Source organism: Citrus clementina, unplaced genomic scaffold (assembly GCF_000493195.1).
Source record: "Citrus clementina cultivar Clemenules unplaced genomic scaffold, Citrus_clementina_v1.0 scaffold_8, whole genome shotgun sequence".
Classification (NCBI taxonomy): Eukaryota; Viridiplantae; Streptophyta; class Magnoliopsida; order Sapindales; family Rutaceae; genus Citrus; species Citrus x clementina.
Window position 1 is genome coordinate 3667147 of NW_006262022.1, and position 65314 is coordinate 3732460.

At 34.3% G+C, this 65314-nt stretch overlaps 3 protein-coding genes, 2 non-coding genes and 1 pseudogene across 6 annotated transcripts in view; 5 read left to right on the forward strand and 1 right to left on the reverse strand.

Moving 5' to 3' along the window:
• Window positions 1-2631, forward strand: part of LOC18035057 (serine/threonine-protein kinase SRK2E) — a 4000-nt gene extending 1369 nt beyond the window's left edge. The window contains exons 3-8 of one of the 2 annotated variants that reach the window (XM_006423015.2): window positions 50-103; window positions 213-305; window positions 534-626; window positions 1106-1210; window positions 1314-1412; window positions 1953-2590. In XM_006423015.2, coding sequence (XP_006423078.1) covers window positions 50-103; window positions 213-305; window positions 534-626; window positions 1106-1210; window positions 1314-1412; window positions 1953-2246 — 738 coding nt within the window. In that variant the 3' untranslated portion in view covers window positions 2247-2590. Of the gene's footprint in view, window positions 1-49; window positions 104-212; window positions 306-533; window positions 627-1105; window positions 1211-1313; window positions 1413-1952 lie in introns of both variants that reach the window. The other variant, XM_006423014.2, reaches the window with a different exon arrangement.
• Window positions 2632-2641: 10 nt separating this feature from the next.
• TRNAV-CAC lies at window positions 2642-2715 on the forward strand. Its single transcript has one exon. It is a non-coding gene; the product is annotated as a tRNA-Val (tRNA).
• Window positions 2716-2780: 65 nt separating this feature from the next.
• Window positions 2781-2852, reverse strand: TRNAW-CCA. Its single transcript has one exon. It is a non-coding gene; the product is annotated as a tRNA-Trp (tRNA).
• Window positions 2853-3077: 225 nt separating this feature from the next.
• LOC18035070 (methylesterase 10) lies at window positions 3078-5033 on the forward strand. The gene is made up of 3 exons (XM_006423016.2): window positions 3078-3593; window positions 3983-4114; window positions 4679-5033. The coding sequence occupies exons 1-3, from the start codon at window positions 3141-3143 to the stop codon at window positions 4961-4963; spliced, it is 870 nt and encodes a 289-aa protein (XP_006423079.1). The 5' UTR covers window positions 3078-3140; the 3' UTR covers window positions 4964-5033.
• A 22639-nt stretch (window positions 5034-27672) lies between these two features.
• On the forward strand, window positions 27673-41912 carry LOC18034508 (kinesin-like protein KIN-12D). The gene is made up of 36 exons (XM_024179000.1): window positions 27673-27744; window positions 27834-28428; window positions 28599-28754; window positions 28842-28925; window positions 29405-29524; window positions 29649-29762; window positions 29853-29945; window positions 30043-30203; window positions 30293-30367; window positions 30483-30570; window positions 30656-30714; window positions 30830-30893; window positions 31005-31070; window positions 31171-31356; window positions 31725-31829; window positions 31929-32164; window positions 32243-32339; window positions 32803-32882; window positions 32991-33072; window positions 33323-34987; window positions 35107-35559; window positions 35895-38624; window positions 38700-38807; window positions 38885-39006; window positions 39124-39211; window positions 39345-39419; window positions 39544-39786; window positions 39874-39972; window positions 40113-40187; window positions 40274-40332; window positions 40426-40537; window positions 40664-40774; window positions 40935-41105; window positions 41188-41257; window positions 41340-41455; window positions 41557-41912. Exons 2-36 carry the CDS (start codon window positions 27835-27837, stop codon window positions 41692-41694), a joined length of 8895 nt encoding a protein of 2964 aa, XP_024034768.1. The 5' UTR covers window positions 27673-27744; window position 27834; the 3' UTR covers window positions 41695-41912.
• A 9229-nt stretch (window positions 41913-51141) lies between these two features.
• Window positions 51142-59366, forward strand: LOC18034832 (annotated as a pseudogene).
• Window positions 59367-65314: the final 5948 nt, after the last annotated feature.

Genomic DNA, 65314 nt, shown 5'->3' on the forward strand with positions numbered 1-65314 from the left:
GGTACTGCTGCAAGAGTTCATATTTAATATATCTTTGGTCATGGTGCAGGCACGCTTTTTCTTCCAACAACTTATTTCTGGAGTGAGCTTCTGCCATTCAATGGTATGCAATTTTCCTCATGTTTAACACCATTTTGCCACTTTTCTTGCTTACTTGGATGACATAACTAGGCGACTTAATTGAGTTGGCTATATTGTATTCTTTTATGCAGCAAGTATGCCACCGCGACTTGAAATTGGAGAATACATTACTGGATGGGAGTCCAGCTCCTCGTCTGAAGATTTGTGATTTTGGATACTCTAAGGTACCAAATGCCCATCTTGATTTGCTTGTCATCAGTTTTTGGTTCTGTTCCTTCTCTCTTCTGCTGATTTAGTGGAGTATTTTAATTATCTGCTCCTCATGTATGGTGATGTTAGTATAATGGAGAAACTGTTTCACCAATCATCGTGCTTCTTCTAGTATCCCATTTCTATTATTTGGCTGATTATTGACATTTATTATTAAAATCATTTTAATCTGGTTCTTGCAGTCTTCAGTACTACATTCACAGCCAAAATCAACTGTTGGTACTCCTGCATATATTGCCCCTGAAGTGTTGCTTAAGAAAGAATATGATGGCAAGGTAATGTGTGTATATGTTATTTGATTGAATCTGCATATGTAAACTTCTGTTGAGTTTTAATATCGTCTAAATAATAATTAATTCATTTGTTGATTTTTTGCTTAGTGTTTGTGATAACTATATTTTTTTTTTGAATTTACACTATGTTTTTTTTTTTTCATATTTTTGTTCGGTCATGTATAAATAAATGCTTTCTTTATTGTCAACTTATAAACATGGAGCAAATTGAGAATAAGTATTGACGAAGAAAGACTAAAGAGAATTGCTTAATGAAAGCTTTTTTTTTTTTTTATACTATGTGATATCATGATGCAACCGATAATTTTGCCCTGGCAAGTTTGATTAATAACTATACAACATATATTAATGCTTATCAGCAAAACAAGATTTTTACTCACAACCTGCATACATATACAATACATACATACGTATGTAATATTGGATTATGCTGATACTCTGCCTATTAAATGTTTATCCAGATTGCAGATGTATGGTCTTGTGGTGTGACTTTATATGTTATGTTGGTGGGAGCATATCCTTTTGAGGATCCTGAAGAGCCAAAGAACTTCCGCAAGACAATACATGTAATGTATTGCACATTTTCATGAATGAATGATAGTTACATTCGAATACTTGGGTAACAGTTGCATTAAAATACTTGGATAACATAATCCGTTTGATTTTCAGCGAATTCTAAGTGTTCAGTACTCAATTCCGGATTATGTTCATATATCTCCTGAGTGCCGCCATCTGATCTCTAGGATTTTCGTAGCTGACCCTGCAATGGTTAGTATGCATTTTCATGCTACCGGAGTCTATATGCATACAAAATTGCAACTATTAGTTGCTTCTTAATGGTAAATTTTGGATTATCCCCTCGTAAATTGACTATGTTTAGTTTAAATCAACCCCTTACTTTTGAAAACCTCAAGCTATTCTCATTTTTGTTCAAAAGATCAGGGAAAAATGGGGATGGGTTGATGAATTTTTTTTTGTTTTCTTTAAAAAAATGGAGGGTCGATTGAGGTTTTTAGAAGTAAGGGTGTGAGAAGATGGCCAATTCACGAGGGAGCTTAATTCAAAATTAACCTGGCTACTTATGTCCACCTAGATTTCATCTTTCGTTTTGTTCTCTATTTACCCATCTACTTCTTTCATCCGCCTTCTCTCATTGTTCCATAGAGTGAAATGCATGACTGGAGACGGGGCTGCTCAGTGTCTTGTTAACAATGTATCAATTTGTTTTGTCATATATAATACTTGTTGATCTCCTCGTAAGATATACACGTCAAAGTTCTGATTTGAGCTTTCATTTTAATCGTGCAGAGGATATCCATACCCGAGATCAGAAACCACGAATGGTTTTTGAAGAACCTTCCGGCAGATCTTGTGGTGGATAACACAACAAACAATCAGTTTGAAGAACCAGATCAGCCTATGCAAAGCATTGACGAAATCATGCAGATAATTGCTGAAGCCACCATACCTGCTGCTGGTACCCAGAGCCTCAACCAGTGTTTGAATGGTAGTCTTGACATTGATGATGAAATGGACGAAGACATAGACACTGATCCTGATCTTGACATTGATAGCAGCGGGGAGATTGTATATGCTATGTGATTGTCTTAAAGCTTGTTGAACCGGGGGAGTTCAACGGTCCATTTGTTTACGGGATTTGGCTATTTAGGTGTGAAGAATTAAAGAAACCTTTAACTCTCTGTTTGCAGTGGAGGATTATACATGTGTTCTGTGTCGAGCCACTTTTAAGTGGCATATATAATATACGTACTGTCTGTAATTTACTCTTCTGTTATACGGTGATGTAATAAAACTTGGTAGTGTTAAGTGTTTGATCCTTTTCTGTGACTATTCTCTTTAATAACTTTCTTCTGTTAGATTAGATGGCCTTTTGTGGAGAATATGTGTTACCGAAGAGGAACATGAGATTAGCTGAAAAATCAGCATTATGTTAATTTTATTTATTTATAAATATTGTGGCCAGCAACTAGTAAACCGTCTGGGTGGTGTAGTTGGTTATCACGCTAGTCTCACACACTAGAGGTCCCCGGTTCGAACCCGGGCTCAGCCAAATTTGGTTATCATTTTTAAAAATCAGTTTAATTGATAACCGAAAAAAATAAAAAGCACGGGATTTGAACCCAACGTGAATCGAACACGCAACCTTCTGATCTGGAGTCAGACGCGCTACCATTGCGCCACGGATCCACTTGGTTATAGGTATGTCACGTACAATTAATAATCTATACTTTAATAAGTGAATCTGATTTGTCATTGATTAACTTAAAAAGTTGTCCTAAATGAAAGAATATTTCATATTATAACCATTAAATAATGTTATCAAAGTCACTAGAGTACAAAATTATTGTCAAAGAATTTCATATTAATACCATTAAATAATTGTCAAAGCCTACTACCTTGATTAAAGCTTAAAGCAACATTTGGTCTCTGGACCACATATTATCCAAAGTCTGTGCAGAAAGGAAACCAGCACAGATGCATTTGGTACCACTCTGGATTTCCCTTTTGATCTTCTTCTTTAGTGTTTCTGCAAATGAATATGAATCTATATTGCAGCAGCGGCAGCCTCTTCCCACTAAGCATTTTGTCTTGGTTCATGGCTCTTGCCATGGAGCCTGGTCATGGTACAAGCTCGTGGCAATGATAAAATCATCGGGGCACAATGTTACTGCCTTTGATTTAGCTGCTTCTGGGGTTGAGCCCCAACAAGTTCACAATTTGAGGTCAATATCAGATTTCTTTAAGCCATTGATTGACTTCATGGCAGCTCTGCCTCTGGATAAAAAGGTGATTCTCGTGGGTCACAGCTACGGTGGCTTGGCTGTTGCTCAATCCATGGAAAGGTTTCCAAACAAGATTTCGGTGGCTGTTTTTGTGTCTGCCCTCATGCCTGGTCCCGACCTCAACATCTCAACTCTCAATCAAGAGGTACCCACCACTCACCAGTCACTAGTCACTCAATACTTTCTATCAAATTAAGTATGCTTGCGGATGTCTGAAAATGGTGGGTTGTGGCTTTTAATCTATATTCACTTTTCCTCTCCTGTGTTTTTTTTGGGTATTTATTAAATACTTTAACTGCGGCATTTTTAAAATTAAGCGGAAGCATGTTATTAGATTGTGTTGTTTTGTGTTTAGTCATTAATTAACGCGATCATAAAACTTTGAACGACACAGTTTAACAAACACAAGAGCTGATTTTTCTGCAAATGTTTATTTCTTTTCTTCAGCAGCTTTAATAAAAAAAAAAAAAAAAAGATTACTTCATAGGCTGCAAGAACATTAAACTGATATGAGTTTATTTTCTTTAACTAAAGTCATTCAGCAGACAAGGCCCTTTGCTGGATTGCAAATATGCATATGATGATGGTCCTGACAGCCCTCCGACCACTTTCATTTTTGGACCTTTGTACTTGAAATCAAAAGTATACCAGCTTAGTCCAGTGGAGGTAAGAAATTCATCACTCATTCTATATACAGTGTTTTGAGAAATTGTTTACACGAACATTCGTAGTTTATAAAATGCACATTCAAATTTTGGATTCTTAGCAATACTAACGTCTTTTTTTTTTGTGACCAATGAGCCTTTAGTCTAGTGAGAGAATCCTTACATTTACAATATTGAGTGTACGGGTTTGAGCCGAGCCTCCATAAAAGTATTGTGTGAGTTAATTTTAATTCTCCCTCAATTATCAAATAATTGAGTGAAGTCAGTCTATTTCTCACGAAATGTGAGTGGAGTAAACAATTCTCGAATATTTGAGAGGGTTTAAAGAATCTGGACAGCTCTTCAGAGGAGTACATGCCATGAAGAAGGTCTCAGTTGTATAATCTGTTTGTAAATATTAAATGTAATAACTGATGTAATATCAGTAACAATCATGTATAATAATATTCAAAAAAATAAAAACGTCATTCTTTTGTGAAGAGCCAATAAGTTCAAGTTTGTATATGAAACTGCTATTGGTACTTTAACCTTAGTCATTTTGATGATGTGGCGAAATTTTTCACAGGATTGGGCTCTGGCAACCATGTTGATGAGGCCATTGGGATTGTTTAGCGAAGAAGACATGTCCAAGGAGCTAAAGCTAACTTGGGAAAGATATGGGACTGTTAGAAGAGTTTATATAATCTCTGAAAAAGATTTGGTAACAGAGAAGGATCTTGCGATGTGGATGATCAAGAGAAATCCCCCTCATCAAGTGGAAGAAATCAAAGATTCTGATCATATGGTCATGATGTCTAAACCGTTAGAACTTTGGGCCCATCTCCTAAGTGTTGCTGGAAATTATTCTTGACTCATTAGCCTTTCGAGTTAACCAATGTCCAGTACTGTGCTCTCTATTATTTGGCCCAAATAAGTGTTACTATTACTACATAAATTTTCACTTACTCTTCTCCAAGTTAATTATGAGATGAACTAAAAATGTTTGTCAAAAAAAAAAAGGGCTAAAAATTATTTGCCGGAATGGGGGAATTTGGGACACATGAATTAGTTTTATTTTTCTAAAATTAAAATCCTTTATAAAAAAAAATAGCCAAAATATACTATACCGACTGAATTATGTTAAGCACTCAATTACAAAACCATTTTACTAGATTATTTGCTCACAAAATTTACCCTCATTTGAGGCGGACCAGGTGGGAATAGGGGCCGATAAGAGAATAATTGGGGGACAACTAAATCTAACTCAATTTCTTCATGTACTTTAATCGTTCCGTGCCCACCATTTCAACAAATATTTTAAGAATTTCTATCAAAGCTGTGCTTAGAGGGTCGTGACCACCATGATGGTTACGTTTCATATGGAATTCATTATGATTCTCAACTACATATGAAAGGTGAATTAATGATAAAAAAATCGTAGCCAAGGAGTTAAAACTATAGGAGATAATCCGTTTTAATTATAAAACCAGTAAATTTGATAAATAAATACAGCATTTAGTAATCGCGATTTTTTACATAATATTTCCTGAATCTTGTAAAGTGACATCTTATTTTATAGATTTAGATTCTCTCTTAATTTGAACTTCATTTGAAAAAAAAAATTACATGTTGATTGATGGTTAATAAATAAATAAAAAATTGATATCCACATACTATTACAAAGGCCAATTTGGTAATATTGTAGTTTTTAAAATAATTAATGTTAAATGTGTTGTATAAATAATCCGCTGTGAAGAGAATTAATTAAATATTTGGTAAAATTTATTTTTCAAAATACTGTGAGTTTTAAAGGTAATCGTATGTGTTTGGTAGATCTTACTGTTAAATTGCTGTGAGAATATAAATGATCAAATTGGATATTGTGTATATATAATAATTGATAACTAAAATAAATATATTATATTATTAATTTTATTTTCTTATTTTGTTGTCTCAATATAATTGGTAATAATAATAATATCTTTAAAAGTAATGCTTTTATTTCCTAATTAACAATGATGATTTAAGATTTTTATAATATATATGGAATTGTATTAAATATAAAATTGATTCTAAAAATTAGATTTTGAAAAGATACTTCTTCCATACTTTCTAAAATTTACTATAAGATAGAGTGATTTTACTAAAGTGATTGCTATTTTTTTTTTTTATCAAATATTGAAATTAACTTCTAAATTTTCAAAATCACCTTTAAGTCTCTAAAAAATAACTCCACATGAGTCTTAAAAGACACATAGAATAAGATCTTTTAAAGATCGAGAGAGCTGAGATCATGAAAGAATTATATAATCAAGAGTTGAATGGGTACAACAGCTAGTTTAAAGACATGTATATGGCTAATGCCCTTAGTTATATATGCTCAAGTTAGATAAAACTCCGTTTGAGATTATAGTATTGAAGCAACAATTATTGTAAAAATAAAAGCACTAATTGTCAAGTGAAAAGTGGGTATACATGTTTGAAGATCATAATTTTTAAAGTTAGCTAATTAAGAGTACTAGCACCTAAAGACAAATTCAAGTGATTTCTAAACAATTTTATTTAACTCTTGAACTTGAAATATCTTACCAAACAGTTACTAGATTTAAACTGCTGAATTAGAATTGCCACAAAAATATCTGGCCAAACAGTTTGTTGATGAGACAACTTAACTTGCACCCCCTTTGTCAATCGCATGAAGCAAAAGATCGCCTAAAGCCAGAATATTCGTATTACGAACGATGATGAAATTGATAGAGACATACACCAGATTCTTAAATCTGTGATTAATGCTAATCCCTAGGTGTAGATATTACCTTGGGAATTGAACAACACAATTAATATTTAATGCCCCTTATTGGACAAGAGTCACGCGCGTGTATGTGTACGTATGTGTGTGTGTATATATATATATATATATTATAATAATATATATATATATATAATAATGATAATAATTTTTTTTTAATTTAAGATTTCTAATCATATTAAAATCAAGAACAAAGTAAAAGATTAAAAAAAAAAATTAAATGCATTGTATCTTATCATGTAATATATTAAAATATGTAGTTTTTTTTTAATCTTTTACCTTATTCTTGATTTTATTATGACAAGAGATCCATAATTTTTATACAAAATATTTTTTATGTGTATATATAATAATTGATAACTAAAATAATTATTTTCTATTATTAATTTTATTTTTTTACCTCAATATAATTAGAAATAATAATAATTTATTTAAGACTAATAATTTTTATTTCTTAATTAATAATGGTAGTTTTCGATTTTTATAATATATGCAATGATATATTTGGAATTATATTAAATATAAAATTTATTTTAAAAGGCCACTTCTTACTTGCTTTTTAAAATCTACTTTAAGATAGGGTAATTTTGCCAAAAGTGTTTTTTTTAAAAAATTTTATCAAACAATAAAATTAATTTTTAACTTTTCAAAATCACTTTTAACATTTTAAAAGTACTTCCAAACGACACTAAAAGACACATGGAACAAAAACTTTAGGAGCTCAAGAGAGTTGAGATCATGGAAGATCATACTTCATTGTGTACTATTATACCATATGTGATAACAAAACTCATAGAGTTGATATCCCTAATTGAATATGACACAAAACTCATAGTGTATTAAATTTTTTTATTTTTTTATCTTTTATTTTATTTCTAACTTTAATATGACAAGATTATGTGTACTATTATACCATATGTGATAACAATTTTATTTAAATTTTAACAAAATTCAAAATCGTAAATTAGATGAGAATTTCAATCGGACATCAGGATTGTGACAAAAAAACAAACATTAACATGAAGGAATTATCATTATCATATTTGTGTAAATGTGAAAGCCTTACGTTTCTTGGATCGTGGCGTATACTTTTTTCAATTATTCCATTTTGGTCATTATCTTCAAGAAGGGGATCTGAAGAAGTAATTGATTAATTAATAAAAAAGGCCACATAGAAGCTAACCTCCAATTTCTCCATCTTATCCACTAAGTAATGGAGGATGGAACCACCAGCAATTGTTTCATGTTACTGTAAGTGAAATAATAATGCATAATTTGGGAGTACAGAGTCTACAGACTGTACAGGGGGCGGTGAGGGATGGCCTACGGACCATGCATACACTGACAGGCAAGCTTGAGCCAATTAGAATGAATGCTTTCAACTTCATGCCAAAAACTTTTGCTTTATTCACTAGAGTTGTGGGTATTGTTTGGTTCCATTTTTCAGTTTTTTTTTTTTTTTTTTTGTTTTTCTTCTGCTGCAAAACTTTTGGATTCAATCAATGTGAAGTTGATTTGAAACCAGAAAGTCAAAAATACAGCAGTAGATTTGATTAGCAGGTCACCTATCGCGGTCTTTTTAATTTATAACGTCAATACTTACTTGCAATGAATCACAAAAGTTTACTATGCATTATTACTACGTGTCTAATTGTTCATCATATAATAACTACTGATACCTAACGAGCCATCCTCTTGGAAGAGACATCGACCAATTAAAAAACCTAGCCATTTGGTTGGCCATTCGTTTGTTCAAAGATTTTGGGGCGCCGAGGATATTTCAAGCCGAAGGCAAAATATCACCGCATATTTTTTGTCCTATCTGCAGCTAATGAATGATGCTCAGGCGGACATGAAAGCTTTTTTTACTTTTGTTCATTTGTTTATTATTATTTTTCTGGGACACAAGTTCATCTTTCCTGATAAGAAATCACCATCACCAGTATGGCCCCGGCAACGTACAGTTAGATAATTAGACATTCACTTCCCTACAACTGCAGGACTGTACATTCTTCTTCTTCCTCATCTCACTTGCCTTAAATTTAGCAACAAGATAAGAAAATTTGATAACCAAAAGTCATTTGCAAGAAGTTTAATTAACTGAATCAACAAAATATCCACATTTGATTAATTAGCATAGAAAGCTGCTCTCTCTCTCTCTCTCTCTCTCCCCCCCTCTCTAAAGATTTGGCTCTATGTACATAAGTGAGAACCCCATCTTCCCCTAAAGCAAACAAAACAAACGCAAATAAAATAAAACCATGCCACAAGAAAAGTAATTGACGAAGACAGTATTTATGACAAAAAATTCACGGAATAATGCCAACGAGAGGGGCTGGAGCGATAACAAAAGTAGTCGTTGAGATATTTTCAGGTGACTCGTTTCGATGAATCACTGCGCCAACCGCTTCTGCTACAACCAACACGAACTCGATTGCCAATTTCACCAACTCTATGCACATCTCCAACCTCTGAATCATCATCATGGCCGCCTGCTACGAATGCAAAAAATCCAACTTATTATTATGTTTCTCACGATCTTCTTCTTCTTCTTCCTCTTCCTCTTCTTCTAATCTCAGCGTCACTAAGTTATAAAGACTGCAAGCGAGAACAAGTAAGCTTTATATTGCCCTTTCGAAGCACCCGAAAGCCAATAACCTGTGGCACAAGGAATTAAGGTAAGTGTAAGCTCATTATCAAGATGATTTATGAAGAAACACACAAGGCAGCAGAATATAAGTACATGTTTATCCATTGATCGAGTATAACACATCAGGCTTCAAGACATGGAATGAGTGGTGACAGCGACACATTTTTTTAACAATATGAATAAGAATTTTAATTAGAATAATATAATTAACTATTACTGGATCTTAGATTTGATCATTGTAATTCACGGAAAGTCTAATAGTGGAAAATGGGGTCAATGGTGTCTATAAAGAACGAAACATTCGAGGAAATGGTGGGGGTCTCACTTCTGGAAATAGTGAAACTGCATACATCTATGTATAAATAATGTAAGGATAGTGCTTAATGAAATTATTGCATCTCTGCAACTTACCATTATTCTATTCAATAATACAGAAGCTCACTTAAAATAAAATAACACTTGGGCTTAATTAGATTATTGTAACTTTGAAACTTACCATTATTATATTCAATACATACAGAAATTCACTTTTTACTTTTTTTTTTAATGAAAAAATATCACTGCTTCACTTTTATTTTACTTTATATTCATCCAACTGCCATAAAAATTTAACATGTTATCTACACCACCTTTCTTTTTAAATTTGTGTCAATTAGTTACTTTTGTACTAACACTGTTAAATAGTTTAAACGAAATAACAATTTTACTCTAAAATAAATTAAAAGACCATTTCATCTTATAAAAACTTTTACAAATAACAAAATTATAATTATAAAAATACCCATAATTTAATAAAAATAAATTCCAAGTAGAGGTGCTCAAGTGATTTTTATCAAATTTAGATTTCACAAATTTAATAATTATTTTTATTAAAAATTTAATATTTTTCCAAATTTTAATAAAAATAATGAATTTATTTATTAAAAAATTATATTTTGCAAAATTTTATTAAAATAACTGAATTATTTATTAAAAAATAAATCTCAAAATTTTAATAATTTAGGGGATTTTTATTAAATCCCAAAATTTTGCAATTATTTTTATAATTATAAATTTTTATTAAAAAACAAAAATTCTAATTTTAAGATTTATTTTTATTAAATTTAGGGATATTTTATAATTATAATTTTTTATTTTTTAAAATTTTTATAAAATAAAATATTATTTATTTAGGATAAAACTATCATTTCATTTAAATTATTTAACGATATTAATGTAAAAGTGGTTAATTGATATAAATTTAAAAAGAAATACAGTATCTAAAATATGTTAAAATTTTATAGTGATTGAATGAAAATAAGATAAAATAAAAGTAGTGCAATGATAATTTTTTTTTTATAAAAAAATGACATCAATCTGACGTGCCATGAAGTATTAGGCGATACTTGAAACACTTGTGACAAGTGTAACGTATTAATTCCTAATGTGCCAATAGACTCCATTAATTCATTTAAAATACAAATCTAGTTTGATGTCATTTGAACTTGCAATTAAAAGGATCACATATATTCATTACCTTTTGATAAATTCTACACGTCACGTCACGTCACCTCACAAGTTTAAACACATTAACTTTTTTTATTTTCTTTTTTTTGCCCTTTTTTCCATAAAACAAAATGCCTTTTTGAATTGTCCTTTTTTTTTTTCCTCATAAAACAAAATGCCTTTTTGAATTGTTGCCTAAATGAAAGTCCCATCGCTATTAAAGTTAACTGCGAGATTTGAAGCAACCAATAATCGAGTCCCAGTACAAATTACGACCTAAATGAAAATCATATCTTGAGATATTAATTATCATTTTATTATCTCTCAAAATGTTTATATTGAAATTATATTTTGAAAAAAATGAAGTCGAGATTCTCGTGAACCCCCTTTTTGAATATTTAAGTTAAACACAATTAGAACACTATAACGAAAGAAATTATCCTAAAATGTGTTTGATGTGATTATTTTTAAAAATAAAAGATTTTTGTGATTATTTCGCTAAATTATAGAGATGTCATTGTCTTTTCTTCTTATTGTTATTATAAAATTATCATATAGCTCATGGAACTCAACAAATATAAATAAACTAATCAACTTGCAAGGATGATGAGATCGAAGAGAGATTTAGTACCCATAAACTTCTTGCTTTCATCTAAAAGGCATAAATTAATTAGGCTATTCTCTTAAAGATTTCTTGAGAAATGGCAAAAAACATATATATAGATATAATAATAAAATAGGATGAACCAACAAAGTGTTGGCTCCACTGGCAATGGAGTCCCCTTAAGTGGCTTGACTGGGTTTGCTCCCCAGTTTGAGTAGCAGGGAAGTCGTTTTTGTTGGAAAAACCTGTGCCTCTCGGTTCGACCGGTGACTTCTAGTCTGGGTTGTGGTACGGACTTAAAGATGTCTCCCACAGTTGAAGCCCTCCCCAGAATACCTCGTGGTCAGAAACCAAAAAAAAAAAAAGGATGAAAATAAATTTAGGGGGATTAGGGCAACTATTGTTGAGAAAATGGTTAATATATAGAAATAAAATTGTTCAATCCCATTAATTGTTTGATAGAATGTCACTAAAATTTAATAAATCATTATAGTTGATCGCTTTTTAGTCAAAGTTGGCATGGTGAGAAGATAAGATCGTGGGGCCAAAGCTTCGCATATTCCGCTTCGCTGTCGAGCAAAAGTGACCTCAACATTCAGAACAAATTTAATGAAACTAATGATTTCTTATTAGACCAAAGCACTGAAAAGTTACCCTAAAAGAGTCTAGGGAAGTGTTTTGAGGTAATTTTTTTTTTCTTTATTGTTCATGATCAAGGGTTGAATTTTAAAAAAGTAGACGGTTAAAAAGATCGATTTGAGTTTATTAATTAGTGAAAATGAATTAAGAAGCAACATTAAGTCATTAAGAGCAATGATATTAATTTGACTTTTCCATTTATCTATTCAATCTCCACTTTTTAATTACTCAAACTTAATATCAAGAATAATTGTACTTAATTCCCTTTATTTATTTAATCAATTCCCTACTTTTTAATTAATCCAACTTATTTCTAAAATTACCTTAATAAAATCCCTTTTCCAAAAAGAATCTATTTTAAATCCACAAATGCCTATCCACTTATGTTTCTTACAAACTTAATAAAAATCTCAAGTCCCTCTACAAAACTCCTATATGTACAGCTTGGAAGTTATGATTAATTTTAAGTTAAAATGATTATGGACTTACCATGTTACAAATAAAAAGAAAATAATTTTTTTTTTTATTTTTTAGTGTTGGAAAATTTGTCCTGTTCATCGGTTCTATTTTTTCACTTTAATTTCATACCTGCTTAATCATGATAGTTGTCCTGTTCAAACATTATCCTATAGTAAAAATAATTGTACTTAATTACTCCAACTTAATAATGGTACTTAATTACTTAATTACCCCCAAGAGTCTAGGTAAGTGTTTTGAGGTAATTTTTTTTTCTTTATTTTTTATGATCAAGGGTTGAATTTTAAAAAAAGTAGACGGTTAAAAAGATATATTTGAGTTTATTAATTAGTGAAAATCAATTAAGAATAAACATTAAAAGCAATGATATTTGACTCTTCGATTTATCTGTTCAATCTTTACTTTTTAATCAATCTAATTTAATATAAAAAATAATTGTACTTAATTCCCTTTATTTATTTCATCAATTCCCTACTTTTTAATTAATCCAACTTATTTTTAAAATTACCCTAATAAAATCCCTTTTCCAAAAAAATCTATTTTAAATCCACAAATGCCTATCCACTTATGTTTCTTACAAACTTAATAAAAATCTCAAATCTCTCTATAAAACTGTAGGGTCCAGCTATGGTACCACAGTGGTACCATACCATAGTTGGATCCTGTCATTGGATCCAGTTATGGTGACAACTGTGAGTTGGATCCAATTGTTAGATCCAGCTGTGGTATGTTACCATGGTGATACCATAGTTTTGTCCTAAAATTACCCTAGTATTAATTAATCCAACTTATTTCTAAAATTACCCTAATAAAATCCATTTTCCAAAAAAATCTATTTTAAATTCACAAATGCCTATCCACTTATGTTTCTTACAAACTTAATAAAAATCTCAAATCTCTCAATAAAACTGTAGGGTCCAACTATGATACTACAGTGGTACCATACCATAGTTGGATCCAGTCATTGGATCCAGCAATGGTGACAACTGTGAGTTGGATCCAATGATTAGATACAGTTGTGGTATGATACCATAGTTTTGTCCTAAAACTCTATGTGCAGCTTGAAAGTTTTGTTTTATTTTAAGTTAAAATGATTATGGACCTACCATGTTACAAAACATAAAGAAAACAAAAATATTGTTTTAATTTTTAGTGTTGGAAAACTTATCCTGTTCATCGGTTCTATTTTTCACTTTAATTTCATATCAGCTAAAATGCAACGTGGGAACAAAACTTCTACCATATGAAGTTTGTTGACTGTAAATTGAACCAAAAACAAGAATTGGAAATTGAATTGATACTTCTTTATGTGAAATTCTTTTGGGGTTGTTTTTCCTTTCACAGTACCCAGCCTTTCCATTTCTTTCAAAATTGTTTTGTTGAAGAATTGTTTTGTTGCTAATTTAGTGAAAGATTTGGCCTATCACAAACCCACAAAAAAAAAAAAAGATTGATTTGTAAGTGAAAGCCTGAAATAGACGTCATAAACAATGACGAGGAGTCTACGGCACTTTCAATTGTTGCAATTGATGTAGGGATGGCAATGGGGAGGGGAGGGGAGGGGACCAATCTCCCCGTACCCATTCCCGATATTTTGCGTATGTTCCCGTTCCCTCCCCGTCCCCGTCAGGATTACTTGAGAGAATCTTCATCTCCTCCTCGAATAATAACAGGGGATCCCCGAGGTCCCTGATCCCTGAATAACTAATACATTTTTTTTATTTTCGATTTTGAGTTAATCATATTAAAATAAAAAATTCAAATAAAAGTAAAGTTTGAAATATATCTTACATTAATATCCATTACAAAATTCACATACATTAAATTAGTAAGTAACACAGCATGCAAGGGAGACAAACTTCTTTTACAAACTATCATGAACAAATTAATAGTCTAATACAAAATTGTTACAAATAAAATCGAATTTAGATTCAAAATTAACTTTTTTAATGGTGGCGTGGGCACTTTGTAAATGTGGACTATTCCCTTTACAACACAATAGTTATATCGGAGCAAATCAAGAGCAAATATTAGATTAGATTAGATTAGATATTAAAATTGAGATTCGTTGTTGGCAATTATAACATCTAAAAATAAATAAAAAATAGATTTAAGTTTAAAATATTTAAAGATTATTAAAATTAAAAAAATTTGGCTAATAGAATCTATTCGGTCTTTTTAATGTCCTAAATAAAAATTTAGGACTTTAATTAGTTAATTAGGCCCAAAAGTTTAATAATATAAATATTTTGATATTTTTTTGTTTTTACCAATATTTATAATTTTATAATTTAAATTTTATAATTTATTTACTAGTAATTTTAAAAAATTAAAATAAAATTAAAAATTAAAATAAAATTAAAAATTAAAATGAGGAAATGGGTAGGGGAGGGATGGGGATTCCACTTCATCCCCGTCCCCTTCCTAAATAAGAATTTGGGTAAAAAAACTTTCCCGTCCCTTCCCCGAATAAGAAATTGGGTATGAAATTATCCTCATACCCTTTCCGAATGGGGAAAATTCCCGAGGGTACTCGTCCCCGTGGGGATTTTTGTCATCCCTAAATTGATGGCAATGTCATGCTAACTGGAAAAAATGTGAAAAACAATTTTTTTTTAATTTTTTAAGTTAAGAGTATTTTTGGAAGGTGCTTAAGGTTTTTAGAATTATTTTTATTTTTTGTTTCATTATATTTTATTTTTTTACTAAGGATATTTCAAAAAAAAAAAGGATATGGTTAATTGAGAAAAGGGGGTTATCAAAAGAAATTGAATGAGTCAAATATCACCGCTCTAATTTCTTTTCAGAATATTATGTATAGTATAAGGGTGGTAATATTGGCACTCCACAAGTTTGTCCCTATTTAAATTTACAATGATAGACCAAAATATATATATATATATATATATATATATAATATTCAAATAAATTATCTCCATACCTGTGATTCTGGGAAATCAAAACTCAACTTGACAATTTATTATTTATTTTGACGATATTTGGTTGACATTCCTCATTTACCAATTATTAAGCTACAACTTATTTCGTTAAATCTTGATAAAATTTTATTATTTTGTTATTATTATTTAAGATTAAACCTCAAAATATCAATAACCAATGTTAGGGTGTCGTTATAAGAAATTCTAAGGGTAATATCATGGCAACAACAGTGAAAAATACAAGTTTTAATGGAGACGTTAATTATTTGAAAGCCGGAGTCATCAGATTTAATGGTGGAATCAGATTCCAAAACTGTTGAGATGGTGAAGAAAACGTGAAAGTGGGGTTTGGGTTGTAAGCCGAGGGTGTTTTTGGAATCAAGCTATGTGGGTTTAGAAATAATAGTTTCTGGAATGATTTAGTGGAATAAATTGCGTAGAGGGGTTCGATGAGGACTTTTAAAGGGTGCCAATAGTTCTTCATGTAGTTAATTAAGCCCTATTGAAGTCCAAGATCGAAGCCTAACGAAATTACACATAGGTAAGCCCTAACTCAATATGATAAAAGTAGAACTTTTAACACCCGCATAAAATCCTTATAATGCCCGTTTTGAATTTTATTTTTTAAAATATCTCCATTTTTAATTTATAAAATATGGCCATATATATATAAAATAAAAAAAAAGTCTTTCCAGAAAATTGTACCTAAAATAATTATCTCTTTTAAGTTTTTATTAAATAGTTTCCGATAATGGATTCTATATTTTAGTTAAAGTGTATAATCTTAATTTAAGCTATTAGATTCAAATCCATTAGTCTATTGCATTTTCATTTTAAAATCTGCACATTGTAAGGTGTAGGGTAATCATGTGTAGATCTTAAGAGCCATTGGATTCAAATCTAATGGCTCCAATTTGAATCCCCACTTTAGATAAAGTGTTAGATCTCTTATTAGAATCTAAATATTTATAGAGGTTTAATCAACAACCTTTAAAAATACTCGTGATTTTACACTGATTAATATCTATTAGATTGAAAATAAATTATCAAATTAGATTTATCAAAAGTTAAATATTAAATAAAATGGTGTTCTTTCTCCACGTGGAACCCAACACAATCACTCTCTTCCACTTTTACTTTAGTTTTCACATGCTCTCCCTCCCTTTCTCCTCTCATTTTCAATCACTACTTTTTGTTTGTCAATTTCTGTCTCCAAATTCATCCAAGCAATTAACTCACAACCTGCAGAAATTCTATCCAAAGCCTGTCCATTAACAAGCAAGAAAGCTGAAACAAGAAGATTAAGCTAGTGGTTAAATCTTCCCCCAGAAATTTATAAGTTGGATTTCTCATAAGAAGCAAAATTTCTTCGTTCTGATAGATATGTCTGAAAAGCATAAAAGATTTTAGTATATTGTCATGCTTTTGTACCATTAATGCTTTTTTTTTTCATGGTTGTTTTGATTTGCTTCCCTGTTATCGGAGTATGTTGCCAAAGTGGTTGTTGGCCACCAAAGGTCATTGATGAGGAAGATTTGAAGAAACAAATATACTTGGTTAAGTATTCCAATTTGCATAGGACGATATCACAAAATAATTATAAAAGCGTGACAGCATACAAAATCTTTTATGCTTTCGGACATATTTACATTTCGTGAGACGAATTCGAAGAGAATAAAGAAATTTGTGTAAATTGGTATATGTTATAGGTTGTTGGAAATAAAAATCAAAGGAAAATGATGGAAATATATGAGAGAGAAATATTTGAGTATTTAATTTTAATAAATCTCAACCATATATCCATCTTTGATCTAGATATATTAATGAGTGTAAAATTAAGAGTATTTTTAGATGGACTGTAAATCTTCACTCATATATATAAAGTAGGAAATATAACCGCGCTTCGCGTGGTTTTAAAAAAAGAATTTATTATTATTATTTTTTTTACTTTGCACTCGATGAAACTGATAAAAATTATGAATTGATTTTTTTTAAAGATGACGCAGCCTTATAAAACTAATGTTATTTATGAAAGTTAATTATTTTTTTGTTTACTTTAAAAATATATATTAATGTTTATAGTTAAGTGTGCACGACCTTTTCATCAATAAAAAATATATTCACACTAATCAATTCTCCATTCTTCTTGGTATTAACAGACTCACATATCCTACAAAACCTAACCCTTATCATCCAACTATCTTTATCATTGTTCAACTCATGAAGAAAAGAGTACTCCATGAAGCATACAATACTAAAAATTCAAATAAGTCAAAAAATAAAAACACAAGAACATTTTTAAAGAGGATGTTGGTTAAATAATAAAAAAATCCAAACATAATAAATCTTAAATATCTAATGTTTATAGAGTTTAAAGAAGCTAAAAGACACTAAATAAAAGGTTGCATAATTAAATATGAGATTATGACATTAAAATTAGGCCATAGTGGCATTGGTGAGGGAAGATGAAGGAACATTCATTCCTATATTAATTAATTGATATATTTAAGCCACTAAAATTTAATTGTTGGCATAATAAAATAAATGAATGTTTCAAAACTTATAATTAATTATTATTAATGGTTACATATTATTGAATTTAAATAGAAAGAGGAAGAGACATGTAATCTTTTGTAATCTAATAATTATTTTCTATTTTTAATATTTTGTAATGTAATTATTTTTTTAATCACAACTAATTTATTAGATAATAGAAAATACAAGAAGATGAAAAATAGTGATGCTACATTACCTCTTCTAGTCCCAGTTATATATATATATAGATATGCATGGACATCTGTATTTTTTAAAATATAGATTTAGGATTTCACACTGTTCTAAAATTTTTTTACAACATTGTAAATTGTTGAAAAATTATTTTACAACGTTGTGATAATATTTGACAACAATGTGAAATTTCAAATTTATATTTTAAAAAATACGGATATCTGCAAAGAGATCCCTTAAGTTATTTGAAGTAAGTTATATACTTATACATGTGTGTGTGTGTGTGTGTTTGTGTTTGTAGACATGCTATTAAACCATATATATAGTTTAATAAAGTTAGTGTTCAATTCACTATAAAGCAATATGGTTTAATAGGGTTAGTGTTCAATTTACTATTAAGCCATATAATTTAATAGAGTTTGTGTTTAATAGTAAGTGTTGATGCCGAAATCTGAACCAATTGGTTAGTGACTCAGTTTTTGATCCCTGCATCAGCATTTAATTTGTTGGTGGGAAGCTGCTGGTCGATCTCCGAGAATATTCTCTGACTATGAGCATAACATTCATGAGCATATAATCTTCAAGCTGACGATCAATAAGCACCTGAAATTACAGAGAATGGTAAGAGGTGTCGAAAGTTTTTCCGGCGTAAACTCTCCGACACTCAAGTCAGTTATGGGGTTTATAGGAAAAACCAAATATGCCATTTCTCATATGGCTTAATAAATATTGCCTTAAAACCAAAAGCTTTTTGAATAATTTGCAGAAAAGTAAAGTAGAGTCTCCAGAAAGAATTTCTCAGTCAGATCCAGAGAAAAAGAGCCCTCCTCTCTGGCGCGGTTTTCTCGGGGTTTTTATGAACACCCCACACCCACGACCTTAGATCGTGCCAATAACCATTAATTGATCAAATTCGTGCCCTGATTTTTCGGAGGAGTTTTGTGGTGGTTTATTTTAATTGAGTCTTTATTCCTGGTCATCACCTGGTCGAGGTGATCTGCTCTACCTCATAGCACCTGGTCGAGATGATCTGCTCCACCTCATAGCACCTGGTCGAGGTAATCTGCTCAAGCTCATAGCACTTGATCGAGGTGATCTGCTCCACCTCATAGCACCTGGTCGAGGTGATCTGCTCAAGCTCATACCACATGCTCATCTGCTCAAGCTCACACTACCTGGTCAAGGTGACCTGCTCAACCATTTGCTCACTTTCACTCGGAGGAGATCATGGTCACTCTATTTAATTCCTCAAACACCAGTCCCCCAGTTTCTAGTGTTGAGAGTAAAACAAATCAATACTGGAAACTATAAAGTTTATAATTTTGGCAAACCTATGCCTTAGGAATATTTTTTGCGAATTTTGCCCAATTGTCCTCACACGACTGAGCAGGTTCGGGCAAATCTTTACTTTGGCAAATTTTGCAAGATATGGCTGCTGGTCCTTCAAACGACCGAGCAGGAGTTGGCCCATGTTTGCCTTACTAAAATTTAATAGACTTTAGTTGTTGGTCCTTTAAACGACCGAGCAGGAATAGTCACTTGCATGCCTTAGTAGAATTTACGAAATAGCCTGCTGGTCCTTTAAGCGACCGAGCAGGAGTAGGCACATGCTTGCCTTAACAGATTTTTTACAGAATTAGCTGCTGGTCTTTCGTTGACCGAGTAGAAGTAGACACTTTCTTGCCTTAGTAAAATTTTCATAAATTAGCTGCTGGTCTTTCATTTGACCGAGCAGAAGCATGCACTTTCTTGCCTTCGTAGAATTTTCGTAGATTAGCTACTGGTCTTTTGGTGACCGAGCAGAAGCAGGCACTTTCTTGCCTTAGTAGATTAGCTGCTGGTCTTTCGTTTGACCGAGCAGAAGCAGGCACTTACTCGCTTTAGTAGATTAACTGCTGGTCTTTCGTTTGGTCGAGCAACAGCGGGCACTTTCTTGCCTTAGTAGATTAGCTGCTGGTCTTTCGTTTGACCGAGCAGAGGCAGGCACTTACTCGCTTTAGTAGATTAGCTGCTGGTCTTTCATTTGACCGAGCAGAAGCAGGCAATTACTCGCTTTAGTAGATTAGCTGCTGGTCTTTCGTTTGACCGAGCAGAAGCAGGCACTTACTCGCTTTAGTAGATTAGCTGCTGGTCTTTCGTTTGACCGAGCAGAAGCGGGCACTCTCTTGTCGTACTAGATTAGCTGCTAGTCTTTCGTTTGACCGAGCAGAAGCAGACACTTTCTTGCCTTCGTAGAATTTTTGTAGATTAGCTGCTGGTCTTTTGGTGACCGAGCAGAAGCAGGCACTTTCTTGCCTTAGTAGATTAGCTGCTGGTCTTTCGTTTGACCAAGCAGAAGCAGACACTTTCTTGCCTTAGTAAAAGTCTCATAAATTTAGCTGCTGGCCCTTTCATAAATCATTCTCATATTGAGCAACTTTCCAGATATCAAGTTGATTGAGTTATATCACTAGCTTTAATATAAGCTCTATCAGTTTGACATGTACAAACTATCCTCATTTGATAAATTACTAGTAGGTAAATACTATAGCTGCAAATGCATGTTTTCATGTAGACATCAAGACATAAATTTGTTAAAATTTCTAACCTGATTAAGATGCAACTTTTTGCATCAATGTCTCCTTCCATGTGCATAGCTTGCCTCATTCGCAAATGTATCAAAATTGACATTTTGTAGTGAAATTGCATAACAGAATTCCCTGCATATTCTTCAGACGAAAATGAGCTGTCTGATTCCTGTAATTGACCATTTGAAATATGGCTTTCGACCTTTGGTGAGTGCTTTTCGTTCAAACTATGAACTTTGTTATGCTCTATTAATACGATGATATACTTTCAATCTTTCCCTGCAGCTGATGAGCTTGCTTTCACTGTCAATTTATTCTTTTTTTTTTTTAATTTCTGTCTCCGTTACTATTTTGCTTTCTATTTGTCATCCTTGCCTCCAGCCTACTTTGGATGTCTTTTAGTAAGCTCAACAACACATTTTTATGATCTGCAACTCATCAAAAATGTGAGTAGAGGAACAACAAAATTGATTTAGACATTTTATCAGATACTTGGTAGACGTAACATTAATATTGTGATTATGTAATTATTTTCGTGGTGACTTACCCAAGATAACTAAATTAAGATAGCTTAAGCGAAAAGAGCAAAGATATATTCTCAAGCGTAAACGCCAAATAAATGCCAAACAAGTAATGAAGATAAGCATTTTATTCCAAAAATTGGATGCCAAGTATATGATTAATTAAATTAAAAATGATAAGCACATGATCTTGTAAGTTCTGATGCCATGAGCAGCACTGGATTTAGAACTTGTGCTCACAATTACGAGGCATGCAATAAATAATGCACGTGAATTATAGCTTAAGCAAATTGAATTTGTGATCTAGTCATGCATGGCCGTGAAAGAATATTTCCTATATTCAAACTGGATTTATGATCACAATAAACAAAATTGTGCAATCGAATAAATTGATTTTCATAATTTCGTATTGTAAGCCGCTAAACTTTTTAGATGAAGTCATCAAGATAGTATGTGAATTAAAGTGAAAACCCGCATCGACGACTTACCGATTGAATAAATAAATTTTTCAATACCTGGATTTGGTCGTTGGCCTATGGGCAGTGTTTAGTCGATAATTACTCGCATCAACTTAATTTGATAATCACTTCTGATTCGGCCAGATTCAAATTGGTAGAGACAAAAAATTGGCTTCTCGTACCAATCCCCACAGACAGCGCCAAATGTTGATGCCGAAATCTGAACCAATTGGTTAGTGACTCAGTTTTTGATCCCTGCATCAGCATTTAATTTGTTGGTGGGAAGCTGCTGGTCGATCTCCGAGAATATTCTCTGACTATGAGCATAACATTCATGAGCATATAATCTTCAAGCTGACGATCAATAAGCACCTGAAATTACAGAGAATGGTAAGAGGTGCCGAAAGTTTTTCCGGCGTAAACCCTCCGACGCTCAAGTCAGTTATGGGGTTTATAGGAAAAACCAAATATGCCATTTCTCATATGGCTTAATAAATATTGCCTTAAAACCAAAAGCTTTTTGAATAATTTGCAGAAAAGTAAAGTAGAGTCTCCAGAAAGAATTTCTCAGTCAGATCCAGAGAAAAAGAGCCCTCCTCTCTGGCGTGGTTTTCTCGGGGTTTTTATGAACACCCCACACCCACGACCTTAGATCGTGCCAATAACCATTAATTGATCAAATTCGTGCCCTGATTTTTCGGAGGAGTTTTGTGGTGGTTTATTTTAATTGAGTCTTTATTCCTGGTCATCACCTGGTCGAGGTGATCTGCTCTACCTCATAGCACCTGGTCGAGATGATCTGCTCCACCTCATAGCACCTGGTCGAGGTAATCTGCTCAAGCTCATAGCACTTGATCGAGGTGATCTGCTCCACCTCATAGCACCTGGTCGAGGTGATCTGCTCAAGCTCATACCACATGCTCATCTGCTCAAGCTCACACCACCTGGTCAAGGTGACCTGCTCAACCATTTGCTCACTTTCACTCGGAGGAGATCATGGTCACTCTATTTAATTCCTCAAACAGTAAGTTTACAGTGACTCTATTAAACCATATGGTTTAATAACACGTTTGCATGAAAAAAAATGAGGGCACTTGTATGAGAAAATGACTCTATAACAACAAAAAGAAAATCGGTTGAAGAGGGACATTCCCTCTCTTATTTAAACAATGTAGGATATTGATATTTTGAAATACCAACTCATCTCTAATAGTTTGGTTGTTTGTTACTGTTGTAGTTGTTATGGTGTTGACGCTTAAGGATTTTTTTTTTCCATTATCCTCAAATGATATTGCTACAATGTCTGGATTGGGAGGGCATATCTATTTTGGAGTCAAAGGTTGGCTCTAAAAGTAGTGCATTGATATTTTGATGGTGTTAGAGCGGGTTCAGCGAGTAGGCTATTTGGGGAATTGCCTTATTTTAATAGCTCTACGTAGTTTTTTTTTCCTATTTTTATTTTTGTAGGTTCTTTTGTTTTGATATTTTTTCATGTTTATGTTGCGTCATTGGTGACTGTTTTATGTTGTTGGTGGTAGTGTTGTATTGGTGATGGTGTGTGTTGATGCAAACACTATAGTGAATCCTTTTTCTAACTGGAAGGTGGCTTTCACCTCCTATAATTTCGGTAGATAGGATAGTTCTGCAAAATTCCTATAGTTCTTCACGAGACTTTAAAATGTAGAGCCTTTTATTCTTTTTTTAATTTTATATCATAATCTTGTTTGTTATTGTATTTTGTGGTTAGACATTATCTTAACTTAAGCTTGAGTCTTAGGCATTATCCTAATTTATAATTTTATTTTTATACCTTATACTGATTATAATTTCTTCAACTAGTAATAGTTTGTGACAATTCTATTTATTACATAAAAAATTTTAGAAGTATTACAAGAGATAAAGACATGTGAATATTTTACTTTTGAAGTCCACTTGACCATGGAAAACAAATTGACGATTTAACTTATAGATTTTTGCTAAATATAAGTGAAATAAAATTCCATTCAATTTAAAATTGAATAATAAAAAAGGAAAAATACATTTTATTTTTTTATTACCTTTTCATAAAAATCTACCAACAAAATAGATTCTTTGTTTTAATATTAAATACTGAAAAGTTTAACGCGAAAATTATGTATGTCCAAACAAAAAATGTTTCATTTCTTTCCATTTAAAATATCGAATCCTCTTCCTTTTCTAATTCTGTACCTTTCTTTTTCTATCCCATCCATCAGACGACAATTATTTAGCAGTGATGATGAAAGTGGATTGCCTGATAATATAAAAAGCCTATGGCTTTTTGAACAAACATAGTTGAAGTGAGTTGTGAATTTTTTGCTTGCCTCTTAAATCACTTATATTTTTGGACCTTATCCCTTCTTTTTTTCCTATATGGTGGGCTAATTTCCAGTCTCGAAAAGGGAAAAAAATTTGTTGGTTTGTTTTGTGAAATAAAGATCATATTGAATGATTAAATAATTATATAAAGTGAATTTATGTAAAGACGGTGCTAAATTCTAATTATAATGTGGTGACATCATTCAAGATGATGTGCAAAACTCCTAAATGTAGAAAAATTTGTCAACAATGGCAGCACTTGCCAAAGTTGGGGATTAAAAATCAACATTCAAAGATTTGGATGTTGACATTCAAATCTTTGAACGAAGAAATTTAAGAAAAAAAAATTATTTTATAGCCATTTTTTGCTATAAAACGGGAAGTTCTCCATAAGTTTCAAGCATCCCCAAAATCCATTTTCTTGTGACAGAAAGAGGGCTGAGGGATTTGTGAAGTTTTCTAAAGTTTAGTGAGAAATTGAGTGTATCTGGGGCTTGGGTAAGAGAAAATTATTTCTAAGAGTGTGGTTGTAATAATTTTCCACATAGTGAATGTTGTTTCTCTGGTTGTCTTTTGACAACAACCGTAGTTTTTCTCTGGATTTAGAATTTTTCACGTAAATCCTGTATTGTGAGATTGATATTATTCTCAATTTAATTTTTCTATTGATTTGTTGCTTGACAAATTGCTTAGAGTGATCTTGGGAGGAAGCTTAATTTCTTAACAGTAATATCAGAGCCATTGATTGAAGTTTTGGTGTTAGGGCACTGTTCAAGTACACGGTACTATTCACGTACACAATACTGTTCACGTATATGGTACTGTTCACGTGAAGCAGTGGGAGTCAATCCAAATAGTTCGTGGTGAAGAGTAAAGGCTGATCTGCAAAGCAAATATGTCAGGATTAAAATTTTCAAGTTCGGTGAAATTTGAAATAGAAAAATTTGATGGGAAAACTAACTTTGGCTTGTGGCAAATTCACGTCAAGAATGTGTTGATTTAATTTGGGTTGCACAAGGCATTGAAAGGGAAGCCATCCTCTCCAATAGTGGCTCTGGAAAAGCTATTATAAGTGATGAATATTGGGAAGAGTTTGATAATAGAGCTGCAAGTGCCATACGACTGTGTCTAGCAAAGAATGTATTTGCAAATGTAAGAAATATTCGTACAACGAAAAAGCTTTGGGAGAAGCTAGAAAAGTTGTATCAGACATAGAGCATCTCAAATCGATTGTACCTGAAGGAGCGATTTCACACACTACGAATAGCTGAAGGTATAAAAATTTCTGATCACCTCAGTGTTCTCAATGGTATTGTGTCAGAACTAGAAACCATTGGAGTTAAAATTGAAGATGAGGACAACGCGCTTAGCCACTTAGGTTGCTATGGTCACTTCCAACTTCCTCTAAACACATGTTACCTACTTTGATGTACGAGAAGGAGACAATAGATCTTGAAGAAGTTACCAGTACTTTACTCTCAGAAGAAAGAAGATTGAGTGGTGAAAGTATTGAAACTACAGATGTCTCAGCTTTGGCAGTTATGGGGAATTGGAAGAAAAATAATTCTAAGGAAAAGGGAGTCTACTAGGGATGTGGACAATCAGGGCACTTAAAAAGAGATTGTCATAGTAGAAATGGAGTAGGATCGACAAGTGGCTCCAGATCAGATACTAATAGTATTGTTAGTGGTAAGTCTATCATCATTGTGGGAGACAATGGTCCTTTGTAAAACGGAGATGATGACGACATCCTCATGGTATACCGCTAAAGACATGAAAGGGGATGTGTTACTGCTAGCGGGTCCATAAGATTTACACACGAGGCATGGTTGACATTGATGGATGGTGTGTGGTAGAATTTATGTCGATGACTGACGAACTTCCAGAAAAGCCAACATAAAATTGCACCATAAATTTCATTATGATATTTCGACATGTGCCGATGTAAAATTCTTAGAATTAATAATTAATTTCAAGTGGTATACTCTTTATGGTGGAGTATGATAATTCTCTATGTTGAGAATTATGACTAAGGTGAAGACAATAAGGATGGTGTGGAGATTGATTGATTCTCAATCAAATCTCCAAGTGAGAGAAATGTCAACAATGGCAGCACTTGCCAAAGTTGGGGATTGAAAATCAACATTCAAACATTCAAATCTTTGAATGAAGAAATTTAAGAAAAAATAATTTATTATTTTATAGCCATTTTTGGCTATAAAACGGGAAGTTCTCCATAAGTTTTAAGCATCCCTAAAATCCATTTTCTTGTGAGAGAAAGAGGGCTGAGGGATTTGTGAAGTTTTCTAGAGTTTAGTGAGAAATTGGGTGTATCTGAGGCTTGGATAAGAGAATTATTCATGAAAGTGTGGTTGTAATAATTTTTCACATAATGAATATTTTTTCTCTGGTTATCTTTTAACAACGATTGTGGTTTTTCCCCAGATTTGAAGTTTGTCACGTAAATTCTGTGTTGTGGGATTGATATTATTCTCAATTTAATTTTTCTATTGATTTGTTGCTTGACAAATTGTTTAGAATGATCTTGGGAGGAAGTTCAATTTCCTAACAAAATTCACAGCATTCAAGATAATAATGAAAACTTCAATAATATAATTTTTCACCTCATATTCAAATAAGACTCAAATCTCAATGAACCTACTCATTCCTATCATCGAAAAACAAAATATATACATTTTTTGAGAAGTAAAGAAAAGTTATATATATTTGTAAATGATAGAATGAATAACTGAATACCATAAATGGTATAATAAATAATAAATTTTGTTGTAGATGTGGACATATCTGCCATCCGTGCATGTGCTATAAACCTGAGGCAGATGAAATCTTCAATTAGAACATGTATATATATATATATATGGCCTTATACGATAATGTATTTGTCAGTCATTATTGACCCCCTTTTTATGCATGTTTTTAAAGGGGGAAAAAAAAAGAGAAAAGAAAAGCAAAAGGACCAAAATTTAATGCCCATGTGTCGATAAGGCCCACGGCTCAAAGCGCATATAGCCGTTGAAATTTGAAAATTTGCTATAATCACAAAACGCCCTTATGATTTCGCCTTTTTACTAAAAAGCCCTTCTAAATTCAAATCCCAATACCGCGGTCTCACTTTCACCGTCCTTAATTTGAAATCTTCAGCAAATCTCAGCCGTCCGTTCCCTTCACCATCTCAGCTAAAATTTCAAAATCCTTAAAAACACTCACACTCACAGTCACAGCGAGAGAGAGAGAGAGAGAGAGAGAGAGAGAAAGATAGAGAGTAAAAATGTGTGATTATTTTCTCGATTTAAAATTTAATAATTTGATAACGCACTAACTTTTTATAATTTCATTGTAGCTAAATATCAGCTCAAAATTTGTCAAAAAGAATTGCAGGAAATCGATTTGCGGCTTTGTTTCTTAGTTCCTCTTTCAGGTAAGCAATTCAACTCTTCTTTGATTTCTAAAAATAATTTTTTTTTTTTTATAAAAATTCTGTTTATTTTTTGCTCTTTTTAATAACAGAATGTTGAGGGATTTTAAATTCTTGAAGAGAAATTCTTCGAAGAATGAAGAAATTGAGAATGTTCCAGTAAATCCTAGAGATTCATTAGGGTCTCAATCGAATGCCAGCACGGATTTATCGAGGCCTCCATTGAACTCGCTAAATCCTAAACTTGATAAAACCCCAACGAAGCCAATCAAGCCGAAGAATTCCGATCACGCATTGCCTCTACGGACGCCTGATAGGTACGGAGTTGGGAAGAATCGGTTTGGTTGGGCTAACAAGGGCGAATCTTGCGGTGAATTGCGTGATGATTTGAGGAATTTGACGCCTAGAGTAGGTAATAAGGCGGCGGCGGGGAAGGCGAGTTCGGGTTATAGCGAGAGTAATTCGACGCAAAGTACGCCTACGAAGAGTGTCAGTAAGCCTCCGAGTGTTGGGTTTAAGAGTAAGTTTGATTTGAATGGAAATGGGTGTTCGCGTGGAGGAAATTTTGCTGCCTTGTATAAGGGGATTCCCAGCTCTAGTGGGCCGACCACGGTTGTTAATACTGTTGAAGTTCCTCATTTTGACCTCAAGGAAGATCCATCTTTCTGGATGGATCACAATGTACAGGTATAATCGTTTGTTTAATTATTTTCGTCATCTCGGAAGTGACTGATGTTGTGACTTTTAGAGCTTTCTCAACGTTTTTCTGATAGTGGAAGAAAATTACAAATTCGATGTGTGACATTACTGGGGTTGAGAGTTACATTGTTATGCCGATGGTGTTTTGAATTTTACAGGTTCTTATACGTGTGCGTCCTCTCAATAGCATCGAGAAGAGCATGCACGGTTACAATAGGTGCTTGAAGCAAGAAAGTGCTCAGAGCATCACTTGGATTGGGCAACCGGAAACTCGATTTACTTTCGATCATGTAGCTTGTGAAACGGTGGACCAGGTCTGTTCAGAGACGTGGAAACAGATAATTCATTTGAATTGTCTTGATCTCAGTTGTATAAATATTGTTTGAAAATTGCATTTTCAGGAAATGCTTTTTAGAATGGCCGGTCTTCCGATGGTGGAGAATTGTTTGTCTGGCTATAATAGCTGTATGTTTGCCTATGGTCAGGTATTTCCATAAATTCCAGGATAATCTTATTGGCTAGTTTGTTCTTTTACCTTTTTTTTGGGATAGCACAGTATTGGAATAAGCGAGGAACTCCTTTAATTCTGCAATGATTTTATCTTGGTACATAAAAGGAGGCTTGTCTCTAAATTCCCTGACTTAGATATTTAATTTGATGATTTGATAAATTTTAAGATGAATATAAGCCTGTCTGCAGTATTCCATGTCATGAGGCTTTGCCATATAAAGCATCATGGTATTTGAATGTTGAACTAGAAGTTCCTTAAGCCCTTTCCTCAATTCAATTCTATTTTTGCACATTTATAGTGAAACAATTTCTATTGCATACTCATCCATATGAGGTTATGCAAAGGCGTGCACTGATATATAATAACTAAAACAAAATCAATTAAATTGTTTCTTTATTCTGAACTAAATCAACATGTCAGCCTAATCTAAATTGAATGAGTTCTTTGACGCAGACAGGAAGTGGTAAGACGTATACAATGCTTGGGGATATTGAAGATTTAGAAGTTAGGCCAAGCCCTCATCGCGGAATGACTCCACGAATATTTGAGTTCTTGTTTGCCAGGATCCAAGCTGTAACTTCACCATTCTTTGCTTGATCTAACTATGCCTTTTCCTTTTTTCACATAGATTCAAAAACTACAATCAATTCAAAAACTACGATCAATATTTGTTTCTCTAACTTATTTTTCATTGCAGGAAGAGGAAAGCCGAAGAGATGAGAAATTGAAATATAACTGCAAGTGCTCTTTCTTAGAGATATACAATGAACAAATTACGGACCTCCTTGATCCGTCATCTACCAATCTTCAGGTTAGATATACATACAGGTATATATATTTTAGTGGACATGTCCTTTTCACTATTGGATTTATTTTCACTGTGTTATTTTCTTTATTGTAGCTGCGGGAGGATGTTAAGAAAGGAGTGTATGTGGAAAATCTCTCTGAAATCGAAGTTCGAACAGTGGGTGATATCTTGAAGCTTTTGACTCAGGTTATAAATCTTTGATAGTTGTCTTGTCTAGTTTGAACAGCTGGAAATGAGGGAACCATGTCTGGCCTTACATTAAACTGTTGTTTGTCCTACATAGGGTTCTTTAAATAGGAAAGTTGCGGCAACAAATATGAATCGGGAGAGCAGTCGTTCGCATAGTGTCTTTACCTGTGTAATTGAGAGTAAGTGGGAAAAAGACTCCACAACTAACCTAAGGTTTGCAAGACTAAACCTTGTTGATCTTGCTGGTTCCGAAAGGTAATATGTCGTACATGAAATTGTTGAACTATGTATACATGAAGTTGTAATTGCATGATGCTGATAACCCCAATCAACTACTGTTATAGGCAGAAAACTTCTGGTGCTGAAGGCGAACGTTTAAAGGAAGCGGCTAACATTAACAAATCACTGTCAACACTAGGGTAATTTTACTATTAGTATATTTCTTTAAAATCTCTTTGCATTTGATGTTTCGGTTGTGTTTTATCTCTTCATTACCCAGTTGTCAATATTACGGGTAAAAAATATTATTTGCAGTCATGTAATTATGATTCTAGTGGAGCTGGCACATGGGAAAACAAAGCATGTCCCTTACAGAGATTCAAGGCTGACCTTTCTTCTTCAGGTTCATACTAATTCCGCATCCTGTACCTCAATTAGTTCTACATTTCTTGGTCCTGATGCAATGTCCGCCACCAAATACAATGCAGGATTCTCTTGGTGGGAACTCAAAAACAATGATCATTGCCAATGTCAGCCCTTCTATCTGGTTGGTTCATTTTATCACATGTTTGAAAACTACATCTCCTCATTTTAACTCCTAAAAAAAAAAAAATCAAATTGCTATTAACCTTTTTATTTGTTTGTATTTTTACATATTGCAGCTGTGCAGCTGAAACATTGAACACTTTAAAATTTGGTCAGCGAGCAAAACTTATTCAGAACAATGTAAATTACTTTTGTGATTAATGCCATATAATTAAATTTCTCGAAGGCATTGATTATTTTTTGACTTCTCTTCATTTATATTAATTTATTTAATCTCTCTTCATTTTATAGGCTGTGGTGAATGAAGATGCAACTGGGGATGTTATTGCACTACAGCACCAAATAAGGCTTCTAAAGGTGTTTTTTTTTTTTTTTTTTCCGGATCTCATATTTTTTCAAATTATTTCTTGTGTACCCAATAATTTGCGATGTAAGTGGTTTAAATTTTTTTGAACAGGAGGAGCTTTTTTTTCTTAAACGCCAGAACATCTCTAGGTCCTTGTCATTTGGTTCAATAACCGTAGATAATATGCAAGCACAAGAAAATGCTTGTGTGGAGAACATATATGAATTGGATCAACAGGAGGTTGATAATTCGATTGGATATGAATCCAAAGGCGTCGTCAGAATGTCTACAAAACAGGTATGCTAGTTTATGATGCATAAGTTAGCCAATCTGTATGGTGAATGCATATGTTTGAAATAAGAAGGATTACAACTGATGGTTAAGAGAACACTTAAGGGTGCATGTCTATAATTTTCTGTGTTTATGTGAATATAAATTAATGTTCGCTACTTTATTTTAGTGGCCTGTCAAGTAAAAATTCAATATGCATGCCTTCGTGTGTAGTTTCCAAATTGAAATTCAACAGTCATTTACTTGATAGAGACTTGTTTGTTGATGTTTCCTGTTGTGAGCATTTTATATCAATGTCAATAAAACTATGTACTTAATTTCCTCCCTATTCGCATTACTGATTATGAATACTGCTGAAAATGATGATGAATCAGTTGAAATCTTTGGAGACAACACTTGCTGGTTCCTTAAGAAGAGAGCAGATGGCTGAAACTTCTATCAAGAAGCTTGAAGCTGAAATAGAACAACTCAACCGTTTGGTATTTTTCAACTCTTTATCTCCCAAACTATTAGAAAAAAAAAAGGAAGAAGAAGAAGAGTTAGTTTACCTTTGAATTGCCATGTAATTTCTTACTTAGGTTCGTCAAAGGGAGGAAGACACCAGGGGCACTAAAATGATGCTCAGGTTTCGGGAAGACAAGATTCAAAGAATGGAGTTACTCCTGGGTGGCTCGTTGCCTGCAGACTCTTTTCTATTGGAAGAGAACAGAGCACTCTCCGAACAGATTCAGCTGCTTCAATCAAAAATTGATAGGAATCCTGAAGTAACCCGCTTTGCATTAGAAAATATAAGGCTCTTAGAGCAACTCAGGAGGTAGTTTTCTTGAATTAGCAGAGAGTTCCAAGATACCTTTTCCATATTTAACTTATTTCATTATTGTGGAGTAAATAGATTTCAGGAATTCTATGAAGAAGGGGAGAGGGAGATACTGTTGGCAGAGGTATCCAAACTGCGTGATCAGGTGTTTGTCGAATCTGATAGAAAAAAGGTGTCATTCTTTTATTTGATTTGTTCTTTGGAGCATGTATTAACTAAAAACCCTTTCTTTGCAGCTGCTTCAGTTTCTAGATGGTAACTCTCAGCTGCATAATGATGAAACTTTGGAAATTAAACCACAGGTCAATTAAAATTTCTTACTTTCTTTTATATTTTTAGTTTTTCTGAATAACCAATATTCTACTTTTGGAAAATTAGAGAGAATTTAATGGAAAGGAAAATTATCGTAGTCTTTCATTTGTTAGCAGTTCTGCAGTTTCCTTGGCTACTGCTGAACTCAATATCTCTTTCTTCCTGATCTTTGCAAAAACATTTTCGCTGATGCAGGAAGCTGTGAGCATTAGCAAAGAAAATGATTCTCTCCAGTTAGAGGTTGCTTCTTACTCTTACTAAGAAACATATCTTGAATTTTTCATTAATTTATCTGACATTCCCCTTCCTTCTTTTTGTTTCAGTTGAAAAACACTCTTGGTGAGTTAAATGACTGTAAGCAAAAACTAAACTCTTGCTTAGAAGATAATGCAAAACTTAATAGGTATGAAGATCTGGTCATCTGTTCAATTTTTTTTTGGGTATCATATTCAGAAATCAGGCCCCTTAGCTTGCAGTTTCATTGCATTTGGTTTCTTTTTTTCTTCTGCAGAGAAATACATGATCTACAGTCTATGTTGAAGGATTTCAATTCTGCATCCTATGGTCAAGATAAAGCATCTGGAAACATAAAGGTGTATATCTAGAGTACTTTTTCTACTGAACTGAGTACATATTTTATGATGAACATGAAGAAGAAAAGATGAGAAACAGATTAGCCTGATGCAGCCCTTAATTAACCAGTCTCACCCTGCAAATTTAGTTGCATTCCTTCTGTGGTGTGCTTGCTTATGTACTTTTCTTTTATTCTATTTCCTTATTTTAACTTAAGCCACATATGTATTATGGTTCAATTTTATATTAAGCAATCATTAACTTTTTCAGGGTTCTTTGGGAGCTCCAACTTTTGAGATGGACGAAATGGATTCTACGCAGATGATGAAACATGCTGAAGAAATTATGGATTTGCAGCTGGAATTAGATATACTAAAGATTATTCTCAAAGAAGAGAGAGCATCTCACACTGAGTTAGAGAAAAGGCAAAAATGCTTCAACGGAGACCTTCAGCTGGCAAAAGACCAACTTTTATTGATGAGCAAACAATATGAAGACACTTGCAATGAGCTGAATGAAGCAAAGTCTGTCATTGAAGCTCTTGAGTCGCAACAGATTCTTTCAATCAATGAGATGGAAGACCTGCAGCAAAATAACAATCATTATGTGAAACAACTGAGAGAACAGGAGCTTGAAATTAACGCTTTAAAGGAGAAACTTTCTAACAAAGAGTTGAGAAATCTTCCATCCTCTAATCATTGCAGGAGTGAGGGCTTGAAATTAGAGGCACAATTTAGGAGAATGCATGATTCTCTTGATAAGGCCAAACGAATGAATATCTGGTACCAAAGTGATCGTGACTTTCATGTGTCTAATGAAGCAGAAATGGATGAAGTTCGTCGTCAAGCTGAAGCTGAAACTGCTGAGGTCATTGTCTGTATGCAGGAAGAGCTTACAACTCTTCAGCAGGCAGTCCAAGATTGTTACTTGAAAGAGATGGAGACTAAAAATAGTACGAAACTTTTGGAAACTGACTTGAAAGAGCTGCAAGAAAAACTAAATCAGATGACTGAAAGTAATCAGTGGTTACTTCATAAGCTTGAGGAGAAAGATGAAGAACTAAGGACATTAAAGGAAGAATGGGAACTATTGGGTAGTGAAGTTGAGGAAGTTTTAACCCAGGGGCACGAGACACTGATTGATGCCTCTGATCAGCTTGACCTCATTTCCAGTTCATTTCCACAGAAAAGGATCTGGGTGTCTGAACAAGTTGGACGGTTGATTAGAATCATCTCTGAAAAGGAAATATTGATTGAAGAACTCGGGAGATGCCTAGAAGATGCAAACAGCAAAAGAAGTGAAGTGGAGTATATGTTGAAATCCTTGCGAGGGGCAGCACTAGTGATTAATGAAGCACACCAGCAAGAATGCATTGAAAAGGAAGAAGAAATACTCCTGTTGAAATCAGAGCTGAGTGAGAGAACATCTACCACAGTAGAACTGGAGGACCGGATGAAGCTTGCAGAAAAACATATCCATAAAATGTCAGTTTGCGCGACTGCAGCTTTTGTAATAATTGGTAGATTTTCAGAAACCACTGCTAATCATCTCAATGCATTAAAGGAAAAGGACCTCCAGTTTAAGCTGGTGGCAGAGGCAAACTTGAAGAAGGATGCCATTCTAGATGATCAGGCAGCAGTCATTGAAGAGTCAGAGAAACAGATCCAGTGTTTGCAAAAAGAACTAGCAGAATTGAAGGAAAATTGTACTGAACTTGGACAGAAGCTCTATGAGCAACGAAATTGTTATATGGAAAAAAAGCTTGAAGATATTGAAGAAAGTGACCTTTTGCAGACGAGGGAGAAATTAAATGAGCTAAAAGCTGGTGTAAGCGCACTCAGGTCATGCATAGGCTTGAACGTGGAGCACAATTATAGACCAGAAAGCCATAATACAGAAAGGGATACTTCTTGTGACGGCACTGATGAAGGACGGGTAAGCTAAGTTTTCCTTTCTAAACGAAGCTTAGTCATTCTCAATAATTTATTTATGTCCTATTTAAATTTTTCAAAAGATGTTTATTTAGTAATTGCTGTATTTGGCCGTTATTGCAGTTAGATGCTGAGACAAACAAAAGTGTAGATGTCCATTTTGTTGATGACAAGAAAACTGAATTTTCTGATTGTTCTTCTAGAGCAAGAAAGAGTTTGTGTGACTATTCTTGCAAACAGAAACAGATGGAATCTGGGAAAAGTTTTGATGATATGCATCAAAAAGATGTTACCATTGCTCTTCTGAAGAGGGAAATAGATTCTGCCATTGAAAGTTTAAAAGAGGTTCAGGCTGAAATGGCCAAACTACAGTATGAGAAAGAAAAGATGTTGATGTCTGAGAAACAGTATGAGAAAAACATGAAAAATCTCACAACTGAGGTGCTTACCCTCCAAGCAGCTATCAATGAGTTTCAGAAGCAATCGGAACTCAAGATAGAAGCTATCACTCACAAGGTCGAGGCAGTTGAACACATTGTGCAAGAAGCTGGAACTTATTGGTATGAAACAAAGGAGGTAACTAGATCTACTTTTCTGATGTTGTATTCCAAGAATCATCCTCTACAATTTATCCTCAATTTAGATTTTCTTTCTGGATCGGTATTTTAAAAATGTACATGACACTTTTTCAACCAGCACTTATCTCCATTCTTGATAATCTCTCTTTTAAGGAATAAATATCAACTTGATTGGGCTAATACAATCTATAGCAATAGCCATTAGGATCCACTGCCTGTTGATACCTTCTTGGCTCATTCCACTGAAACAGTAAGGCATAAAATTTGCATCATTTATATATTTTATCTGATCATCTAGTAACTGCATCAATTTGTTGTTAACAATTTTTACAGACTCTTGAACTTGAAGTTGGAGATGCAAAGATGGTTGCAGCTCAGAAAGCTGCTGAGGCTTCATGTGTTTTTGCTAAATTTGAAGAGGCACAAGATACAATGAAAGAGGCAGATATCTTGATCAATGGGCTGATGATAGCCAAAGAGACAATGAAGCTGGACATAATAAAGCTGAAGCAAATGGAAGTGACATTGAACAAGGAGAGAGATATGCTTTTAAATGAGGTTCAAAGATTGCAAACTATCAATGATATGAAGGATCATCAATTCAAAAACTTGGAAAATCAGTTTGGAACAGACTTGGTGGAAACAAGGGAGTCGGTTGTGGAGTTAGAGGGTATGATTGCAGATTTGCAGACTACATTTGATGAGAAGCTTATGCCCATAGCTCATGATTTTCAAGGAATGAAATCTCTAATTTCAGACTCGACTAAGTTAATGAGATCATGGCTGGAGGATATCTGGTCAGAGATAGTTGCGAAGGATTGTGGTATGGCGGTGTTACATCTCTGTCACATGGGAATTTTATTGGAAACAGTGGCAGGAGTGAATGCTGAGAATAGTTTGCTTGAACATGGCCTCTGTGAATCTAACTCTGTGATAGCTGATTTGAGAGAGCACAATCTTAAGTCAAGAAAAGAGCTAGAAATGTGTCGAGATATCAAGGGAAAACTACTGGCTGACATCAAGAGAAGTTTTGATCAGGTCACGAGGAAGGAAGAAGAAGCTGGGGAGCTTTGTGCCAAGTTAATCACTTTCGAGAAAAGAATATCAGACTTGCAGCTTCAAGAGGAGTTGATGTTTGAAAGGTTTAACCAGATGGGATCTCAGCTTGCTATTCTGATGAAAGAGATGGACTTGAGTAACAGAAACATTGTGGCATCACTATTGGATCAGGAGAAGCAGCGAAAAGATAATGAAGATGTTTTAAAAGCTGAGGCTGATTTCCTAATGTTAGATTCAAGTTCAAAAAGCTTTGAGTCACTTGTTTTGGCATTGAAGTTAGAAGAAATGGCCCTCCAAAAAGCTGAATCAGAAAGAATTAATATCATTTGTTGTGCTGTCATTGAGAGCTTAAAGAAACAAATGATTTTCTCAAAGGTAGATGCAGGGTTGATGGAGCAGTTATTGATGGATAATGATGTTGACCTGACCTTTCTACAGAAGGAAGTTGAAGAAGCTCAAAGGGATAAAGATGGCATGCTTTCAGAGCTGGAGCAAAGTAGACTGAGGACTACACAGTTGGACATAGAAAATAAGGCTCTTGAAGAAGAAATTCAGTCACTAAAGGAGGTTGCTTGTTCAAACAATATGCTGAGAAGTCAACTTGGGGAAGTTATGGAAACAAAGGTCACACTGTCAAGCCAGGTTCAAGCACTTGAATCCGAATGCCACAAATTACAAAATGATTTAAGGATGAAGGAGGCTGAGTTAGAATCTTCTTCCAGTAATATTGCTTCTCTCTATCAACAAAATCAGAAGTTGCAGAAGGACATTTCCTTGTTGGAATCTGCGATATGCAATCTTAAAAATGACCTGGCCATGAAAGATACAAAGTTAAGCAGAATGGGAAGTTTGGAGGAACACAACGAGTCACTGAAAAGTGAGGTAAGGAAGTTGGAGACAGTGAATAACTTGATTCTCCAAGATTTGGAGGAAAAGAAATCTGAATTTGAATCATCTCTTAGCCGCATTCATATCTCTGATATAGAAAATAAGAGACTGCAAGATAAAGTTTTGTCCTTGGAGTCTTGCATTGACAATTTGGAAACTGATCTGAAGACAAAAATGGCTGAGCTGGATGAACTCCAGCATTCTCAGTCTGTCATGATGGATGATGTAAGCTCGAAAGGCCAGGATTTGGAAATTTTCTCCAACAGAGTAAATACTCTGAGGGAAGAGAACATTTCCTTGACGAAATCTCTCTCCACAGCAAGCCTCAACATTTTGAAGTGTGTTGATTCTGTTAAAGCTATGGATAGGAAAGGTGGCAAATTATTTAATAAAATAAATGAAGAAGGTTTTACAATTCTTGATAACCTGTTTCACGTGATAAATGAAAATGAAGAGAGAATATGTAAGTTAATGAATGATTTTGATTGCCTGGAGTGCCATGTAGAAGAGCTGGTGTATGAAAACAAGAATCTTCGGTCTGAGATATCAAGGAAGGATGATGTTTTAGAAGGATTGAAATTTGATCTGAGCCTGTTGCAGGAATCTGCATCTGGTACCAAGGATCAAAAAGATGAAATTGAGGAAATGGTGGCTTCTATAGAGGCCTTAGAAGACGATCTTGCTTTAAAGTCAAGTGAGCTTGTGGAGGCTGTTACTCATAGTCAAATGCTTGAAGCTCAATTGCAGGAAAAGCTAAATGTGATTTCCACTCTTCAGTCTGATATCTCCAGACAGCAAGAGACTCTAAAATTGCTATCTGGTGAAAATTTGGAGTTGAGAGCTGTTATTGAAGATACATTGGCTGCAAAGAGTTCTGTTCAGGAAGAATTAGCCAAGAGAATAAATAAAACGAAGAGCTTGGAAATGGAACTCCGAGAAATGAGTAATGCTCTTGGCCAAATGAATGGTACAATTGAGTCCTTGAGAAAAAATCTGATTGATCTCACTGGTGAAAGGGATTACCTTCACATGGAGGTGCTTAGATTGAATGAAATGCTGGAAAGGGAACAAGCTCGGGCAGAAGAGAATGAAGCAACTGCTATAGAAGCTCATCAGGTTACTTATATTTAACTCTTACAAAATTTAAGAAGATTATTTTTTCCCCCTTCTAATTCAACTTTGCTACATTAGTTAGCTGAATCAAGAAAGACCTATGCGGAGGAGAAGGAAGCAGAGGTGAAGCTTTTAGAGAGGTCTGTTGAAGAGCTAGAATGCACTATAAATGTGCTGGAAAACAAGGTGAGTTCTGAAATGTGTTTGGTCAAATGTACATGCATTGTCACATTTGTCATGCTTCATGGATATGCCATTGTTAGGTTGATATTGTCAAAGGAGAAGCTGAACGACAACGGTTGCAGAGAGAAGAGCTAGAAATGGAACTTCATACTGTAAAGCACCAGATGCAGAATGTTGAAAATGTGGATGCTGACATGAAAAGGTCTTGGGCAATTATTCCCATTATTCTCTTGGTTGGATAGTGCTGATATTTGTGCTTAGACTGGATAGAGGTACTGTTGTTTTCTGATAAATTGCTGTTTTTTTAATTCATCTATAGCCATTTAGAGGAGAAGGAGAAAAACCTTCAACAAGCCCATAAGCAAATACAACTTCTTGAGAGGGATATAGCTGAAAAGGCAGCAGAGGTGAAGTTCTTTAAACCAAGATTTTTGTTGTCTTTGTATCGAAGAAAACCATTTTGTCGTTTCCCCTTGTTTTTAATTACTATAATCCAATGATTTGATGTGCTATGAATATGAAATGCTTATTGGCAAACAGATTTCTCAATGCGAAGCACATATATCTGAGCTAAATCTGCATGCAGAAGCACAGGCTAGTGAGTATAAGCAGAAGGTATGCCAGCAGATATCGCTGTCTGATTTAATTTTTCAACTGCAAATAGTTAGATGGCAGTTACAGCATCTGCTGTTTTTCTTGATTTTTCAAGTTCTTTAACATAAAAAAATTTCTGTATCAGTTCAAAGCATTGGAAGCCATGGCTGAACAAGTAAGACCAGAAAGCCACTCCAGCCATGTTACATGTTCTTCATCAAACAAAATAGAAAGAAATGCCTCAAAGCCTAGGGGTTCTGGTTCCCCTTTCAAATGCATTGGATTGGGGTTAGCCCAGCAACTAAAGCTGGAGAAGGACGAAGAGATTACTGCTGCAAGGCTGCGCATTGAAGAGCTAGAACATTTGGCCGTAAATAGACAGAAAGAGGTAGCCTTCATTGCCCAATATGATTCTGAAATTTCTCGGACATTTGATTTGTATAATAATTAATTATGATTCCATGTTTCCTTGTAGATATTCTCCTTGAATGCAAGATTAGCTGCTGCTGAGAGCATGACCCATGATGTAATCCGTGATTTACTAGGAGTGAAATTGGATATGACTAATTACGTGGTAATGGAATATAGTTCTGTACTCTGAATTATTCATGGTTGTTATACTTTGAATTGATTATGAAGATATAAAATTACTAAAAAAATGTAATTCCTGAAATGAGCATTTTTATGCTTTGTCTTACCCTTTGGTTAATGCAGTCACTACTGGATAATCAGCAAGTTCAGAAGATAGCAGAAAAGGCACGTCTTAGTAATGTAGAATCTCAAGTAAAGGTATTTTTGGTGCCTAAAACAAGGAAGTTACTTTTTTTGCTTTTTTTCCTCTTTTGGTTAAATCTTGAATTTTATCCTTTATGCAGGACCAGGAGATGATCAAGCTTAAGCAGCAGCTGAATGAATTCGTTGAGGAGAGGCGAGGGTAAGACTTGTGCAAACAATTTTGTTGTTTTCATCATTTTTCTCGAAAACGATTTTTCTGCTTGTCTAAGCCTTTTCAAGTCCTATTTTCCAGATGGCTTGAGGAAATTGAACGAAAACAGGCTGAGATGGTAGCAGCACAAATTGCATTGGAAAAGCTTCGCCAGCGAGATCAGACGCTTAAAACAGAAAATGAAATGCTGAAGGTTTTGTCTTGAAAATTTCTTTTCACTGGGCTTCTTGTAAAAATCAGTTATTGCACGAAATAAATTGTTGCCTCTACGACTCTTTTTCGTTTACTTTTTTGGCCTTACACCTGTTCATCTGTTCAGATAGAGAATGTAAATTACAAAAGGGCCGTGATGGAACTTGAAGGAGAAGTAAGGAAGCTGTCTGGCCAACAAAATCTCCATCAGCGAATTCATCATCATGCCAAAATCAAGGCAAGATATCATATAGATCGTGAATTTTTCTAAATTTGATCAAATCAATCTTTGTGTACAGTTCAATAATTAGGCTCTAGTCTGTTAAATCATCCAATGTTTCTGTACTTGCCTTTTACAGTTGATTAATGTTGAGTGAGAGTATTCTGTGTTGCAACAGGAAGAAAACAATATGCTTAAGATTCAGAATCAAGACCTTGGTGCTAGATTACGGAGAACTGAGGTTAATCTTTCACGTGCGAGGGAAGAGCTTGCTCAATATCGAGCTTCTGTAGGGAAAAATCCCTACATTGATTTTGATGCAGAGGAACGTTTAAATAACCAGCTGAAGGTAAGTGAAATTACAGACATAAAATTTGTGCTCAAGTTGTAGCTAGAGTCAATGGCAGTTAACTCAAGTGAATTTGCACCAGGAAGCTGAGGAAGAAAGAATGCAGTTAGCTCAGAAGTTGATCGGCTTATGTACCAGTGTTTTAAAGGCATGTGTAAATAATAGTTAGTTATTTTGTTGCAATACGGAACCGGATCATTGACATTTTTACACTGCTATAAAACTTTCAGGCAGCTGGAATAACGAAACCGGTTGCTGATATAAATCCCGCTGTGGCTGAAGAGGCGCTTGAGCAGCTCGAGAGTAGAGCTGCTTCACAAGAAAGGGAATTGCAAGACTTGAAGTTAAAGGTAAACAAAAGGACGAGTTCCGTTTCCTATTGCTTCATTTTGCATCAGCCATTGCCAAAACTTTTCGTGAACTAACAAACAATGTAAATTTGTTTCCACAGAGTAGGCTTAACGATGAAAGAAATCGATTATCCGAGATGATGACTCAAGTCTCTCCAATAAACCTCAGGACTGATCAGAACTGTCAAACTCCAAGAAGGTTATCTCAAGCACCATATCTTTCTGGTTTAGATAGATAAGGCACATCATTATACACGATGATACACGATGTACATTTGCTTTACACTAGCTCAACTGTATGTAATTTTGTTCGTTTAATTCTTGTTGTGGCTGCTTGAGTTGTATGTATATCAATCAATTCTTCCGCAGAACTGTAATATTCCAGTGTAAATTTGTGTGTAAGTCAATGGTGACATGTATATTTTTCATGAGTTTTTAGCGACACGGCCGTCCGATATTAAGGAGAAATTCTAGAATACATTTGACATATATGTATTTATCTTGTAAATCATTGCATAAGTGGTGGTTATATTAAATTTAACTACACATGTTACACATGCATCAATTTGTTATAATACGTCCGAGGTATTTTAGAATTTATCGATACTAAGAAGCTTAATGTAACGCCCTTGGTCATTTAATGCCGAAATGCTGAGTAGCGGGCAACCTGATGTGTCGGTGGAGTTAATGTACAACTAAGCAATTCGTTTATGCCTTCTTTATCTTCTTCCTCCTCTAGAAGTTCGCATTTTCTTTTCCAATGGCCTCTTGGCAGGCAAAAATTGGTTCAAGAAACATATTAAACAGACATATTAAGTTAATGGCGATGATCAAATCAAAAGTAATTGGTTAATTTGAGAAAATTTAAACCTCCAATATAAGTAATGGTTATTTGAAAAATCAATAAATTTCTAAATAAAACTATAAGCTGTCAAAATAATAATATTTATATGGTGCATTTGACACGTTGTATTACATTAGTTTAATACAAACGTATTGTATTTTGTTGTATTACAGTAACACTCTATTATAATATGGTGGTACGCTATACTATATTAATTTTTAATTATATTATGCTTGGGTGTTGCACTGTATTGCATTAATTTTTTTGTGATTAATTTAAATTATCTATTTAGAAAATTATCCCGAGTAAGAATTATATGGGTATAGGTGATAATATTTGATATTATTAATTTCAAATTAATATTATTTAAATCTATTCATATTTAAACATTTTATTATTGGTTATATTAAATTATTAAACAATAATCAATTTTTATAAACTAATTACAATAATATACTAAATAATGTATATTATGTTATTAAGTATTTATTATTAATTATATTACCCTATCAAATATTAATCAATTTTATATATTAATTATTATAATAAAAATTAAATAATACATTATTTAATTATATTTTTATATAATAAAAATTAAAATATAATATAATATTATTTATAATAATAATTATAATACAAAAATAAAATAAAAATTAATATTATATTATATTAAAAAATTATAGTTATTTTTTATTATTATCTCATATATATATATATATATATATATATATATAGAATTGTTGGAACAGTTTTCGAGACAAAAACTAGTGGATGCACATAATGGGTCCCAACATGTGCAGCCAACCCGAAAAAAAAAAAGAAACTCGTGGATTCCCAAATATCAACAGCCAACAGCCCCCGGTGGATTATATATATAGCCATATAGGTGCTAGTGCGGCTTCGGGTTTAGCTAATGCCACACATTAGTTTAGCTAATCCCGATTTGGATCACTGTTTGGGAATCCACGGGGGCTGTTGGATTTCAACAACTCCTGTGGCTTTTTTTTTTTTTTGGTTGGCTGCACATGTTGGGATCCACCATGTGCAGCCACTAGCCTTTGAGCAAAATTGAACTGAAAAAAAAAAAAAATTCAATTTGGTTTTTTTTTTTTTTAAATTCGATTTTTTTAAAACTAAAAATCTGAATTTATAAATACCGAACCGAATGGTTCGGTTTGATTCGGTTTTCAGATGAAAATTATAAAATCCGAACCGAATTGTTATTAAGGTGTTTTTGTAATTTCACTATAGCATATATAATACACAAATTACACATGTTTGCACGCTCGGTCTCGACTTTATTCTCTCACTTTCAGCTGCCTGCACGAAGCCACAAACCCAAATACTAAGTTCGATTTGCTGGTGGCCGGTACTGCCTTATCCTTAGTGTTGACTTGTCGTTGTCGTTCCTTCCATTGCTCTGTCGCCAGCCACCCAGCCAACTAACTTGCTCTGTTTTCTTTTCTTTTTCTTTTTCTTTTTGAAATGGGTCTTTTTTTTTTTAAATAGCTCTTTGATCTTTTCTAATTTCATGTTTGCCTGATTTATTATTATTGTATTGAATTATTAATAGTATTTAGGTTTATTAGCTTTGTCTAGATATGCGTATGTCACTGTACTTCTTCGAATCTTCTATTGTGAAATTGTGCTGTTGGGTGAGGAAGTCAGGAAGTTGAAGATGAGGAAAAATAATATCATTTAGATCCCTCTCTTTTATAAAATTGTTAAATGGTCCAATATTTAGAAAATGTTTACGTATAAGAATTCCGTTATAGCCTAATTTGTTTGCAAAGTTTTCAAAATAGTCCTTTAATAAAACTTTTAAGAAAACCGAAATCGAACCGAAACTGACCTATTGATTTTGGTTCAGTTTTTATTTTCGTAAAGACCGAATGATTTTTTTTTTTTTAATTTTTGGGACCCGAATTGATCCGAAACCGAATTGAACCAAACAGATGCCCGCCCCTAGATTTTGGGGAGTTTGTGGCACTTTGATCATCAAGAAGACTTGGAGATACGCTTATTTTCATGTTTTTGAGAAAATAAAGGATTAGTTTCTCACATTTTTGGCATTAAATGTTGTTCGTCTAAAGAGAAAAATGTGGGAAAAGAGTGGAGCTAGGGAAACCTGATCTGAAGTTTCCAAACATGCGCGAAGATGAGTAATTCCTTCTTTTCAACAATGTTTAGAATTTGAATGGCTTAGAAGTGTTAGTAAATTTGTTGTACTACTGCAAGTGTTTTGTCATAATTTTTTTGTAATGCTTCAATCCTTTTGTGAAAAAAATAAACTTATAATACTGTGTAAGCTTCTAGCTACAAGAATATTATTTTTGTTATCTGATGATTATTAATGTGTACACTTTAATTTGATATCAACCTTTACCGTATTCTCAATCATTTAATAAATATGATGTAGGAAACACTAAAAGCTTCTTTTAAAGATATTTCAAACAAGCATGATTTTTCCAATAAAGATGTACGTGAATATTCCTGATTTGAGTTTTATATCTGGTTGAAACTGTGCAAGAAACTCAAGTTGAAGAAACACCAATTGCTCTTGAAGATGATATAGTTGAAACAATTTTGCCAATTCAAGTTGAAGGCTCAAGAATTATTCTTGAAAATAATTTCCCCAAGGTAATTGATATGTTAATACCTATATACACTGAAGACAAGAAAGTTGTTCTTAATGAAAAAAAACAACTGAAAAGGTGAAGTTTAATGGAGAGCAAATTGAGCAAAATTTGAGGAAACACAAAAGTCAATTGAGCATTATTTGTTTGTGGAAATCTTTAAATTATCGAAGCGCCACTAACAAATTCAAGATGGAAATGAAGTACGGCTACTTTCGAGTTTTAAAAAAAAAAGTTGATATAAAGTGCTACACATTCGCGTTGCACGATCAATTTCTCTTTCACTATAAGTTTTATTCTCCAGAAAATTTTTGTTTTCAATAAAACTCGAGTACGTACGAATTTTTTTCAAAGAGAAGGAGACTGACAAAGGAAGTGTATGGACATAAAATATATTAGAAATTGTATATTTTAAGGCAATTCAATATTTCCAATATTCTCACTTGTGCAATTTAATATTTCCAAATCGAATAAAAATGAAACGATAAAGCCCAAAATGCAGCCGTTTTTTGCTGTGGTTGTTAATTCGCTTATAACAGTTATGTGTAGTGTAGTGTAGTGAGCAAACTAATTTCATTCCATTGGATCCAATCAATCCAATTGCATAATTTTCAGAGGTCATTAAGGTTTTCAAATGTTACTACTCTAATATGTTGTTTGGAAAAATATAATTGATGATATTATTATGGTTCGATCATTGTTGGTGCGGGTAAAATTTCTTGTATTTGATTTTTATAACAAGTTAGAGTGAGATTTGAAGTCCAAGATAAAAGATAAAAAAAAAAATGTGAGAATTGAATTTGCATATATAAAATGTTTCAGATGCAATTATCTTTGTTCCGAAAAAATTCATCCGAATGTTATAATTGTCTCGTTTATGTTTGAAGTTGATGTTTATTTTATAAGTGTTTCCTTTATGTTGGAAGTAGCACTGCATCGAAGGAAAAAAAAAAAAAAAGGGCTAGAAAAAGTGCAAAATATAATGCAAATCACCAGTAAACGAAATTAAATTATCCATGGAATGACTTTAATATATAAATCTTAGATATTAAGTTATACGAATTGCAGAGCTTTCAAGCTCAATCTTGCCGATTTTACACACCATTGTCAAGTCTGTTGACCAAGTATGATCGAATATTGTGAACTAATGATGGAGAAATCGAGCTTTCTGCCCCATGTCTCAAGTGTTACACTCACGCCATGTGTGGTACCCGCGATGAGCTTGACGGGTGAGTTTACCGCCTTCATGGTGCCTCGAGAAAATACCTAAAGACAAGGGCTACTCAAGCATAAGATGAGAGGTATAGATTATCATATCTTCAGAAGTATCAGTCTTCAAAAGCATCCTATTGTCTTGCATTAAAAAAAAAAAGTAATAAATAAAATGAATAGAAGCCGCTTCAAGGTAATATTAATGTGATACATATTTGTCTTGCTAGTTAATCAGAAATGACAAATATTATAAGAAACCAAAGGCTAAAAATAGAGGAATTTGCTACTCTATCAAGATCCAAGATCCAAGATCTTTGCAAAAAGCCAGCTTTTCCACCCTTCTTCGAGAACAATAAAATATCTATACAAACCGTAAATACATGTAAATTGAGAAAATTGTCATAAGATGAGCTACACCTGCTTGAAGAAAAAACTTTAACTTATTGGAACCAAAGTTGGTTGGTGTGAGTAGTTCGATACTCTCACTCCTTAAAAGAGGTTAGGGGTTCAAGCCCCGTTCTCATATGGAGTCACCACTTTGCCCAGTATTTTATCCCTTATGGGCCGACCTGATGCGAGTGGAGATTAGTCTGAATTGTGGTACGGGCTAAAAGGTGCCTCCCACAATTAAAACCGACTTAGGACTACCCCGTGGTTCAGACAAAAAAAAAAAAGAATTTAACTTATTGGCTTTTAGCTATCTGAATCGCGAATATACCAATTCCATTATGCCCTCCATGAACCTGACAGTTTAATAGCTACTGATTAAGCCCCCGCCATATTTAAATAACATTCCTTTTTCTGTCAGACATTTGGATAAACAGCTTAAAGACAAATTACGTTATGTTGGAGTGTGTGTCTTCTTTGTCTTTTACTTTAATAAAGTAAAAACTATTTTATATATAGAGCTGGCAAAATTTGACACAACCTTAGAATTATTATGATCACAATCTTAGAATTGTTAGGTGTAAAGACTAATTCTAATAATACTTTATTATTCAATGCACTTAACTAATAATAAATGTTACTCGTTAATATAATAATCGTGACTGTCGTCATGTTCGTTGAATAATATCACAAAAAAATATAATCATGCTCGTACAATTATGGCTATCTATTATATTTCTTTTTATTTAGATTGAAGACACCAAATGTTTCTATTATGCCGTGATTAGTACATAATTGAGTAGAACAAAAAGGTCATTTGCGAGGGCAAAGACCTTTGGTAAATATTGTTTGGAGGTAAATTTGGGACATTGATTTAGACCAATTGGTAGGGGACACGTGGTGGTAGAGAATAAAATAGAAGAAAAGTCATCATTATAACTGGAATACGGAGGATAGCTTCAAAGCATCAACTTAAGCCCTCAGGTGTACCAATAGACCTTTGGTCCAGTGGGAGAACCCTTGCACTTAGAATAATGAGTGCAAGGGTTTGAGCCTCCATAAAAGTATTTATGGGGCTTAGTTACAATCCTTCCTCAATTATCAAATAATTGAGTGGAGTCCGTCTATTCCTTACGAAATGTGAGTAGAGTGGACAGTCCTCGAATATTTGAGAGGGTTTGAAAAATTTGGGCAGCGCTTCAGAGGAGTATACGCCACGAAGAAGGTTCCAATTATAGAATCTGTTTGTAAATATTAATTGTAATACCTACAGTCCTGTATAACAATATTCAAAAAAAAAAAAAAGCCCTCAGGTGTGGCGCTGCATGTCATTTGAAAAGGAATAAGTATCTTGTCCTTTAGGCTAAAATCTAAGGACCATTAGAAAAATAGATTAGTTGAGCATAACAATAAGAAAAAGACACGTCACTACTCCTCAAGTATTCCCCAAAAAGTAGCAGGACCATTATAGCAGCACTTGTCACATGGCAACTGTCAAGAATTATTAAGATACTCTAGGAACAAATTTTATATAGCTACACATGTTCAAATTTGAAGGATTTTGGGCTTCTTGGGATATGGATTCTGTAGGGCTCCCTCTTCTTTTTCCATCATTCATAAGGATCCAGTTATTGTGCAACTGTAGTATCATACTATAGCTGCATTCAATCATTGAATTCAATTATAGTGATAACTATGGGTTGAATCCAATGGCTATGTGCAGCTGTGGTATGCTACCAGAGTTGCACCATAGTTTTGCCCCATTTCTAAGGTTTCTTCTTTTTTTAAGAATTTTATGGAAGATATTGACCACTTCGTCTCCCAAAAGAGCATTTTCCGTATTCTTTTCTTCTTTTTTTTTTAAAGAATTTAATGGAAGATCTTGACCAGTTCATCTCCCAAAAGAGCATTTTTTGTATTCTTCTTTTCGATTATTTTTTTTTTAACAAAATCTATACTCTCCATCATGCTATCATTCACTATAAACAAACTTTAAAAAGGTTGTATTTATATTATAATGAAAATTATATAATACTTCACTTACATAGTAGATTGGAGATGTAGGCAAAAAGGCTGAACCACGTAAAATTTTGTTTTCTTTATGTTTCATCCTTATTTTCTACTTATTGTGATGATTTTGATGCCTAGATCACATTTCATTAATGAACTCACCTGTCTTATACCATGAGTTCTACTGAGCTCCCTAGATAAGCTCTCCATAAGTATCTCCCAACTGCACTTTAAATACTTTAGCTCTCTTAAGCTCTCGATATCAACTCTCTAAACTAACTCTCATGAGCTCCACTGAGCTCCCATATTAGTCCCCACTTAAAACACCTGATATCACCTCCAACATCACCTTAGCTAAGCCAGCTGCCCCCTCAAACATCAAAAAACACAATTAAACCATTATTAGCCCAATCTCCTAATTGTAAATTTATTTGTTTCAATTGGATTTTAGCTATATAAATTGTTGAAATCAGATCCTAACTAAATTTGGTGAAGACATATACATATGCCCTTGAAAAAATTCATTTCCGAGAGAATCATGCCGTTGAACATCGTAGTATCAAGTTACATTGGAAAAAGATAATTTCCAATAAGTCATTGGAGGAATTTTTTTTTTTAATAATATGGTTGTCGAAAATAACATCAACTACCCGCAAAACAATCCCTTGGAAGTCAAATAATTACACAATTCCAGCTGCATTTGCCCTTGAAAATACTAATTTAGGCGGTCAAAAATGTGTATCCCTTTTCTTGAGTGTTCTCTTTTATTTATTCAATAATATTATTTCATAAGCTTTTTTCTTCTCTTTTCCATAATATAATATAATATGAATTTAATCTTTGAAGTATCTATATTCTGAATGAATATAAGATAACCAACAAAATAATAATACATAAATTAAACCCATTAAATGTAGCATTATTAATTTCAAAATTTCATAAAAATCACATTGGCCAACCAAAAGTACAATTTAAATGATAAGTTTTAATATTATCGTTTACGTAAAACTATCCTAAATGTATGCACAAATAAAGTGATCGCAAAACTTGAATATTTTCCTCTGGAATGTCGTCTTCATTAATGTCACTAAATCAGGGACTGATATAACTATGTAATAAAGGATTAAGCTGAAATTTCTCCAATTCCTATTTTCAAACTATATGCCTTTCACCATATTTAGCACACAATACGCATAATAAAATAAATCAAACATGTCAAAGTCCATTTGTAGAAGTCCTTTAAACGAGGTTAAGGCTGTCCAGAATGTACATATAAATATACATATAAAGCAACAAACTAGCATTACTCACTTCTCGAATCTGCAATGTAAAGACTGAACAAACTCACTAATCTTATCCTAGGGAAGAACAGGGAACTCCCACCTCTGATAGGTACCATATTGAGGTATGAAGCAACCTGTAAAAGTTAAAAACTCTTTAGAAGAAGAAAAATAAGATTGAACTATTAGAAGAATAGATAACAGAGATTTAAAATTCCTTAGCCAGCCGCTCAGCCACCTTTTAAGTTTTAAGGAATGAATACAGATATTCATGCATTAGGAAGAAAAGAAGAAAGACATTATTAGGATTATTTTCGTAAACATTTTTCAACAAAAACACTTGAAAGTTTATTAAAGTGAAAAGCTAGCTCTCTGACTAAGTACTTGAAACTGCTCCCGGGAAAAAAAAAAAAAGTACCTATCAGCTGGATTAGTTTAGCTATTGAGCGTTATCAAGTATAACTATGTCTTTGGGTGCGTAAGATCACAGTTACATGCATATATGTTCATCTGTGAGTGTAAGCATAGAGTCAGTGTTCAAATTTACATGCAATTTTAAGTGTTTCGAATAATAGATGGGTTCAGATCTTCCACTGAAAACGGAGTCATGGATAACAGTTTACTCCAATAATGATATAAACTAAATCAGACATGTCCACAATCAAAAACCAAATTAAAAAAAGGGGAAAAGGCTGGAAATATGAACAACAGAATTGCAGAAACATGAAGTAGAAATATTACTAGGCACTTGGACCGGGTACCTACCCTATTGAGTAAGCAAAGGTTAAATGATAATAAAACCCCTTTGATGCAATATAATCTTGATCATCTTTACTCACGTTATTGTAATTTTCTTCTCACACAGGAATTCCATGGTGAATTGGATTGAACAATTCTTTGCGTGCATCCACAGTTGAATTGCCGAACTTCGTTGACTCCACAAAATCTGATGTTTACTTCCAATAGTCTCCTTGGAAAACTTTAGCATGTACCTACTCGCATTCATATTTTCCGTGCATAAAAATTCTCAGAGTAAAGGAGACGCAAAATGTTCATCCACAAAAATCACAACGCGTTTGTAAATCCATTATCAGCATAAATTTTACCCGAAACTTGCACCACAGAAGGTGTGGAGATGGGGAAATTCCACGTTTGCGTGCACTGCACGCTAAACATATCGATGTCATTCATTAATTCATGGAATTGTGAGGTCAATAACAGACCAGTCAGTCGTAGGATTTTATATGTATATATAGTAGTCTGAGTTGCATATCTTTTCAGTAAAACACAAAAGCAATCCTATTGCATATTGCAGACATGGGTGACAAAAATTGTGCTTCCTTGGCACTTCTGTCTATTTTACTGTTATCAGGAATTTTGCACCTGGAAACCATAAAAGCACTTGGTTCTGGTTGCAAAGAAGTTGAGAGGAAAGCACTACTTCAGTTCAGAGAAAACCTTGCAGACCCTTCAGGCCGGCTCTCGTCTTGGGTCGGAGAAGATTGCTGTAGATGGAGAGGAGTAAGCTGCAACAACAGAACTGCAAGTGTCGTCAAGCTCAAACTCAACAACCCATTTCGACACAGTTTTGACGCATATGAAGATGATGCAGGACACGAATTGGGTGGTCCGATAGGTCCATCTCTGCTTCAGTTGAAAGATTTGAATTACTTAGACTTAAGCATGAATAATTTTAAAGGTTTCAAAGTTCCAGAATTCATTGGATCACTAAAGGAACTGAGATATCTCAATCTGTCAGGCTCATTTTTCAGTGGGACTATTCCTCAAAGTCTTGGAAATCTCTCAAATTTGCTTTATCTTGATCTCAATAATTTTCTGGATCAATCAAATCAAATAGGCCTCGGATGGCTTTCTGGTCTTCCTTCCTTGAGACATCTTAACTTGGGAGGGGCAGATCTTAGCAAGGCTGCAGCAGATTGGCTTCAAAGTATTAGTATGCTTCGTTCTCTTGTTGAGCTGCACCTGCCCAATTGTAATCTTCCCATTCTACCTTTCCATTTTCCATCTCTTAACTTCACATCCCTTCAAGTGCTTGACCTCTCCAACAATGGTTTCAACTCAAAGATACCTCACTGGTTGTTCAACATCACTAGACTTTCGAGCCTGGATCTCAACACCAACGATCTGCAAGGTGATATACCAGATGGATTTGCCAGCTTGAATTCTCTCCAACAGCTAGATTTGACTGGAAATTCATTCCTCGGAGGCCGGCTCTCCAGAAATTTGGGAAAGCTATGCAATTTGAGGACTTTGAAGCTTTCTAGAAACAGTATCAGTGACGAGGTGAGTGATTTCATTAATGGTTTATCTGAATGCACCAATAGCAGCTTATTAGAGAAACTAGAGTTAGGATTCAATCAACTCACCGGTGATCTGCCCAATTCTTTAGGATATCTTAAGAACTTAAGATATCTTGAACTTTGGGACAACTCCTTTGTTGGTTCAATTCCACCATCAATAGGAAACTTGACCTTTCTGAAGGAATTGTACCTCTCATCTAATCAAATGAATGGATTCCCGGAAAGTTTTGGACAGCTCTCAGCAATTGAAGTGTTAGATCTGGATGAGAACCAATGGGAGGGTATCATAACTGAAACTCATTTTAGGAACCTCTCAAACCTAAAAGAAATTTCATTATACAAACTATCGGAAAACATTTCCTTGATTTTCAACATCAGTTCTCATTGGATTCCTCCTTTTAAACTCACATTCATCAAGATTAGATCGTGCCAACTAGGTCCAAAATTTCCAACATGGCTTAGAAATCAAACTGAACTGACAACTTTGGTTCTTAACAATGCTAGGATTTCAGACACCATACCCAATTGGTTCTGGCAATTGGACTTGGCCCTAGATGAGCTAGATGTAGGTTCTAATGAATTAAGTGGAAGAATTCCAAATTCCTTAGGCTTTCGCTTTCCAGGCACAGTTGATTTGAGTTCAAACAGCTTCGAGGGTCCACTCCCACTCTGGTCATTCAACGTGACAAAGCTGTACTTGAACAATAATTCGTTTTCTGGGCCAATTCCTCGTGACTTTGGCCAAAAAATTCCCTTCCTGACAGACTTAGACATCTCTTTTAACTCTCTAAATGGCAGCGTTCCCAAGTCCATAGGCAATCTACAACAATTACTAACATTGGTCATCTCTAATAATAATTTGTCCGGTGAGATTCCTTAGTTGTGGAGCAACATATCTTCCCTGTATATTCTAGACATGTCAAATAATAGTCTTTCGGGTGAAATTCCCTACTCAATAGGTTCTCTTCTTTCAGTCAGGTTCTTAATACTCTGCAACAATCATATTTCTGGCGAAGTCCCTCCTTCACTGAAAAATTGCTCAATGATGGATAGTCTTGATCTTGGAGACAATCAACTGTCAGGCAACATTCCAGCTTGGATAGGAGAAAGCATGCCATCATTGTCAATTTTGCGTCTGCGATCCAACTACTTCAACGGAGCCATTCCTCCTGAATTGTGCAAGCTTTCTGCTCTTCACATATTGGACCTGTCACACAATAACCTTTCAGGATTCATTCCTTCCTGTGTGGGAAATTTCAGTCGTATGAAAATTGAACCTCCAGATTTTGTTGATGTTGAGTTAGCTGGTAAAGCAAATCAGAAAGAGATCAAAACGACGTGGGAGTGTTGCGTTTCGAGGAATAACTTGTATAAGTAAAACGACACTGTGAGTTGTCGTTTTAGCTTTAGAAAGTCACAAGCTCGTCACGTGTTAAACCCAAGTCGTTAAAGGTCGTTAGTTTCACGTGAGAAAAGCGTGAGCTTCTGGGCTTCTGGAAATCAGTTAAAAGGCTGTTAACAAATCTAGTTTTCTCAGAGCGAGAGATAGAGAGAGTGGTTGAGAGAAGTTCGAGTTGAACAAGATCAGCTTCTTGTTCTCTGAATAGTATTCTGTAAAGTCTCATTGAAATTCCTTACAAATCAATAAAGCTGACCATATTGTTTCTCCGTGGATGTAAGCTGGTGTAAAACAGCTGAACCACGTTACATTGTCTTTGTTCTTGATTCTTTGTTAACTCAATTCAGTTTTTCATCTATGTTTCTAATTGATTAAACTTAGCCATAATTGAATCTTGTGAGCATCTTGTTTGGTCTGATCAAAGAGGTCTTGGGTTGCAATTGGTGTTGACTGATTTTCGGTTTGGTCTCACGAATTGCAACAATTGGTATCAGAGCTTGGTCTTAAGAATTAGATCCAAGTATGGCAATGGCAAAGATTGATTTGGAAAAGTTTAATGGAAAGAATGATTTCAACATGTGGAAGGTGAAAATGGAGGCGCTGCTGATCACACAAGGGCTAGGAGATGCAATCGAACCAGTTACCAAGAAAGAAGAGAAAGAAACTTCATCATCAAGAACACCTGAGCAGGCTGCTGAGATTGACAAGAAAGCCAGAAGCACCATCATCTTAAGTCTTAGTGATTCTGTAATCAGGGAGGTTGCCAAGGAGAGGACTGTTGCAGAGCTTTGGGCAAAGATTGATAGACTGTACATGACTAAGTCTCTAGCAAACAGATTATATATCAAGAAAATGATGTTTACTCTCAAAATGGGTGAAAGATCCTCTCTTGATGATCACATTGACGAATTCAATAAAGTCTGTGATACATTGGAGACTATAGATGAAGGGTTAGATAATGAAGGTAAGGCACTGCTTCTGGTGAGTTCATTGCCGCAATCATACTCCAATTTTGTTGATGCCCTCATGTATGGTAGACAGACTTTGTCCTTAGATAAAGTTAAGGCAGCCCTAAATACAAGGGGGTTACAGCAAAAATCTGGGGGTATACAAAATGGTGAAGGTTTGATAGCAAAGGGCAAAACTAGCAAGGGTGTTGGAAAGAAGAAACAGAAACAAGGCAAGAATAAGGCAAAGTTTCAGAATCTGAAGTGTTTTGAATGCCACAAAGAAGGGCACTTCAAAAGGGACTGTCCAGAGATAAAGAACAAAAAGAAGAATCAACATGGGGATGCAGCAATAGTTGAAGAAGAAGGATATGAGTCAGCTGGAGTTTGTGTGGCAACTGAGAACATGCAGAGAGGTAAATGGATCCTAGACTCTGGATGTACCTTTCATATGTCGCCTTACAAGAATTATTTTTCTGATTATCAAGAAATTGATGGAGGGAAGGTAATGATGGGAAACAATGCAGTTTGTAGAATCATAGGTATAGGGACTGTGAATCTTAAACTGAAAAATGGGGAAATTTGGGAACTTAGAGAAGTTAGGCATGTTCCTGACCTAAAGAGAAATCTGATTTCTCTTGGAATGGTTGATCAAAATAGTTTTAGCATTAAGCTTGAATCTGGAAAGCTAATGACCTCTAATGGGACCAGAACTGTAATAGAGGGTACTAAGAGGAATGGGGTATATGTCCTGGATGGAGAAGCCATTACAGGATTGTCAAGTGTATCCATTGGGTCTGATAAAGACAAGACCAAACTCTGGCATTTGAGACTTGGGCATATGAGCATCAAGGGTCTAATGGAACTGCAGAAACAAGGGGTTCTAGGAGATGAGTAGATCACTGAGCTGGACTTTTGTAAAGACTGTGTACTTGGTAAAACAACAAGGAGTAGTTTCAAAAGCTCAACTCACACCACCTATGGAATACTAGACTATATACATTCAGACCTCTGGGGGCCAGCACAAACAACCTCACTTGGAGGTAACAACTACTTTCTGTCAATAATTGATGATTTCTCAAAGAGAGTTTGGGTTTATGTTTTGAAGGATAAGGATCAGGTGTTTGAAAAATTCAAAGAGTGGAAGTCATTAGTTGAGAATCAGACTGGAAGAAATGTGAAGAAACTCAGGACTGATAATGGTCTTGAATTCTGCAATCAAAGATTTGATAGCTACTGTGCACATGAAGGTATAACTAGACACAAAACAGTGAGAATGACACCTCAGCAGAATGGGCTAGTAGAGAGGATGAATAGGACCTTGATGGATAAAGTTAGATGCATGTTAGTTCAAGCACAGCTCCCTAAAAGTCCGTGGGCAGAAACTTTATTAACTGCATGTTACTTGGTAAACCTCAGTCCTTCAGTTGCTCTGGACTACAAAACCCCATTTGAAGTGTGGCATGGTAAACCAGCAAGCTATGATGTTTTGAGGGTATTTGGCTGCCCTGCATATGCACATATCAGACAAGATAAATTAGCACCAAGGGCACTCAAAGGACAATTTATTGGGTACCCTGAAGGAGTTAAGGGCTATAAACTGTGGTGCACTGATTTCAACCTACTAAAATGTATCCTTAGTAGAGATGTGATATTCAATGAAGGGGCTGCACTGGAAAATAAGAAATCTGCTGGAGACAGCCAACAGGGAGAGGATGAAAAGACTAGTAATCAGTTTGAGGTGGAGCAAATTATCCATAAACAATCTGAGGATGATGGAAATTCTGGAAGCATTAGTGAAGAACATGAAGAATGCACTGAAACTCAAACCCAGCCCCAACAACAACAAACTCAGCTACAAAATTATCAGTTAACAAAGGACAGAAAGAAGATACAAATAAGACCTCCACAGAGGTATGGATACGCTGACTTAATAGCTTATGCACTTGCTGCATCTCATGAAATAGAAGTAGATGAACCTAAGAACTACTTTGAAGCAATCCATAGCCCTCATAAGTCTGAATGACAGAAAGCTATGAATGATGAGATAACATCACTGCATAAGAACAACACTTGGGAATTGGTTGAAAAGATCAACAATAGGAAAACAGTGGGTTGCAAATGGATTTTCAGGGTTAAGGAAGGATTAACAGCTGCTGAGCCTAGAAGATTCAAAGCTAGGTTAGTAGCTAAGGGATATACACAGAAGGAATGAATGGATTTCAAAGAAGTCTTCTCACCTGTGGTCAGACATGCTTCAATAAGAGTGTTATTGGCATTAACTGCAGTGAATGACATGGAGCTCGATCAGCTAGATGTCAAGACTGCATTTCTACATGGGAGACTTGAAGAGGAGATTTTGATGACTCAACCTGAAGGGTATATTGATCCTAAGAAGCCTGACTATGTTTACTTGCTGAAAAAATCATTGTATGGTCTGAAGCAGTCCCCAAGGCAGTGGTATCTCAGGTTTGATGAGTTCATGATATCACATGGATACTTGAGATGCAACTATGACTGCTGTGTATACTACAAGTTGGTGAAAACAGATCTCTACATATACTTGTTATTATATGTAGATGATATGTTGGTTACTTGTAAGTCTAGAACTGAAATTGAAGCTCTGAAACAGTTGCTGAATTCTGAATTTGACATGAAGGATTTGGGCCAAGCAAAGAAAATCCTGGGAATGGAAATCAGAAGGAACAGGGAAAGAGGAACTATGTTTCTCACACAAAGGAAGTATCTGGAAAGGGTACTTGCAAGCTTTGGCATGACAGATTGTAAGTCTGTGAAAACCCCACTTGCTGCACATTTTAAGCTCTCAAGCTTACAATGTCCAAAGTCAGATCAGGAGAAGGATGAAATGTCAGCAGTTCCTTATGCAAATGTTGTAGGATGTATGATGTATGCAATGGTCTTGACTAGGCCAGATATATCACATGCTTTCAGTGTGGTAAGCAGGTACATGGCTTCACCTGGACAGGACCACTGGCAAGCTGCAAAGTGGATACTGAGGTACCTGAAAGGCACACTTGAATATGGATTAGTCTATGGCAGATTAGATGGGAAAGGAAAAGGAATATGTGGTTTTGTTGATGCTGATTTTGCTGGAGATTTAGATAGAATGAGATCATTATCAGGCTACATTTACATGTTCAATGGCTGCTTGATTGACTGGAAGGCTAGCCTACAACATGTTATTGCTTTATCAACAATAGAGGCTGAGTATACTGCTGTTGCAGAAGCAGTTAAAGAAGCTCTGTGGTTAAAGGGTCTAATGGCAGAGCTGGGATCAGCTCAAAAGACTGTTGAAGTGTTTGTGACAGTTCAAGCGCAATCTATCTGAGCAAGAATCCAGCACATCATGAAAGAACAAAACATATAGACATAAAGCTTCATTTCATAAGAAATGAAGTGTCCAAAGGAGTGGTGAAAATGGTCAAAATCCATACTGACAGTAATCCTGCTGATATGCTGACGAAGGTGGTTTCAACAGCCAAGCTCAAGTTCTGCTTGAACATGGCTGGTTTGTGTGGTTGGTGATGCACACATGGAGAGGAACAATGTTGATCAGGCTGATTTGTTCAAGGTGGAGAATTGTTGAGTTAGCTGGTAAAGTAAATCAGAAAGAGATCAAAACAACGTGGGAGTGTTGCGTTTCGAGGAATAACTTGTATAAGTAAAACGACACTGTGAGTTTTCATTTTAGCTTTAGAAAGTCACAAGCTCGTCACGTGTTAAAGCCAAGTCGTTAAAGGTCGTTAGTTTCACGTGAGAAAAGCGTGAGCTTCTGGGCTTCTGGAAATCAGTTAAAAGGCTGTTAACACAGCTGGTTTTCTCAGAGCGAGAGATAGAGAGAGTGGTTGAGAGAAGTTCGAGTTGAACAAGATCAGCTTCTTGTTCTCTGAATAGTATTCTGTAAAGTCTCATTGAAATTCCTTACAAATCAATAAAGCTGACCATATTGTTTCTCCCTGGATGTAAGCTGGTGTAAAACAGCTGAACCACGTTACATTGTCTTTGTTAACTCAATTCAGTTTTTCATCTGTGTTTCTAATTGATTAAACTTAGCCATAATTGAATCTTGTGAGCATCTTGTTTGGTCTGATCAAAGAGGTCTTGGGCTGCAATTGGTGTTGACTGATTTTCGGTTTGGTCTCACGAATTGCAACAGTTGAATATGAGGGAAGTTTGCAAGTGGTGTTAAAATGAACTGAATATGTATTTTATAGCACTCTTTACCTTGTAAATCTTATGGATTTGTCAAGCAACAATCTATCAGGAGAGATGCCGGTAGAGCTTACAAGACTTATTCATTTGGGAACCTTGAACTTGTCACAGAATCATTTGGTGGGAAAAATACCAACACAGATTGGAAAATTGGAATGGCTGGAATCTTTAGACCTATCCAAGAACAAGCTTGCTGGTTCTATTCCTCCAAGCATGGTTTCACTTACATTCATAAATCACTTGAACCTGTCATACAACAACTTGCCCAGAGAAATACCAAAAGTCAACCAGTTTCAAAGCCTCAAAGATCCATCAATTTATGAGGGTAATCTAGCACTTTGTGGCGATCCATTACCAAAAGGGTGCTTTGAAATTGATGGAACGTCGTGGGTTCTTGATGGAGATAAACATGAGGAAGATGAAAATGAGCATGACAAGCTATGGCTTTTCCTTAGTGTGGCACTAGGTTTCATTGTGGGGTTTTGGGGAGTTTGTGGCACTTTGATCATCAAGAAGTCTTGGAGATACACTTACTTTCAGTTTGTTGATAAAATAAAAGATCAATTTCTCACATTTTTTGCAGTAAATGCTGTTCGTCTGAAGAGAGAAATGTTGGAGAAAAATGGAGGTGGGGAAACCTGATCTGAAGTTACCAAACATGTGTGAAGATGAGTAACTATTTCATCAAGGCAATATTTACAATTGTAATGGCATACTATCTATTTATAAGCTTGTTGTAATGCTGCAAACCCTTTTGCGTTTAAAATAAAGCAAGTTAAACTGGTGGTCTATGAGTCCAAAAGGTAAGCAAATGTATTTATTAAAGATGGATCAATTTCTCTTTAAGAGACATTAAAGTGGATTAAATCGGTTTATTAAATGGCCTAATTTAAACACTTTACATCTTAGGTGCACATTTGCAATCTGATCTCTAATATGAATACATTCATTTGGTGTCTAAAACAATTGTATTGTTCAACTCCGAAAATAAGTGTGAAAAAAATTTAGAATTTGAATTCTGCTCATGTTGGAGAAAAGAATTTAAAATTTAATCAATTTAGTAAAAGAAAAGAAAAATCAAATAAACCTTTTCAAATTACTATTTTGATTATGTTAATGGTGTGGTTTTGCAATTTGCGACGCATATTTTAATATTGTAAGTTCACGTTTAATTTACACAAATTGAAATAGAGAGGAACATTATACAATTGTAAAATTAAAAGGAAACTGGAGGATAAAAGAGTAAAATTACTGAGAAGCTCCATCAACCTACGCACTCACGCGCTTCTTTGATAAGTCCACAGTAGGTTTCCTTAACCGACCAGGAATAGAACAAATCTATTAATACTCCTAAGCACTGCTCTTAAAATTTCATTTCTTAGTCCTTACTTTGTGAAGCACGAAAGAAAATCAACGTAATGGCGACAACATTCCTTCACTCTCAGGATTGCCTTCGCAATTCCCGATCCTCTCCTCGCTTCAACAAACCTCCCCCCGGCCCTAACCCTAACCCTAGCCCTAAACTCTTCAACCATCGGCCCAACGAAAGCGGCGCTCCGGCGATGATCAGTCTCAGTCCTTGTTGGGATCAAATTACCCTCACAAAATAACCTTGTGATCGGCCGGGTCAAAATCCTTAAACGCGGCGAGGTGGTGCTGCCGCCTAGCTTGATCAAGAAGGAGGACGCTTCCGAGAAGCAAATTGCAATTTGTAGCAGTAATGTTAAGTCTGATAACGTGGATTTTGTTGCTGGTATGGCGTTCTTCTCGTCGCCACCTCCCAGTACGGTTCCTCTTCCGTGGTTTTTGGCTATTAACGTAAACCATACGTCTACTTGTGGTTTGGTGTGACTTGTGAGCGCGGGTTTTCCTTCAAGTCTTCAAAATTCAAATTCAAAAGGATTAGGATTTCGCAAGCGAAAACGATGTCGTTTTAGTTTGATTTTTCTCAGTTTCATTTCATTTTCTCTCTATGTAGTGGGTGTACATATAGTCCGTTTGAGAGTATGGTAAGGTAGCTGAGCTACTAAAGCCTAGTAAGGTGTTTGGTAACACTTGTAGTTGAATTTTGGCAGCTTAGCAAATTTTTTTTCCTAACTTTACTCTAGAGCTGCAACTTTTACTCCACAGCAGCTTCAGCTTAAAAGTCACAACACATTATTTTCAAACGCACTCATAATATAATATATGTACTTGTTGGCTGATGTTTGTAGCGGGAAAAGTTTTGTTTCTTAATGGCGTTCACGCAGCCAATTGCAACAGATATTCATACACTATGATAGTTTGAAAATTATTTCAGTACCTTAAAAATAGAATTTGCCAAATTTTTTACAAATATCCTATGAAAAACTCACATGAAATTACTAAATTATCCTCATCTTAAAATACTTACAAAATACTTACGTAGTTCAAACGTAACATGACTCAAACAAACATAATCGGATGGCTAATACGCATGAACAAACTGAGCCCCGAAAAGGAGAATCTGCAGCAACTGAGAAAGAGAAGACTGGTTGGTCACTGCACAGTCACCTGCGACAGTTGAACTTTTGCCGCAAAATTGTCGAAATATGACTTCTTTAAGTAAATAATTCATTGTAATTAGCTTTGTTGTTGATATATAGGAAAAAATAAAAAAAATTAGGGTTTTATATTGAAAAAATAGATTAAATTAATTGTGGGTCTCTCATAATACATTAAAAATCAAATTTCTAGCTATTTTGCTCCATGGAAATGGTGAAAAATTGATGGATTGTGCAAATTATAATTAAATCGTACAAGGCCAAAAGAATCGGCCCGGATTCACAAAGATTCAGAAAATCTAGATCCGGAGTCTAAAAAAGAGGATTCGCACGGATCCAAATCTGGATTTGGATGCAAATGCATCTAAAAAACCGAATATCTGGATCCGGGTTAATTTTAATTATATTATTAATTAAATCAAATTTTTATTGAAAAATAATTAAAATATATAACCTAAAATTGCAAACAACAAATCGTGAAATCCAGTAACCCTAAAAACACACACGACTGCTCCCATGGCCCTGCTCTTGTACCTCACCCCATTGCCTGCTCCCTTGCTCGGCCTAAGCCTCATGCCGATAGTGGAACACACACTGCTCAGCCCTAAACCCTAAACCCTAAATCCTAAACCCTAAAACCCTAAACCCTAAAACCCTAAACCCTAAACCCTAAACCCTAAAAACCCTAAACCCTAAAAACCATAAACCCTAAACCCTAAACCCTAAACCCTCCCTAGGGTTTAGGGTTTAGGATTTTTCATAAGCGACTGAAATCAATCCCTGCTCGGCTACTCCCCACCACTCACAAACGGCCGAAATCAACTTGCTCCCCACTACTCACAAATGGACGAAATCAGAAACACAAAAGGTGAGCCAACTGCCAAGCCCACACCAATTACTTTTCAGCGAATCAATATTCATATTTTTAGTGAATTAATATGTAAAAGCATAAATTTAGTGAAAAATCGTGCCTGGACCTTTACGAATTAGCTTAATTTCAGTTTTGTTTTAATTACTTTAATTAGATTTTTGATTTAATTACTTTAATTTCAAATTATTAAATTTCTAAATTACATTTTAAATTATTGAATCTTAATTTTGTAGGTTTGGATATCCGAAATATCCACCCTCATCTGTTACGGGTATTACTCGCATCCAGATCCGTATAATTTTTTACAGATCCGGATGCAAATTCAGATATAAAAATATAGATCCGGATTTTGCCATCCCTACACATGAGTTCCTATAATACACAACCCTCAGTCGTTTATGACATGACTTTCTGTAATATTACATGACCTTCGGTCATGTAGTAAAGGTCCTTCACGACTTTCAGTTGTGTATTACACAATCCTCATGTATTACACAACCTAATACACAATTACATAAATAGACGACCTCAAAATTACACAACTTTTGCCATTATTATTAATTCATTAGAATAGTTTATTTCTTTGAATTGTTGCTATGCAGAAAATGTCAACAAAAATTGTTCAAAAAAAAAAAAAAAAGAAAAGCAGCAAACTAAAAGTGAAAATTACTAATTTGTCATCTTTAGACTTATTAAGAATAATAAAAAAGAAATTTAGTGATGAACAACTGGGGATTCTTCGCAAATCATATTTTAGGCACTTTTTGGACTCAAATGAGTTTTAGTTTTGTGCCTAGTTATTGCACAAGTTGGTATTAAGGCACGTGCATTCATCTGATAAGGCAATGTATTTTAAGATATAGAAGAAAGTTTGCTGATTTTCAACGTTTGAATTTGCTTTAATTACAAGATTGAATTGTGAATAAATTTATAAACCTAACTTAGACATTGTTAACAACGGTAGTCATGTATGTGATGTTTTGTTGGGTGGTTGCACAAAGTTCACCAATACAACTCGATCAGACATTTAAAGCAACCAAGTTCAAGTATGATGTAAAAATGGTTAAATTTTCCATGTTGTACTTTTTGGAGGTTGTATTACATTTAGTTTGATTTTTGAAGGAGATGAAGAGATCTGATCTGTGTTGATTGTTATCAAAATACACATGAGCTCACCTCCTAGCTATATAAATGCAGTGTTACTTGACATGTATTTGGCCAAAATATGATGTTCTTGGATAGAGCATTTTTATTGAGGAACTTAGAAAGGAATGCAATGATGACCTTGGTTCAATTAGGCTCAAAATTATTCCTCTGACTTTTCTTGTATGAGGCAGATGCTTTTACCATATGGTAAGTCATTACTTGGACACTATTCTTTCTATCCAGTTATTAGTCATTATAAGTCATGGTAAGTCCAGTTATGAGTTACTTAATATGTATCTAGTCAATTTCCTCTCATTGCTATGCTTTTTTCCTAATTGATTTCATGGCATTATTATATGCAGGTAGTCCTCATATGTATAAACATGTGCTTGGGCAGAGGAAGAAAACACTTTCAAAATTAAAAAAAAAAAAGAATAAAATGGTTGTAATATTTTTAACTGCAATGTTCATTACTCTATTCTATCCAATATTGAAAAATCTCAAGAAAGCTTTGTTTCTTTATAATAATTATGGAAATACGAAGGAAATAGGACAAAGCCAAGTAGTACTTTGGACTTTGACTAGTACTGGCTATTAAGCAAAAGTGCCAAATTTTATAAAATTTCTTGGTAATTTTTCTTCCTTTTTTTTTTCTCAAACTATGATATATTTTCGACATAACTTTCTAATGTGTTTATTAATATATTAATAAATTTACATTTTACTAATGTAATATTAAAAAATAAAAACCATATATAAATTAATTGAAGCATGTGTCACACAAATAGTTTATCAAATGTGAATGTTGAATTGTAAAATAAAAAAAAAAAGCATGACTCTCTTCCGATGAAGGACAAGGTGAAGGTTGTCTATCCATAGGAATTACTGAAGTTGATTTACGTTCAAAAGTAATGCAGAGTGGTTTTCTAAACTTCATTCCATTAGCTACTTCCTCTAAGAAAAGCTCCACATCATCGTTGGTTTGAATTGTAACTGATGGCATAGGATCAGATGTCTTAGGCTTGAACTTTATTGTGATTTCAAATTCTGAAGTATCTATATCAATGACTTGAGCTACCTTCTCCACCAATTCCGCATGTGTTGTCGATCGTGGTATTATTATCCCTTTAACCTTAGAACCTTAGAACCTTTGAACCTATACTCGTCATTTCATTCAATTCATTCACCATTGAAGAGATTAGACACACGTACCAAAACCATATCTATTGATACAATAAAAACAATAATATCAAATTTCACATATTAATAATTGCACGACTTACATGATCTATATGCCTAACATAACCTACATGACTACACGACCTCACGACCTATACGACTATATTTACTTACACTACTACATTACTTACACGGCTTACATAACTGCATGACCTACATGACGTACACGATGTTGAAAGGAATACACGACCCAAAACATTTTCACTATAAACACATGTTCAATAAGATATATCCTGCTAAAAAAATAATTAAACAACCTACATTGCATGTATTTGGACATATAAGGAAACATAGTGAAAATTTTGAAAATAAAAAATTATAATGTGAGGAAATTTTCTAAATTTTTCTAAAAAAATATAAAACTTAAAACCCAACAACATTAACATACCTTATTGGGTTGTTTAATGAGCATTGGACCTCCTTTCAATTGAAAAAAATGTGGGAGTTAAAGAGGTGAATACATAGTTGCATTTGTGTAAAAAGTTATAAGAGATTTTGAGAGATTTTCAATAAGAAGAGATTTTGAATGTAAGAACTAAGAAGAGAGTGAAAATGAGTGAATTTGATGTCTTCATTAAGGGCATTTTACACTTTACATACATTTGTTAGGGTATCCATGAAAATAAAAAAAGGGAAGGGGTATTTAAATAATTTTACAACTACCAAAGGGTATTTAATTAAAAACACCGGCATTCACATTGATGTATTTTGATCTAAACGATTTCGTTTAGTACCTGGGTTTGGTTATTGTTGATTAATATTTGTTGATTTTGTGAAAGAGAAAGATAATTTCAAAAATTTTATTGTGTTGT

Coding starts and splice junctions, on each gene's coding strand:
- LOC18035070 (XM_006423016.2), top strand. CDS start 3,141: ATGCATTTGGTACCACTCTGGATTTCCCTTTTGATCTTCTTCTTTAGT. Junction 3,594..3,982: donor TCTCAACTCTCAATCAAGAG/GTACCCACCACT, acceptor CTTTAACTAAAG/TCATTCAGCAGACAAGGCCC. Junction 4,115..4,678: donor ACCAGCTTAGTCCAGTGGAG/GTAAGAAATTCA, acceptor AATTTTTCACAG/GATTGGGCTCTGGCAACCAT.
- LOC18034508 (XM_024179000.1), top strand. CDS start 27,835: ATGTTGAGGGATTTTAAATTCTTGAAGAGAAATTCTTCGAAGAATGAA. Junction 32,165..32,242: donor CTCTTAGAGCAACTCAGGAG/GTAGTTTTCTTG, acceptor TGGAGTAAATAG/ATTTCAGGAATTCTATGAAG. Junction 41,258..41,339: donor TACCAGTGTTTTAAAGGCAT/GTGTAAATAATA, acceptor ACTTTCAGGCAG/CTGGAATAACGAAACCGGTT.